Genomic DNA, 72,089 nt, shown 5'->3' with positions numbered 1-72,089 from the left:
CATTCGTCGATGATTGGATTGGTCTCGTCAATGAATGTTCTACTTAGCTCATCGATGAGGAACTACCGAAAGGGGTTTTTATACACTGAAATTCATCTACAAGTTGGCTGTCTCGTCGATGAACTGTGTACAAGACTTGTCGACGAATCGACGTGTCTCATCAACGAATCCCTGTATGTAAAAAGTGGAATTCTTTCATTCTAGTGCAAAAATTTTTCATGTTCCCCTTCTCTCTCTAGAAATTCGACCATCCTCCCTTCTCTCTTCGATTTCAGCCCGTATTTCTACCCGTTCGACAATCAGAGGCCACCACAACACTCCTGGAAGAGTTCTCTACAAATCTGCGGGAGTGGATCGTCGGTGGGACTAGTTAGGAATTCATTCCAGATTTAAGGTAAGGCTTTTTATGTAAAATTTGGCTTTACCCGAGTTGTAGGAAATATTATATGCGAATAAATACTGAAGTTTAGTTCTTGGAGATGTGGTTTTTAGGGCATTGGACGGGGACCCCTGCGGGTGCAGGACTGGTTATTTTAGGAGGCTTTTCAGGAATTAGGTAAGGGGAAATATTTTATAATAGCTTTTTCATAATTATAAACGACTAGCTTCGAGTATTAATTCTTATATACATACAAAAATAATTTTCTAAACTTTATTGGTATGGAAAATAATGTTTTCGGTAGATAAATTATATTGGGAAAATTCGTGTGGTTGAAACCATTTTTGCTAATTAAATGATTGTGATTTATGTGGAATGAAGAATTATCGAGATTGCAAATATTATTTGGCTATGAAATCTGCATGGTTGAATATACTGTTTGATTGTGGATATTGAAGTTGTGTGAACTGTTGTAGTATTGTGGATGTGTTGGCATGATTGGTTCACGAATGACTTGTGATGGGGTTCATGTAAATTGCGATATAGCGTTGGCAATGGTATGAGGAGGTCATTATATCGTACCTAGTATAATCGTCATATAACGTTGGCAGTGGTATGAGGAGGTCAATATATGAACGTTTATATTGAGAGGTAAACATTGGCAGTGGTATGAGGAGGTTGTTTACCTATTTACTATGAACGGAGTAGTTGTTTTGTAACCTGTATGGTTTGATTAGCACTGTGTGAACCAGTCCTCTGTGGACAATGATGTTGTATGGTTTGATTAGTTCTATGTGGACCAATCTTGTATGGACATTAATGTTGTATGGTTTGATTAGTCATGTGTGCACCAGTTCTGTGTGGATATTGACGTTGTGTGACTTCATTAGTCTTGTGTGGACCAATCCTATGTGGACAATGATGTTGTGTGATTTGATTATGTGTGGATTGATTATGATATGGGTGAATGCAGGAAATTTCGTGAAACGATTGTGTTAGCTGTGTTATGACTTTTAATTAATTAAATATTTTGGGTAAAGTAGATTTTTCCACCCGAGAGCTTACTGAGGAAGGCGAGTACTCTGGTAATTATTGATGGATACCAGGGTAGAGGGAAGCCACTTGTATGGGTGGGTGATCTTCCCCATTCTCGGTGTCTTTACCTGGATACATATCCCGAGAGCTTACTCAGAAAGGTGAGTGCCCTGGTGTTAGCACTAGAGCAGAGGGAAACTACTTGTATGGGCAGGTAGATTTCCTTATTCTAGGAAATTAACAATAAAATCATGATGGTTGAGAATATGCGAATGGATGATAATGACGTTGATCTTGTGTGTTTATGGGTATGACAACTGGGTTACTTGTGATTTATGTGTACACTTTAGATGGATATTTTAATTATATTATAAACACTTCAGCCACACACTATTATAAACTATTTCTTCCTTACTGAGAGATGTCTCACCCCGTCAATTGTTAAATCTTTTCAAGTTATCCAGGAGATCAGACTTAGATAACTCTAGACCATGGTAGTTTTGTGAGTGAGACTTAACTGGTTATGTTTTAGTTTTTATGTATTATTAAATCTCAGTTCGGTTTTTTGTTAAAGAGAATGTGGATGTGTGAAATGAGTTTGATGATGTATAATTATAAAACTCTGGTATATTATGTTCAAGGTTGCTTTATTATTTTCCGCTGCGTTAATGGTATCAAAGACGCGTGTCGGTCTCTTAACGCACCGGGCCCCGCGTGGCAGGTCCAGGGTGTTACAGTTGGTATCAGAGCATAACAGTCTTGCGGACTTTAGGAGGATTAATACCAGAGTATAGGTTTGAATTGAATGAGGGTAGGAATGGGTAGATTAGGGTGTTGATAGGAGTTTGAGTTGTTTCCTAACTTGGAGGCAGAAATCCTTTGATGGACTTCTGTGATTTTCTGAATCAGTCGACGGTTTTAAAAAACCACGGTAAATCCATCGACGGTGATGTTTCTGAGTTGTGGGACTAAAACTTGGAATTATTTTGAATAAATTGATGTGGATGTTTAATTGAGGATATAGATATCAATTCGGTTTTATGTTATGTGATTATGATATATATATATATATATATATATATATATATATATAAAGATGTGGAGATTTTTAAATTGTTTTGTTGTACATTTATATTCAAGGATGGATCTTAGAGGCAAGGGTGTGGATGAAGGAGGAGAAAGCGAAATGGGAGCTTCCAATGGAGATGAGGTTGACACATCTTGGCTGTTACGAGGAATAGCTTGCCAGGTCAGAGAAGAAATGAGGCAGGATTTTGGAGGAGTAGGCTATTCACCAGTGCACCAGGGTTGCACCATTGACCAATTCACCATAAACCCTCGTCCTTTGAGGGTGGCACCAACCCGAATAAATCTGAGATGTGGATGTAAGAAATGGAGAAAATTTTGGCAGTATTGAACTGTATTGAGGAGCAGAAGGTCCTCTTTGCCACCTTTAAGCTGGTCAGAGAAGTTGAACAGTGGTGGCATGCAATGAAATTGTTAAAGGAACAGTGGGTGGTACCAATAGCGATGTTCTGGGGTCGTTTCAAGAAGGTCTACTATGACCGATATTTTCCTGCCACCACTAGAAATGCAAAGGTGGAAGAATTCTTCAGCTTGACTCATGGGCACCTCATTGTTTAGCAGTAAGCTGCTAAATTTATGGAGTTATCCCGTTTTGCACCTTTTGTGGTTCCAGATGAATATCAGAAGGTGAGGTGGTTTGAGAGGGGCCTAAATCAGAAGATCCATGAGCATATGGCGCTTCTGCAGATTCAGGAATTCACGAAATTGGTGGAGAAAGCTACGGTGGTAGATTCGAGTCTGCAGAGGGATACAAAGGCTTTTGAGTGAAAGACCTGTGTCTTAACGATCCCAATCAAATGTCAGGCAAGAGTCGTGGAGGGGAGATAGAGATGTTTTGGGCCAGGGGTTAGAGAGAAAGGATCAGGGATGATAGGATGATTCATCATGTCCCCACTTCCCTAGGTGTAATCAGTGGCATTGGGGGGAATGCTGAGGCAAGTGTGTTATATGCTACAGGTGTAGAAAACAGGGTCACATTGCTCAGGAATGTCAGGAACCACCGAGTAATGCACTAGCCCCGAATCAGAATCAAAATCGAAGGAACAACCTGGTGCCTCACGACGGCAGAGGCCTAGCGCGCGTCTACATGTTGGGTACACCTGAGGAGGGAAAGAAAAAGGGCCCAGGTAATATGCTTATGTGTAATATGTTTACATTAGTATGTGTGTTAATTTTGTTTGATTTCGCATGATTGGATGTTGCCCATGTTAGAATTGCTTAGGATTTGTGAATGAGCAATTAGCTTAATGGTGTGTAAATGAGTGACTAACGAATTCCGGGGATGAAATTTTTTTAAGAGGGGGAGAATGTAACAACCTGGAAAATTTTAAATAATTTAAAAATTATAAGAAGATAAAAGAGGAGGAGGAATAAGTTGGAAAAGGGTGTGGCAGCAAACATTCGTCGATGAATGGATTGGTCTCGTCAACGAATGTTCTAGTTAGCTCGTCGACGAGGTAACGTGTCTCATTGATGAGGAATTACCCAGAGGGGTTTTTATAGATTGAAATTCGTCAACGAGTTGGCTGTCTCGTTGACGAACTGTGTACAGGACTCGTCGACGAATCGACGTGTCTTGTCGATGAATCCCTGTGTATAAAAAGTGGAATTTTTTCATTCTAGAGCGAAAATTTTGCATGTTCCCTTTCCCTCTCTAGAAATTCAGTCATCCTCCCTTCTCTCTTCGATTTCGAGCCGGATTTCCTCTGCTTCGACAATCTGAGGCCACCACAACACTCTTGGAAGAGTTCTTTACAAATCTGTTGAAGTGGATAGTCGGTGGGACTAGTTAGGAATTCATCCCTGATTTAAGGTAAGGCTTTTTATGTAAAATTTGGCTTTGCCCTAGTTGTAGGAAATATTATATGCGAAGAAATACTGAAGTTTAGTTTTGGGAGATGTGGTTATCAGGGCGTTGAACGGGGAACCTTGCGGGTGCAGAACTGGTTATTTTAAGAGGCTTTTTAGGAATTAGGTAAAGGGAAATATTTTATAATAGCTTTTTCATAATTATAAATGACTAGCTTCGAGTATGAATTCTTATATACATACAGGTATAATTTTCTAAACTTTGTTGGTATGGAAAATAATGTTTTCAGTAGATAAATTATATTGGAAAAATTTGTGTAGTTGAAACCATTTTTGCTAATTAAATGATTGTGATTTATGTCGAATGAAAAATTATCGAGACTGCAAATATTGTTTGGCTGTGAAATCTGTCTGGTTGAATATACTGATTGATTGTGATATTGAAGTTGTATATTGTGGATGTGTGGCATGATTGGTTTGCGAATGACTTGTGATGGGGTTCATGTAAATTGTGATATAGTGTTGGCAGTGGTATGAGGAGGTCGTTATATCATACCAGGTATAGTAGTCATATAATGTTGGAAGTGGTATGAGGAGGTTGTTATATGAACATTTATATTGGGAGGTAAACATTGGCAGTGGTATAAGGAGGAATTGACCTATTTACTATGAACGGAGTAGTTGTTTTGTAACCTGTATGGTTTGATTAGTCCTGTGTAGACCAGTCCTGTGTGGACATTGATGCTGTATGGTTTGATTAGTTTTGTGTGGACCAGTCTTGTTTGGATATTGATGTTGTATGGTTTGATTAATCCTATGTGGACAAGTTCTATATGGACATTGATGCTATGTGACTTGATTAGTCCTGTGTGGACCAATCCCGCGTGGACAATGATGTTGTGTGATTTGATTATATGTGGATTGATTATGATATGGGTGTATGCGGAAAATTTTGTGAAGCGATTGTGTTAGTTGTTTTATGACTTTTAATTAATTAAGTATTTTGGGTAAAATAGATTATTCCACCTGAGAGCTTGCTGAGGAAGGCGAATACTCTGGTAATTATTGATGGATACCAGGGTAGAGGGAAGCCACTTGTATGGGCGGGTGATCTTCCCTATTCTTGGTGTCTTTACCTGGATACATATCCCGAGGGCTTACTTAGAAAGGTGAGTGCCCTAGTGTTAGCACTAGAGCAGAGGGAACCTACTTGTATGGGCGGGTAGATTTCCTTATTCTCGGAAATTAACAATAAAATCATGATGGTTGAGAATATGCGAATGGATGATAATGACGTTGATCTTGTGTGTTTATGGGTATGACAACTGGGTTACTTGTGATTTGTGTGTACACTTTAGATGGATATTTTAATTATATTATAAACACTTCAGTCACACACTATTATAAACTATTTCTTCCTTACTGAGAGGTGTCTCACCCCGTCAATTGTTAAATCTTTTCAAGTTATCCAGGAGATCAAACTTAGATAACTCTAGACCATGGTAGTTTTGTGAGTGAGACTTAACTGGTTATTGTTTAGTTTTTATGTATTATTAAATCTTAGTTCGGTTTTTTGTTAAAGAGAACGTGGATGTGTGAAATGAGTTTGATGATGTATAATTATAAAACTCTGGTATATTATGTTCAAGGTTGCTTTATTATTTTCCACTGCGTTAATGGTATCACAGACGCGTGTCGGTCTCTTAACGCACCGGGCCCCGCATGGCGGGTCCGAGGCATTACACACCTACATTGTCCATCAGCGTGTCAAATGTGGAGTAAAGGAAAATCATCTTTTGGCCTAGTCTTATTCATATCCCCATAATCAACATATATTCTCACTTTGTCATATTTCTTAGGAACTAGAGCAATGTTGCTTACCTATTCTAAATAGTTGCACACTTTTAGGAATCCTGCATTAAATTGTTTTTTAACCTCTTCCTTGATTTTCACCTGCCATTCTGGGTGCATTCTTCTAAGCTTCTATTTCACAGGTTTGCAATTGGGCCACACTCATATTTAATGGGTTAGCATATCTGCATCCAATCAAAGCATATCCTGAAAAGACTAGGTAAATATATCCTTATAATCATGTAGTAACTCCACCACTTCTTGTCTTATTTGTGAATTTATCAAAGTACCAATTTTCACCTCTTGTGGAGAGCATGTTTTGTTCCTAAGTTCACCATTTCCAAACCTTCTACATAGGGTTTAATTTGTTTACCCTCATCCTCCAACATTCTTAAAAGCCCTTGTAATGGTTCTAATTTCTCATCTCTTTTACTAAGAGGTCCTTATTGCAACCAGCAATGTTCTCAAGGTTCAAGATTGGTTTTGATTTTCTGTAGGGATCAAATGAACTAATTCTAAAAAATAGTGCAACAAAGCAAAGGCTACTAGAGAAAAAACAAGATAATCATGTTTACAATAAGACATCTTTATTTGGCCATGAGTCAAACCAAAGAAGATTTACGTTTAGCAGATCATTCATACATTGGGAGGACTTCATTGGTCCAATTATCAAGTGATCCTAGTGCAAATTCAAAAAAGTTGAACTAATGATCCTTTTAATTAGCTATGTAGATGGATAATCTATCTTTAAAAAATTTAGTGAATTCTTTGAGCTCGATGCCTTCTTCAGGAACTATTTCTAATTCATGATGCATTATGCATTATGGCTCTGGAAAAGTGTAATGGATATGAGGAATTACTAGTCTAAACTCATATGATACTCTTCCTTCAATATTAACCAATCTCTTATCTTTACGTCCAAAAAATGCCTTAACATTATCTTTCTTGGATAGTTGAAAACACAACCCAAATATGTTTTGACGACCGTTCCATACAATTGGTTTAGTTAATATTTAAAGATGTTTCCATAGTCTTTTTTCAATTTCATATTCTTGCTTCAACATTTGCCTTGTGGTCATCATTTTATTTTTGTAAACTTTGGCTCTAGAATTGCTACATTTTATCCACCAGAAGTTAGAAACATGATTTCAATTGTATTAACAAGACAATTTACTGGAGTGTTTCCAACTCCAATATTTGGTATGACTCTTTCTTTGATCGTTCCAACACCTTCTTCACCTTTCACAATGATCAAATGCTCTCCAAAATCAAACTTTAGCTTTTGACGTAGGGATGATGACATTGCCCTAGCTGCATGGATCCAATTAAGGCCTTCCCAAAAACAAATTGAAAGAAGGTGTAATTTTCATAACTTGAAACAATATCTTGAAAAATCAAGGGCTAATTTCAATATTCAAGTCAATCTTACCAACATTTTTCCTCATGGCCTCATCAAAAGTTTAAATTTTCAAACTGCTTTTCCATATTGATGACTCATTTATTCCTAACTTTACCAAGGTTGAGTATGGATACACATTTAAAGTTAAATCATTCTTAGCCAAAACTCAGGGTATGATCATCTAACCGTGCTTCACATCAATGTCTAAAGGACTCATATGACCTTTTCCCTCAACTGGAATTTCATCATTAGTGTAAACTATGGTTGACTATGAATATGGAATAGACTAGTTCTTCGAACTATTCAATTGACAAATTTGTGGCATATGAGCTTCATTCAAAAATTTCAACAAAGCATTCTTATGACCCTATAAAGTTGTGAGAAGATTAAGTATTGGGATTTTAGCTATAGTTTTATTTAATTGTTCCACAATGCTACAATTACTAATCTTGAGTTGTTTTAGAAACTTTACCACTTCTTCATCACTAACTTCTTTGCTTTTCTCTTTGTTAACTTCTTTCTCCTTCTTTTCGATATTCTTATCTTTACCCTTCCTGTCATTACACCAATGCCAACTACATTAGCTATATCAGTTGAACTCATAACCTTTGAATCATACTTCCAAGGCATAACTTGGTTTGAAGAATATGGAAATGGAGTTGGTGGTTTGATGATTACAAGTTTAAGGTTTAATGGAGATAATATATCATATTGGATGTAAACAAGTGTATAAGTGATGGTAATGGATGATGTAGGTTGATTAATATCATAGACTTCACAAACTTCAAGGGTATTAATTGATGGGCTTTCATGATTGGATAAAGAATTTATCTTGATGTTAGGATTAGAAATATGTACATCTGGTTGGAATTTCAAGATATTTGCATCAATTAAGTCTTGAACTCTAAATTTAAAGGCTAGGCAAGTATTGGTTGCATGACTAGGAGCATTCATATAATATTTATAAGAGATACTAGGATGGAACCTTATATTCTGCCTCGATTTCAAAGGTGCAAGTACTACCTTCCCTTGAGATACCAATTGATGGTATAAATCAACCAAAGGTACTGACAAAGTGGCAAATTCTCTTATGGGTCTTGGATTAGAATTAATCCATCATAGATTAGCATTTGGTGAGCTAGGCATGTTGGTTTGTAAGCTGAGGACTAGTTAGGTGGTGTAAGTACAAACTTCTTGGGTTGTGATTTGGCTTTGTGCATTGCCTTGGGATATCACACTTACTTCTCCTTATTTTTTTCTCTTTCTTAACGAAAGTCTTGTTCCCTATGACTTGTTCAGAGTTCTTCATAGCAGTGTAATCAGTGAACTTTCTTAACTTGAGACCACTTTCAATTCTTTCTCTAATGGTTACAACTACTACAATGTTGGATAGACTTTATGGGATCAAATTAACATAAGACATCTCTTTCAATGTACCCAGGAAAGTACTAACCATTTCCAAATTAGAAAATAATCGATTGACTTGAGTAGCAAACTTTCTCAATCTACAAGCATAATCTTTAAAAAATTTTGAATTTGTTACCCTTGGTGGCTACATGATCCTAATTGTCATGTTTTGATGATAACAACCCATTAGTGATTTAGGTTGCAAAGACTCGAAAATTATAATAATTAAATAATAGAGAGGAAGGAAAAATTTAAAAGAATCAAAGCAGGGTTCGTCGACGAATGCCCTAGTTTCGTCGACGAACCCCCATGCAATATTTGCGGACGAGTTTCAATATCTCATCAACGAAGAGAAACCAATACTGGTAATTCAAACCCATCGGCTTGTTGACGAGCTCTTTACCCTCATCGACGAACTGCCTTCTTCGGTTCGTCGAAGAGTACACGTGGCTCATCGACAAAGCCACCAGGCCAGCCACCTATAAATACGCAAAAAGATGGATTTTAGCAAGAAAATCAGTTGCTCCTTCCTTTCTCTCTCTAGAATTCGGGTTCTATGCCTTCTCTCTAAGATTTTGGCCCCGTTTCTCCCCAGTTCAATGATCAAAAGCTACCACGATGATCCTAAGGAGATTCTCTACAACTTAGCCGAAGCAGAATTTTGGTTTGACAAGTTTAGGCACCATCCCAAAATCAAGGTAAGTAGGGTTTTTATAGTTCTCAGGCTTTTCTGAACCCATATTTTGCATTAGATGAAAATATATTGGTGTTTGAGTTGATTAAATTAGGGTGTTGTAATTTCAGGGTTTGGGTTTCCAAACACCACATGCATGGGTTAAGGATTCCTGCAGGTATTCTCCTAGGAACTCAGGTAATATTGATAAATAAATTAATAGTTTAGAATTTTATGAATATGTGAGCCTGGAAAAATATAAGCATAGTTATTATCCTGAGTTTGAGTTGACTGAATTAGGAAAATATACATATATATATATATATATATATATATTTCAGGATTTTATGTTTTGTACGTTGTGGATGTAGGAATAAAATTGGATCTCCCAGCCAATTAGGTAAGGAAATATGCTATACTGGTAATTTTAGGAATTTTATCAATAAAATATATATGTTTCAGGGAAAATTGTATAGATTATAAATTAATTTTATTATTAGTAAATACAGATTTCGGTACAAGGGTTTTCATTTATTTAGTCATGTGACATGAGTTAATATATTATCAATATAGAGTTTACATAGTTTTCAGAATACCATGATTTACAGTATACGTACAGAAACCTATATTTTACAACATTTTCAAAATACCATGATATATAGATTTCAAAACCATAACATTCAGTTATTTTAGCTAATCAGATATTTTAGTCATTCAGATAATTCAATTATTCAGATATCTCAGATATTCAGTTATTACAGTTTATTCAGATTAGTTTATACAATGTTATGGTTATTTCAGTTGTATCAAAATCATGGTATAATAGTATGAAAATTATATATATATTAGTATCATACAGTATCAGACCCTGATGGATCAGATTCAGATCATTATTCAGAGCATGGACCCGTAACTAATTTAGATCAGAGTGCAACCACATATCTTAGATAGTGTGTGGATTTATGAGTAGTCAACCGTGCCTTAGGAGGGATTGCAAGCTCCCTAGTATTCTAGGTCAAGGAGACCAGTTTGACGAAGAAGGTATCAGTTATTGTGCCTTGAAGGGATTGCAGGCTCCCTAGTAATTTGGGTTGAGGCAGTCGGTCTGATGATTGAGGTTCAGTTGACTTATCCTAGTAGGCCAACCAATTTCAGTTGCTTATCAGTATGTTATTTATGTAAACTCAGTTGCCACACACTACTAATAGCATATTTCATCTTACTAAAAGTTGTCTTATCCCAGTAACTTAACATTTTTCAAGTGATCCAGCTAAACGAGCGGATCAGGCTCAAAGATAGAGAGGTCATTTGCACTACCTTGTCTGTAGGCTAAGTGTTTTCAGGGAGATGTATTTTTGGGTAGATTTCAAGAGTCTTGGTAGTAGTTGTTGGGGGGTTGTGTATTTATGTGTATATATATTTTGGGAAAAATACAGAATTCTGGTATTGTAATTATGGTTATACAGTTTTATGTTTTCCATTGCATAGGTATATTCCAGTAGGATTGATCAGGGGTATCTGATATATATATTTTTAAAAAAATTGTATGAATTTTTGGGTTGTTAATGTTTGGTATCAGAGCCTAAGTTGTTAGATTTTGTAAACTCTAGAGTACAACAGGAAACAATGCCAAAATATAAGAATGGGGATGAGAATTTAGGGTTCTATTCTGCAGTCTGAAAATGGGAACTTCGGGGTGATTTCTATATTTTCCCTAGGGTGATGATTTTAGGAAAACCATAGTAAACTATCGTCGATTTCTATTTTCATATGGTAGGACTAGACCTTAAATTGGTAATAGGTAGTGTGGGGATATCTTAGTTATATTAATGTAAGAATAGTATTATGAGGTTCGAATTCTTAGAATAATTTGGTGATATTGCAGGATGTACCCTGGAGGTAGTAGTGCTTACGCTAGCGGTGATAATGGTGCAAGGTCGTCTAGCATAGGTGGCAGGGATTCAGATGCTGATTTGCAGTGCATGGCTCAGCAGGTTATGGCTGAGATTTCATGGAGCTTCAGGGAGCAGAGAGGCTCGTTTGCAGACTAGGGATGTATGACAAAGAAGTTCACCAAAATGAATCCTCCAACGTTTTCAGGAGTAGCTAATCCTGTAGTTATTGAAAACTGGATGCAGGAGATGGAGAAAGTACTAGCGGTGCTCTATTGCACCAATGAGCAGAGGGTTCTCTATGCCACGTACAAGTTGATAGGAGAGGCCGAGAGATGGTGGAGGACTACGAGATTATGGGAGGAGCAGAGACCCATACCAGTAGCTATGACTTGGAGTCGATTCAGGGAGGTATTCTTTGATAGATATTTTCCTACCACTCTCAGAGAGGCTAAGGTAGTAGAATTTCTAAATTTGACTTAGGGGTCGATGACAGTTCAACAGTATGCGGTAAAATTCATCGAGCTATCACAATTTGCTCCATATATAGTACCAGATGAGATTAAGAAGGCAAGAATGATTGAGAGGGGCTTGAGGTGAGAAATATATAAATAGGTGGCAGTTTTAAAGATGCATGAATTCTCTAAACTAGTTGATAGGGCCAGAGTAGAAGAGGAGAGCAAACAGAGAGATGTGGGAGCATCAAGCCAGATAAAGAGAACTGCGCCCTCTGGTTTTCAGGTGGGTTCCAGTCGGGGTACATGGAAAGGAAACCGGTATAATGGAGGTCAGAAGCAGATAATAGAACAGCGGGGTTTCCAAGGTGAGCAGACTTACCCCATCTGTCCTAGATGTGGCTGGAGGCATTTGGGAGAGTGTAGGATGGGAGAGAACATCTGCTATCGGTGTGGGAGACCCGATCATAAGGCTTGGTCATATCAGAGACCACTGGCCCACATACCAGCTCACAGACCATTCTGGGGTGGTTACCAGGCGCCCCGGGGAGGCCAGTAGAGGAAAACAGCACCGGCGAGGATTTACGCAATGATGTTAGGAGATGCTAAGGCTTCCGAGGATGTTGTGACAGGTATTCTTACTGTTTTACCATATAAAGTTATTGTTTTATTTGACGCAGGTGCCACCCATTCTTTCGTGTCATCGGGATATGCTAAATTAGCTGGGGTTGAGGCACAACTGTTAGATGTGGAATTATTAGTAGCCATACCGACTGGATTAATAGTGAGGTGTAGGAGGGAACTTAAAAATTTTCTAGTGGGCATTTACGAGAAAATATTACCATCTGATCTCGTGGTACTAGATATACTGGGGTTTGATATGATATTGGGTATGGACTGATTAGCAACTAATTACGCCAGCATTGATTGTCTTAAAAAAGAAGTGATTTTCAGACCCCAAGGTGAGCAAGAATTCATATTCGTGGGTTCACATGTGCACACCTCACCACAGTTGGTGTCGGCTATTCAGGTGAGGAAACTGCTTTAGAGTGGTAGCCAAGGGTATGTTGCCTATGTAAAGGAGTTGCCAAGGGAAGAATTGAAACAAGCTGATATTCCAGTGGTCAAATAATTTCCAGATGTATTTCTAGAAGAGTTACCTAGTTTACCACCAAATCGAGAGACTGAAGTTCCTATGGACTTACTACCAGAGTCAACACCAATATCTAAAGCACCTTACAGGATGGCTCCAGCTGAGTTAAAAGAATTGAAAAATCAGTTGCAGGAGTTGTTGAATAAAGAATTTATCAGGCCTAGTGTGTCGCCTTGGGGAGCACCCATCTTGTTCGTGAAGAAAAAAGATGGGACTATGAGGATGTGCATTGATTATGGAGAGATAAACAAAGTGACAGTCAATAACAAATATCATATTCCCAGAATTGATGATTTATTTTATCAGCTCTAGGGGACCGAGGTCTACTCCAAAATTGGCCTTCGGTTGGGATATCACCAGGTGAAAGTTAAAGCGGAGTACATATCAAAGACAACATTCCGAACCAAGAATGGGCATTACAAGTTCTTGGTAATGTCGTTCAGGTTGATTAATGCACTAGTGGTGTTTATGGACCTAATGAACCAGGTGTTCTATCAGTACTTAGACCAGTTTGTTGTAGTATTTATTATTGATATACTGGTCTACTCGAAGAGTTTTGAGGAACACGAGGATCACCTAAGGCTGGTATTGCAAGTGTTAAAGGAGAAGAAGTTATATGCTAAATTCAAGAAATTTGAATTCTGGCTGAGGCAGGTTACTTTCCTCAAGCATGTGATCTTCGAGGACGGCATATTGGTTGATCCGAATAAGATAGAGGCAGTGGTGAGTTGGTTGATACTAGTGAATGTTCAGGAGGTCAGAAGCTTCCTAGGTCTAGCAGGGTACTACCGGCAATGTGGATGACTTTTCCAGATTATCAGGTCCACTAACACGACTCACAAGGAAGAATGTAAGATTTGAATGAACCGATGAGTGTGACCAGAGCTTTCAGGAGTTGAAGTAGTAGCTGGTAACAGCACCAGTATTATCTATTCCATCATAAGAGGATGGATTTGTTATATATAGTGATGCATCCAAGAAGGGACTCAGGTGCGTGTTGATGCAGCATAGGAGGGTTATTGCTTACGCTTCTCAATAGCTTAAGAAGTATGAAAAGAACTACCATGTGCATGATCTAGAGTTAGTTGCAGTTGTGTATGCTCTAAAATCTGGAGGCATTATGTGAGATCTTCACTGACCATAAAAGTTTGAAGTATTTCTTCACTAAGAAAGAATTGAATATGAGGCAGAGAAGATGGTTGGAGCTCATTAAAGATTATTATTGCACTATCAGTTACCATCTAAGGAAAGCAAATGTGGTGGCTGATGCATTGAGCTAAAAATCAGTGGGGGTAGCATTGTCAGCAGTGGAGATTCAGCATCCAATTCAGATGGACCTAGAGAGGCTCGGTGTGGAGCTAGTAGAGGTTGGTCACTGGGAATTTATTGTCAGCCTGGTGTTACAGCCTACCTTGCAAAAGAAAATTAAAGTTGCCCAAAGGAATGACGTAAAATTAATAGAGCTTATAAATAAAGTGCAGGATGGTTAGGGGGAGGAGTTCAGTATATCAAATGGTGGACCCCTACGATTCCATACTAGATTATGCAAACCTACAGATGCTGAGATTAGGAGAGCTATCCTAGAGGAGACATAGAGATCCCTTTACACGGCGCATTCAGGAAGCACTAAAATGTATCAGGATTTTTGGGAATTATTCTGGTGGAGTGGCATGAAGAGGGAGATAACCGAGTTTGTGGAGCAGTGTTTGACGTGCCAGTAGATAAAGGCTAAGCACCAGAGGCCGGCAGGACAGTTGTAGCCACTCCACATCCCCAAGTGGAAGTGGGACCATATATCCATGGATTTTGTTACAGGATTATCGCTGACACCACATGGTTAAAACGCTATTTCGGTAATTGTAGATTGGCTGACGAAAATGGCCCACTTTCTCCCTATTAGAGTCAACTACTTTATGAACAAACTGGCAGAATTGTACATTTAGGAGATAGTTCGACCTCATAGAGTGCTAGTATCCATAGTTTCGGATTAAGGCTCGTGTTTCACGTCATGATTTCGAAGGAGTTTGCTGGAAGCTTTGGGGTCTCAATTATCATTTAACACAACCTTTCATCCTCATACTGTTAGGCAGACAGAGAGGACGATTCAAATACTTGAGGATATGCTACGAGCATACGTGTTGGATTTTGGGGGTAGTTGGACCCAGTATATGCGCTGGTTGAATTCGCGTATAATAACAGCTATCAGGTTAGCATTAGCATGACACCTTACGAGGCATTATATGGTAGGAGGTGTCGTTCTCCATTATACTAGGATGAAATAGGTGAAAGGCGAGTTCTGGGACAAGATTTGGTGCAGTAGGCGTATGATAAAGTCCGACTTATTAAAGACAGAATCAGTTTAGCTCAGAGTCGGCAGAAAAGTTACACAGATACTCGCCACTGAAAAATTGGAGTTTGATGTGGGAGATCAAGTGTTTTTGAAAGTTGCACCATTGAGAGGAGCTATGAGGTTTGGGAAGAAAGGTAAGCTGAGCCCTAGATTTATTGGTCCATTTGATATACTTGAGAGAGTGGGCCTAGTCACCTACAGGCTAGCTTTACCACCAACTCTATCCAGGATACATGACATGTTTCATGTTTCCATGCTGAAGAAATAGGCCCCAGAACCCTCTCACATAATCAGATACGAGGAGATAGAGCTCAGAGATACTTTAGCATATGAGGAAATGCCAGTGTAGATCTTAGATAGAAAAGAACAGAAGTTGCGCACTAAGAAAATTTTACTAGTAAAAGTCATGTGGAGGAATCATGCAATGGAGGAGGCCTCGTGGGAGCTAGAGGAGAAGATACAACAAAAGTACTCACATCTGTTTGGTTGAGATCAGTAGTTGTGAGGGGTAATAATTCAGATAAAATCAATATCGTTTATTTCAGTGCAGAGTAATTAAAGTATGAATTGTATATTAGATTATAGGATAGATAGTGTTTTTGGTTTTTGGAGAATTTTCTTTTATGTATATTCATGTAATCTCCCAGAACCCTAAAGTGTAATTATAGTATTCCTCCGCCATAAGTGAGGGTAATTAATACAATAAGTAGAAAATTTTTCCTTAAGAGGATGGTGTATAGCACAGATGATAAATTTTGAGGACGAAAATTTATTAGGAGGGGAGAATATAAAGACCCAAAAATTATAATAATTAAATAATAGAGAGGAAGGAAAAATTTAAAAGAATCAGAGTAGGGTTCGTTGATGAATGCCCTGGTTTCGTCGACGAACCCCCATGCAGTGTTCGTGGATGAGTTTCAGTATCTCGTCGACAAAAAGAAACCGAGAGGGGGGTAATTCAGACCCATCGGCTCGTCAATGAGCTCTTCACCCTTGTCGACGAACTACCTTCTTTGGTTCATCGATGAGTACACATGGCTTGTCGACGAAGCCACATGGCCAGCCACCTATAAATAAGAAAAAAGATAGATTTTGGAAAGAAAATCAGTTTCTCCCTTATTTCTCTATCTAGAATTTGGGTTCTCTACCTTCTCTCTAAGATTCCAGCCCCGTTTCTCACTAGTTCGATGATCATAAGCTACCACAATGATCTTAGGGAGATTCTTTATAACTTAACCGTTGGCTTTATGGGAAGTCAGCAGTTAACCCTGTTGTGAGGGATCGTAGCAGTGGGCCCTAGCTCGACAATGCTTGGCGTGCCAGCCCGTCGGCACCCCTACTTAGAATTGGTGCAGCCCCTCATGTCCACCTAACGCTTAGTGCGGGGCTCTGCGCTGCCATTTAAAGGAAAAGGTTGTGCCCCTTCTACCACCAATTGGTTTTAGAAGAACCAGTAGGGCTTGATCCTGACAAGTGGTAATTGTTGGCCTTACAAGGCTTAAAATCTTGTTATCTTGTTTTGATGCTAATAAACAAGTGAAATTTAATGTATTTGTGTGAGTAATGATATTTCAGGGTTCATATATGTGAAAGTAAGGTCAAAGTGCCCACAAGGATCATATATGATGGAAGCAAGGTCAAAGTGCTCACAAGGATCAAATGAAGCTTAAATGAGCCAAGACATAAATTACTTGTTGAAGAACATGAGGACATGAGTAAGTTGTTGAAAGCCAAGGCATATTAAAGTCAAAAGATCCAAAGAAAGGCAAAGTAAGAAAGCTTAAAGAATATGGAAGCTTGAAGAAAAAATGGATTCAATCCAAGGACAAAGCATGAAGACTCAAGAACTTAAAATGTTAATATTTTAGAAGTCTCAATTAAGTGCTTTAATGTTTAAAATATCGTTCGAAATATTTTAAAGCTCTTAGGTTAACTTCTTAGACCTAGATACTTTTTAAAATACCTAAATAATATTTTTATAAGGTCAAAAATTATTTTAAAAAGGTTAGAATCATTTTGGAATAAAAAGCACCAAAAAGAGTTTTTCCCAAATGCTGTCAGTTTTTATATAGCCGCATTGAGGTGAATTTTTTATCTATCAAAATCTCATTATTTTAAAGAGTGATAAACATGAAAGTTGTAGGATTTTCTCCTAACTTTCTTTTGACACCAAGAACACCTAATTTGGAGTTATACAGAAAAAGTTATGGCCAAAACACTAAAAATGGTCACTTCTGTCAGACATTTAAACACTATTCAACGGGCAAATTTTTAAAATTCTAATGTTTTAAATTATAGTCATTTGAACCTTAAATATTCTAATAAATAGGGAAATTCTTTAAGGAAACTTTTGCAAGTTTGAAAGCCTATAAATACATGGTTTTTCAAAACAAAACAAAACAAAACAAAAAAAAGAGAGAAAACCTAAGAATTGAAAATTTTGTTTTGAGGAGCTGAAAGTACTCTTGTTCTTCCTAAGTTCTCTTGCTCACTCATTGAAAAATTCTTTTACTGAGAATTCTGAAGTGCTGATCCTTCTTCCTTTGAATTCCTACTGCTAATCCTCTTCTAAGAAGGATATTGGTGAATTCTATACTTGAGCTTCATTCTATTTCCTATTGATATTTTACATTTAAATATATAGTGCTGAAATTGTACTAACTTGCTCTTTGAGAGAGTACACTTGTACGCAGATTTTATCTTATGTTTCTTGTAGTTCATTGACGTTCCAAGGTGTTTGGATCGTTGGCTAAGCAAGGGGATATTGCTTAGAGAGGCGGACTCTAGCCTATGTAAGGAGTGACCGAACGAGGGAATATCGTTTGGAGAAGGTAGGCTATAGCCTTAACCAAGGAATGTTGTAATCGGCTTTGTTCCACTCGTCAACGGAATAGGTTTAGTGAATCCTTTGGTGGTTTACCAAAGGCGAGGACGTAGGCTGGGTATAAGCCGAACCTCGTAAAAATCTCCGTCTCACTCTTTCTTTCCCTATTTTTATTTTCAGTACATATTTAAATTTGAGTGGATGATTTAAATTGAAAATCAAATATACTACGCATACTTGGAAATCAAGTAAACTTAAAGATTAATTTTGATTTGGGTTGCAGAAACCGAAAGGGAGTACGTTGGTGAAACCATATCTTGCGGAAACCATACGGGAGTACGTTTCTTGGTTAAACACTCAAAGATAAATTAACTAAAGGTTTATTTGAGTTTTGAATATTTGGAAAGAGTGATTGAATGTTGTATTGAACATCATATTAAGCAAATCCATATATACAGGGCTTGATTAAAATTTATATCTAGGGCTTACTACAAAAGCTTTATTTTGTTTGTGAAAGGATTGTTGAATATTAAATTACATTCTTCACAAGGTTTTTAAATTCATAATCACGGGGCTTATATAAACAAACAAGCAATCTCAAGATTTTATATTACCAAAGTGCTAAAAACTTTATATCTTGGTTTGGTTGTTTGATGTTTAACTTGTATTTGGCAATTAAATTGATTGTTTGGTTTGAAGATTGTGTTTAATTGATTGGTTGTTTAATTGTGTTATTGATTAGACAAAAGAACTAAGTTCTTGTGTGATTGGTGAAATTAAACAAACAAGTTAAAGAATTGGTTAAGTGTTTAAAGAAGTTAAGGATTCTTAAAAGAAGTTAAAAGAAATTTTTAAAAGCCAATTCACCCCCCCTCCCCTCTTGGGAAGCTATTCCTAATTTCATTAACTGGAATGAAATTTTGATTTGAGAAGTTTAGGCACCATCCCAAAATCAAGGTAAGTAGGGTTTTATATTTCTCAGACTTTTTTGAACCCAGATTTTGTATTAGATGAAAATATACTTGTGTTTGAATTGATTAAATTAGGGTGTTATAATTTCAGGGTTTGGGTTTCCAAACACCACAGGCATGGGTTAAGGATTCCAACAGGTATTCTCCCAGGAACTCAGGTAATGTTGATAAATAAATTAATAGTTTAGAATTTTATGGATATGTGAGCTTGGAAAAAATATGAGTATAGTTATTATCCTAAGTTTGAGTTGACTGAATTAGGAAAAAATATATATATATATATATATATATATATATATATATATACATATATATTTCAAGATTTTGTGTTTGTTATTTTGCTTACGTAGGAATAAAATTGGAGTCAGATCTCCTAGCCAGTTAGGTAAGGGAAATATGCTATGCTGGTAATTTTTAGAATTTTATCAATAAAATATATATATGTTTAAGGGAAAATTCTACAGATTATAAATTACTTTTATTATCAGTAAATACAGATTTCGGTACAGGGGTTTTCATTTATTTAGTCATGTGGCATAAGTTAATATTACATCAGTACAGAGTTTATATAGTTTTTCAAAATACCATGATTTACAGTATACGTACAAAAACCTATATTTTACAGCATTTTTAAAATACAATGATATACAGATTTCATAATCGTAACATTCAGTTATTTCAGCTAGTTAGATATTTCTGTCATTCAGATAATTCAGTTATTCTAATATCTCAGATATTCAATTATTACAGTTTATTCAGATTAGTTTATATAATGTTATGGTTATTTCAGTTGTATCAGAATCATGGTAAAATAGTAAGATAATTATATATATTAGTATTATACAGTATCAAACCCTGATGGAACAGATTCAAATAAGTATTCAAAGCACGGTACCGTAACTAATTCAAATTAGAGTGCAACCACATATCGTAGATGGTGTGTGGATTTATAAGTAGTCAACCGTGCCTTGGGAAGGATTGCAGCCTCACCACTATTGTAGGTCGAGGCGACCGGTTTGACGAAGGAGGTATCAGTTACCGTGCCTTGGAGGGATTGCAGGCTCCCTAGTAATCTGGGTTGAGGTGGCCTATCTAATGATAGAGGTTCAGTTGACTTATCCTAGTGGGCCAACCAGTGTTAAGTCCTACTTACGGGCTACACAACTCTGTCATAAGGGGTTAAATCATGACATACAACCAATAAGGGAAGTTTTCATAGTTATATATATATATATATATATATATATATATATATATATATATATATAGATTTATAGAAATCATCAAATTGCATATGCGTATTAGTTCATATGAGTATATAGGATGTCACCAAATCATAAGTTCAGGACTTATGAGTTTTCAAAGTCAAAACAAGAGTTTTATAAAAATATCTTTTACTCAAATGTATTTTTATATGGGACAAGTTTTAAATCATATTAGTGTTATAATCGTTTAAAAACTTGGTCCTGGTTGGGTTTAAAACATCATTTATGCACCTCTTAAATTTTTTGAACACCCTTCAGTATTTAGAGCATAACTTTTGTTAGAAGAATGCAAAAAGGGCAATCTTGGTATCTACGAAAACTTAAGAAAAAATCCCACAATTTTAAAGTTGAAGACTTTCATAGATAAGAAGGGGAAAATAGTCGACAGTTTCAAAAAAACCATCGACGGTTTGCGTTAGAAACAGAACTCCAACGAGCAGAAAACGACTAGTTTTCAAAGTATCTTATTATATTAAATACCCAACGGCCATAAAACAGCTAGTTTGTCCCTCTTCCTATAAATACAAGTCCAAAGGCTTGTTTAAAGATCAATCTTAGTAAATATATATTAGTTGCAAGCACACTTCAATTAGTTCATCATCTTTGTGCTCAACTTCTCTCTTGCTCTTCAATCTTGGTGTGATACATTACTTTGAGAGAGTAGTGTGTGGATTTTATTGTTTCAAATTTCAGCTCATTCAAGGACCATTGTATTTGTAAATCATTTTTTTTCCATTTGTTGCAAAAAGGTGGTTCTTGGTGAACTGTATGAAGGCTCTTGGTGAGCATTAAGGGATTTGTTCCTATGGTGTAAAGGCTTTTCCACTGGTGAATGAGTTTGTTTAGTGGATTGTGGAAACCTTGGGTGTGACTCAAGGCATGGACATAGGCGAGGGGCCGAACCATGTTAAACATCAGTGTTAAGCTTTTCCTCCCTTCTCTTCAATTAATCTTGTGCATGATTTACTTTGTATTTATTGGGTGCACGATGAACTTACCTATGATGAATTAGAGATCACATGCACTAAGTTGTACGAAAAATTAGTTGTGATAAAAAAAAAAAAAAAAAAAAAGAACAAAAATTTGGAAGATAAATAGTCAAAATGCAAACAAAAGGAATCTTGTTTTGTTCCATCATGAAAGAAGAAAATAGTTCCTTTAAAAGGAAAAATAAGGAGTGTACTTTACAAATTCAATCAGAAATACCTTAAAAGAAAATATCTTCTTGAAAAAGAAAAATGAAAGATTATGGAAAAATGATTTATAGAAAAGAAAACCTTAATAAGCCCTTAGGAACCCAAAGAATTAGATCTTACAAAAAGAATTTAATTTATGGTTCCTCCTTTAAATCCCATAATAATAACTCGTCAAGTAAAAATAGGATTAATTAGACAAAACCTTCACATGCAAACAAAACTTACTTGTATTGTGAAAGGAAAGGTCACCTTCATTATTCTTGCCCTTTTAGAGGTGCAAAAGGCAAAGAAAGAAAGCTAGAATGGGTAGTAAAGAAGACCAACCCCTTGGGACCCAAAGAAGAATGGGTGCCAAAGCAAACTACCTAAATTTTAGACTATTTGAGAATCTAGGTATACTCCCAAGAGGGGGGTGAATTGGGTTTATAAAATTTTCTTTGGAACTTTAGTTTAATATAACCCTATATTAATATGATGTTACCAATTCAATTTTCAATACTTCAATGCATAAGAATTTCAGAATTAATTTTTCTTCTCAACAATGAACAATGATAATTTGAATGAATAGTTCCAATAAATCAATCTGAAGTGTCATGTAAAATAAATGAAATAATTACACAATATTTAAATCAACTGTGTATTCAACAATTTCAGCTCTCAAGGTTTAATAGAAAATTTAATCCAATCAAACTCCTTGATTCAAATCAGTTTTCAATAATTTCCTAACTTCCAGCAAACTTTTAGTAAATATTTAAAACAACCTCACAGTTAATATGTTTGCATAAATTTAAAGAGATTTAGGGAAGAAGGAGAATAACACTGAATTTTTACAAGGTTCGACCAACAACCTACGTCCTTGCCTTAAGCAGCTGCTGTGAGGATTTTCCTTTCCAACTTTCTTCCAGGAAAAGTTACAACATCTCCGTATTAGGTGGAGACCCCTCTCTAACAAGAATATCACTTCATGTTAGCCAAGGATTCAACAACCCTGAATCGTCAAAAAATAACAAGAGAAACAAGAAACAACTTGTGTCTCAACAAGAGCATATTAGTACAGTTGAATAGCAATATACTTCAATCAATAATCAATAAGGAGATTGTTAAGCCAACAATCTCCCCCTTTTTGATGATGAAAAATAAGAAGAAAAAAATGAGTAAACCTTAAGAAGACTCCCTCTTACAATAAGCATAGTTTCAAGATCATCAATGATAAGTATATTTTTCAATTCATAGTATCAACAGTGTATATGAGCAATATATATCTCAGTTGTGTATATCTTAGTTGTGCTTCAGTTTTGCTCAAAAGTTCTCCCTCTTTTGATATCATTCAAAAAGAGAAGAGTGACAATAAACACATACAATCTAATGCATAGAGCAGCATTTGCACAAAACAAATAATAACTTTCATCATGTTGTAAGCAAGGAGTCCAAAAAACAACAGCAAAGATACAAAGCAAATATCTGAAATACAAATGTCAACTACAAGTCTATGAAAACAAAAATCAAATAATAAGCATCTCTTGCTTCATTTTCTTCATCATCTTCAGTTTCTTCTTCATCTCCTTCTTCTTCTGATCCAACTTCACTTATCTCCATTGGGTCCTTTCCTCGTGAAGAACCAGCTATATGCTATTCAATATGACCAAGCCATTAATCCAATGAAGAGTAGTTAACTTGAAGAGATGCAAAATTGTTCTCAAGTGTACTAAGTCTAGATCGCATTTCTCCAGTAAAATCAGTGAACTATTGATGATAAGCAAGGAACCATGAAGGTGCATCACCAACTTGAGGAGCAGGTTGCGGAGCTAGTTGTTGAACTGGTTGTTGTTGTTCCTGAACCTGCAAGCATCTACGATTATATTTAGGAAACCAAACTTCATCAAGTTTTTCATAACCCATTTTCTTAAATGTAGTGGATGAAAAGAGATCATAATGGGTTCACTTGATGAAAAATTCATATGGAGAAGTGATGTTTAGATGAGAAAATATGAGATTCAAAGTGCCACCATATGAAAGAATTACTCTGCGGGCTTCTGTTCTAGAGATCATCCTTTTTAGAATTAAGCTTGGTAAATCAAGATTTTTCCCTTTGAGTAAGCACCGCATGAAAAAAAAATCTAAATATGAAATGTAGTCGTGTGATCCTACTTGAGGCAAAATGTTGTACGTAATCAACTTCTGTAAGATTTGTGCCTAAAGATTAAGTTGTTTGTATAATGGAGGACGACCAAAATAGATAGGTTCCTCAGTCATGACCAATGGTAGAAATTCTTCAAGGGCGAAATCTATTGCATTAATCCAAGATTGTCCCAAAGATGGACACTCAAACTCACCTTGTCGGATATTGAAAATTGTTATTAAGGTCTGTGGTGTAAGTGCAATTGCTTTTCCCATGACTTTGGTAATGGTTACTGTGTCTTTTTCAACCATATTCACATAAATTTTTTTGACTAAGTTCATATATAGTCCTTTAGCCTGATAAGTAATAAACATTTTCCATCCTAAGGTTCTAAATATGGGTAACATGTTGGGAAAGTCTTCTTCAAATAAAGTCGTGTCTAGGACCTTACCAAGAATAGGTTTAGTTGAATGAAGATTCTCCTTATATAGCCGCTTCGTGTGTGGAGCTACAAGCCACCTCTTGATATTGTTGTTGTCATCCTTTCCCGAAGTAGAACCTTTTGTTGAATTAGGTGTAATCCCAAGAGGGGGGGTGAATTGGGTATTTTAAAATTCTTTGAATCTATTTACTACTTAATCCCAACTTGTATATTTAACAAACCAATCTGAGGGATTTATAACAAAAACAAATTCAATTTACCAATGAGTTCTTATTACCCAATTAATTGTATGCAATGTTATTCAACCTACCCATATAATATGAGCAATTTAAATGCAGTGCTGAAAGTAAAAAGTAAAGGGAAAAGAGAAGAAAAATGCAGTTTTTACGAGCTTCAGCCAACTCGGCCTACGTCCTTGCCTTGAGCAACCATTTAAGGATTTCACTAAAATATCTGCTCCTTAAATTGGGACGGAGCTTCCCTTACAATCCGCTACTTACAAGAGGTACAACTCCCTCCTACTCTGCTACTTACAAAAGGTACAACTCTCTCCTAATCCGCTGCTTACAAGAGGTACAACTCCCTCCTAATTCGCTGCTTACAAGAGATACAACTCTCTCCTCAAAACCCGGTTCACAAACCGAACCTTGAATACAATTTAATATGCAAAACACTCAATATTGCTTCTAACAAAGTTAGTGAGTACAATTCAAAATCCTAGTACATAATCATATGATGAAACTTGAAGCTCAGTATGAATGAAACAATACAATTTTTTATGAATGATATGCTTCAATTCACAATTTCTCTCTTTAACCAAAAACTCCCAAGTAATGATATATTTAAACACTTTGGAGAATATTAGGGTTCTAGTTCACTTCGCGAAAATGCACAATTATATCTTATGTGAACTTATTCAAAAACTTTATCTTGAATATTAGATCAATCAAGATCAAAACGCTTTCTTTCAAATATTCAATTATAACATGATCTTTGTAGTATGCAAATATATATATGATATGTATACCAAAGATCAAAGCCCTAATGTAATATATTTCAGAGAATATCCTTCAATAATATATCGTCATGAACACCTAGAATATTCAAATAAGTAGATTTGTAATATTAAAAATATCAAGTTTTTGAATGAAAAACTCACTTGAACCAAAACTATTTAATCAACAACTAGAGCTCTTCTCAAGTGATAAATTTCTCAAAAATGATTTATTATATGCACACTCAGGATCAACTTCTTAACAAATATTCCAAAGTAGATTTTGCAATGATAAGCTCTATGAAAAATATATATATATATATATATACTCTTGAATCAAGAAACCAGTCAACCAATAGCTAAAACTTTCTCAAGTAATGATCTTGTCAAAGGCAATCTTTATATGTATATGCACACTCAAGATCAATTTTTCTAACGATATTCAATAACAAGTGATGAGATGAGAAACTCTTGAAAATAGTAACTTGAATGATCAAACCTCAACACTAGAATGAAAAACCAGATGAGTAAATGAGTTCCCTTCGAGATTCAAAGTTGATTTGCCCAAGCTCGATGAGTAGAAGTTGAAGTGTAGGCAATTGTATAGCAAAAAGAGCAAGTTTCTCAAAATTCTTTCAGTAATATGTATTCTTCTCTTTACATTGATCTTCTCTTTGGTCTTAGCTCACACTAGGGTTTAAATGATGTATATATAGGTGCTTTACCCTTAGAATTGATCTCAACCGTTGGATCAAAGAGATAGCTCGCGAGTCCTTTTAATAAAAATCTGATTTTTAAGTTTTCCCACAAGTTCAGGCTACTAAAGTTGAGTTTAGGCTCCTTAAGTACCAATTCAAGCGCCTCAGGTTGACTTCATGCTACCGAAGTGCCTCGGCCAGGTTCTATTTCACCATTAATTCTTTAGACTACCGAACTTAATCTTTAGGCTCCTAAAGAAATTCTTCAGGCAACTAAGGTTGAGTTTAGGCTACCGAAGTGGCCATTTCTTGAATTTTTCCTTTCTAATTCAAAATTCTGATTTGCTCTCTTTCTTGGCTCTTTTATAAAAGCATTTTCCAAGGTTTTAACAATATTTCTAAGTCCATGAATGTTCCCTAAAGATGTCCATGAAATGCATGAGTCCTAAAGACATTCTAAGGTATATGTTGAGCCTCAAATTAATTCATACGAAAACATAAATACATGAGTTCTAAGTACCCATTCCCAAGATGTTCTTGAACTTTGTCGCTTGCATCTTGATTCTCATACTCTTTGAGTTCCATGGATCTTAGCAAGATATGTATGCTTTACTTTAAGGCTTCCATGACTCATTATCCTTCCGTGCATACTTAATATAGTTCCTGTTCACAAACTCAATGCACAGATCAAATACCAAGTGATTTGTCATTATAAAAATCGGATTGGACTCATAGAGTCAATACCTTTTGTTACTGTATTTTTCATCCTTTAAAATCTGATGAGAATGAAGTAGGATGATGTTCTTCAAAGATTAAACGGAGGATTGTGAGTGAAAGAGAACTTAGAACCGAAGGAGAATAGGTGGAGGTGAAGAAAGAAACAGGGTTAGGTGCCTAGGGTTTTGAAAAGTTGGGGTTTTGTGCATGTTCAGTATTTAAAGCACCATCAGTCAGTCGAATGATTCGAGGGTCAGTCACCTGACAATTTTAGCGCATTTTAATTTTACCCAAACAGTAGCGAGTTAGTCGACTGAAACTTAAAGGATCAGTTGCCTGACTTTACTAATCCTGAAAACTGAGAAAGTCAGAGAAAGTTCAGTCGACTGTAACTTATTTTTCAATCGCCTGACCTCACTTGCCTTTCAATATATTCTTGGCTACACATCCAATTTTATTTTTAAACAACTTCTCTTTTGTGTAATATGCCTAGTTCCTGTCTTATAGAGATAAGTCTATCCTCTGGAAAAGGTTTTGTAAATATATCAGCACATTGATCACTTGTATTTACAAATTCAAGTAAGATGTCTTCTTTTTGCATATGATCCCTTAAGAAGTGATGTCTTATGTCTATATGCTGGGTTCTTGAGTGTTATATGAGATTTTTGGAAATATTTATGGCATTGATATTATCACACTTTATAGGTATAGCTGAATATTCCAAATTGGAATCTTTTAATTGTTGCTTCATGTAGAGAGTTTGTACACAATAGCTACCTGCTGCCACATATTCAGCTTCGATAGTAGATAAAGTTATTAAATTTTGTTTCTTAGAGAACCAAGACATGAGAGATCTTCCTAGAAAGTGGCAAGTACCACTTGTGCTTTTTCTATAAATTTTACATCCAGCATAATAAGCATCCGAATAGCTGATCATTTCAAAGCCAGTGTCCTTAGGATACCATGGACCCAAGTCAATAGTACCTATTAAATATCTTAAGATTCTTTTGACGGCTTTTTGGTGAGATACCTTAGGGATTGCCTAAAATCGGGCACACTTGCATACACTAAAGATAATTTCTGGTCTACTAGCGATCAAATATAGTAGACTTCCTATCATGCCTTAGTAATATTTCATATCTACCGGTTTTCCTTTTTCATCCTTATCAAGACTTATAGACGTACTCATTGGGGTTCCTATAGGTTTGCTACCTTCCATATCAAACTTCTTAAGCATATCTCTTATATATTTTGATTGATTTATGAAGGTTCCATTTTTAGCTTGCTTAATCTGAAGTCCTAGGAAGTCAATTCTCCCATCATACTCATTTCAAATTCATCTTGCATACACTGTGCAAAATCTTTACATAAATCTTCGTTTGTAGCACCAAAAATGATATCATCCACATAGATTTGAATAATAAGCATATCTTCAATTTTAGATTTAATAAATAATGTATTGTCCACTTTTTCTTCTAGAAAAGCCATTATCCAATAGAAATCTACTCAACCGTTCATACCAAGCTCTAGGGGCTTGTTTTAGTCCGTATAGTGCTTTTTTTTAAATCTAAACACATTATTAAGGTTATGAGTATCCTTAAAACATAGAGGTTGTGCCACATAGACTTCTTCATTTATAAATCCATTTGAGAATGCACTCTTCACATCTATTTGATAGAGTTTAAATTCTTTGTGAGATGCATAGGCTAATAACATTCTTATGACTTCCATTCTAGTTATAAGAGCAAAGGTCTCATCATAGTCTATTCTTTCTTCTTGATTATATCCTTAAGCAATAAGCTAACCTTGTTACACACTACAATTCTGTTTTCATCCTTTTTATTCCTAAATACCCATTTGGTTCTTATTTCTGAATGGTCGTCGGGTCTAGGAACTAATTTTTATACTTTACTTCTTTCAAACAGATTTAATTCTTCTTGCATAGCTATTATCCAAGAATCATCACTTAAGATTTCTTCTATACTCTAGGGTTCTTCTTGAGATAGAAATGCATAATATTTACATAGATTTTTCAATGAGGATCTAGTGGACATACCACGTGAAGGTTCACCAATGATTTGGTCTTTTGGGTGATTTCTTACAAACTTCCATTCTTTAGGTAGTTCAGATTTATCGGTAGGTCCATCATTTGAGGTTGATTCATTGTTCTCATCTTTTATTTCTTTAATTTCTAAGTCTTCTACTTTTTGTATTATTTCAGCTTCCTTAATATCAATTGTTTTAGTGAATGGATTTGCCTCATCAAAGGCTACATGTATTGATTCTATGATTGTGAGCATTCGTTTTTTTGCAAATTCTAAATGCTTTACTATTTAATGCATACCCTAGGACAATTCCTTTGTCTGATTTTACATCAAATCTTCCTAAGTCTTCTTTATCATTCAATACAAAACACTTATATCCAAATACATGAAAATAAGATATGTTAGGTCGTCTTCTTTTCCATAGTTCATAGGGGGTCTTATCTCGCCTTGATCTTATGGAAACTCTATTCATCACATAACATGCGATATTTACTGCTTCAACCCAAAAATACTTAGGTAATTTATGTTCATTAACCATGGTTCTAGCCATTTCTTGAAGAGTCATATTCTTCCTTTCAACGACTCCATTTTGTTGAAGAGTTTGAGGTGCTGAAAATTTGTGATTTATTCCATGTTCATTACAAAATATATCAACTTCTTTATTTTTAAATTCTCTTCCTTTATCACTTTGAATATTTAGAACTTCATACCCTTTTTCATTTTGGAGTCTTTTGCATAAGTTAATTAATATCTTGCAAGCTTCATCTTTGGAGGCTAAGAAGAGTACCCAAGTAAACCTGGAGTACTCATCAACAATGACGAAAGCATATTACTTTCCTTCTAAAATTTGTGTTCCACTAAGGGCCTACTAGTGGAAATATGTTTCTTCTTTTTAAAACTTGTCTTAGTTTGTTTTCCAAGCTGGCAAGAGTCACAAATTTTGTCTTTTATGAACTTTGTGCTAGGCATACCTTTGACTAATTTCTTTTTAACTAATTTAGATAACAAATCCATACTAGCGTGTCCTAGTCTTCTATGCCATAGCCAACTAGCTTCATTTATGGCTGTTAAGCATGTGATTTCTTGAGATATTAGATTTTCAAAGTTTATACAATATACATTATCAACCATGTTAGCAGTGAACAACACATCATGTTTTTCTCGATTTTCGACTATGCATTTGTCTTGTTTAAAGATTATGTCAAAGCCTTTATCACTTAATTGACTTATACTAAGTAGATTATGTTTTAACTCATCTACTAGTGGAACATTATCAATGGTTAAAGAGGGTTCTTTACCTACTTTTCCAATACCGATAATTTTGCCTTTAGCATTGTCGCCAAAGGTGACATATCCACCCTCTTTTTGCATAAGTGTGGTAAATTTTGATTTGTCTCTCGTCATGTGTTTTGAACACCTGCTGTCCAAGTACCATTTGTATTTTGATGGAGTGGTCCTAAAGCACACCTACAAGAAGGGTTCAAAGTGTTACTTTTGGTACCCAACCTCCTTAGGTCTTTTTATTTCAGGTTTATTTTTAGTTTTGATTCTCCATACTTCCCTGATTTTGAAATTTTTCATTTTAAATGGACATTCAAACTTTATATGTCCCTTTTTTTTGCACAAGAAGCAAGTAGTATGTTCATAAGCATTTGTGGAAGATGTGCTAGCATGATGTTTTGATTTTTTTACAAAGTATCCCATATAGAGATTCTTTTTCTTCTTGTTTTCAACTCCGTTGTATCCAATTCCTTCTTTATCTAATGACATTCTTTGTGTTCCAACCAACTTTTCAAAATTTTCCTTTCCTTTTGTGAAATTGTAGATGATTTTTTCTTTATCCTTAATTTTACTTTTAAGGTTACTTATTTCTGAATCCTTTTTACTTTTACCATTTACTTGTAGCTTTACTAAGTCTTGAGACATCTCATTTATTTTATCCATGAGATTATCAATATGTGAGTTCTTTTCTTTTTCAGCTGATTTTGAAGTCTCAAGTTGGTTCTTGAGTATTTCATTTTTTATTCTTTCAAAACTAAGTTTCTTTTGGTTACTCTTATGAACCTTTTATGCAAAGTAAATAGTTCAGCCCAAATTTCTCTATATGAAGGCATACTTTCATATGAGTCACTACATGATTCATCACTAGATTCTTTAGATGAGCTAGTGTAGGAATTTACCTTAGCATCTTTAGCCATGAAACAGAGATTTGCCACATATTGATCACTTGATTCGTTTTCGAATTCACTTGAACTTGTGTCATCCAATGTAGTAGCTTTCATTGCCTTCTTTTTCTTCTTCTTGTCGTCTTTCTTAAGCTATGGACAATTAGGTTTTATATGTCCAACCTTTCTGCAATTATAACATGTAGGAGGTTCATTCTTGGATTCCTTTTTGCTTGTTTCTCCTTTATCATATTTTGAGCCAATGAATTTTCAAGTAAATTTCTTATTTTTCTCAAAGAATTTTCCAAGTCTCCTAGTAATTAGGGCTATATCATCATCGTCTAATTCATTATCTTCTTCTTCTTCACTATAACTTTCTTTAGCAGCTTTAAGGGCTATTGATTTTTTTTGTTTGATACTTTCATAATTTCTTTCATTTATGGTCATCTCATATGTGAGAAGTGATCCAATTAATTCATCAAAGGAAGTGTTTTTCAAGTTTCTTCATTCCATAATTGTTGTGACCTTAGGTTCCCATATTGGTGGAAGTCCTCTAAGTATTTTTCGGATCATTTCATATGTGGAGTAATTTTTCCCTAAAGCATTTAAGGAGTTTAGTATGTGGGTGAAACTAGTGTACATGCCAGTGATGGTCTCATAAGGGTTCATCCTAAAGGCTTTATGTTGGCTTTTTGAGTCCAATCTCTGTTTTGATGTTAACAAATACAAGTGTCTCATGTATGTGTCTAGTATTTTGAACAGATTCATTATTTGGAATGCACACACAAAAGAGGAAGATGGAAGCCAGAAAGGACTTAAAGCTCACATCATCCTGACTGTTCCATGCAAACCTGAAGAGCAGAAAAAGAAGACATAACAATTATATTTGTATTTCATTTAAATTTTATCTTTGGTTTGTAATAATGCATGCATCTGCATGATATCGATTGATTGCTCAGACGACCTTAGATTGACCCTAGGGACCAACACTTTCACAGAAGAGCTTTCTCTTAAATAACTAATTGGTTATGGTCAAAGATTAAAGTTAAAATGAAGTTTGCAAAGTCGACCGACGTCGGATTTTTGGGCTTAATTAAAAAGCATAGGCCATAGTCTGACCTTAGGTTCCCAAACATTTCATGAAAAATCCCTTGAACTAAAATGCCATATCTATATGAACATGGGAAACTTTTAATCAAAATCTGGACCTAAATTTACTTTGAAAAAGCTTCATGCGATCGAACGTACCTCGGTCGATTGAACTAGTAAGAAGTCAACAAGTTGATTGAGGCTTGGGCGACTGAACCATATTTGAACTAACCGTCCATGGTCGACCGAACCTTAAAGTTAAATTTTCCCACTATCCTCGGACGACAGAACTTGTAGTTCAAAATAGGCCTAAGCTACCGAATAGTGAAGTTTGGCAACCCGAACCATGGACCAATCGCTCGAAGTCACAAATGAATGGAAAATCGCCCTAGGTTCAGCCACCCGAACTTGCATTCAATCACCCAAACCCAATAACAGACTTGTGTTTGTTCAGGCGACCAGCCCTAAGGACCGGGCGACTGAACCTCTCGGGTTAACTTGTTTTACCATGGTAATTAGGGTAAAAACTTAATTAAACAATTTTAAAAATCCCTAATATGTCCCTAACGGTCATAATTCTCAGAAAATCTATAAATATCCCCTCATAACCTCAAATTAGAAACTTTGATTAACTCCCAAATCCTCTCAAACTATTTTGTTAATCAAAGTTCCCCCAAACCATTTTTAATGCAAAATCTTTTTCTTTGGGGCAAAATGTTTTAATCTCTCTTACTCTCTTTCACTCTCTATTTTTGAAAAACAATTTTTGAAATAGAGCACTTATCTTTTTTGGGTATTCATATTGTTAATCCATAGCTTTTACTCTCACTTAGGTTTTATCTTGAAAATCATTTTTGAGAGTAACCTTAAAAATTCTTCCTATTATTTTTTCTTGATAAACATTTTTGAAAGAAATCCTTTATTGCACAAATATTTTTTTTGAGCCTAAACTCCAAATTCTTCAAACATTTTTATTAGCAAAAATCTTTGTTGGAGAACATAATAATCATTTTGATATTTTCATATGTTTATGTGTGCAATAATTATTTAGATTAACACCCTTCCTCTACTGAGCATAATGCATATCATTAAAGAGTGCATGTATTTGAGCTTTAAATGTGTACATCCATGCTTGTATTTAGAAGCATTTTAATATATAAAAAAATGATTTTTATTGTACCAGTTGGGTTCATCCCATTAATTGAACTGGGCAGTCTCAGCCCCGTAAGTGAGACTGGTTGAATTCAGCCTGAAATTTGAATTGGGGAGTCTCCGCCCCATAAAGGAGACCAGTTGATCTCAGCCTAATAATTGAGATGGGTTTTGGCACCACCCGTAAAGTGTGGCTGGGGTTTTCCTTACCTCGTAAGGAGATAATGTAAACGGTTTCTGCTCCACCCATTTAAGTGAGCAGGTATAGTGTAATCCTTGGGGGGTATGCCTAAGGTGGGGACGTAGGTTGGTTTGGCCAAACCTCGATAACAAATATCGTGTTGCTCTCTCTTTATCTCATTTAATTACTGTACTTTAATTTCCGCACATGTACACTTGTTTATTCATAATTCTAATTATTTGCATGCACACCTTTATTTAAATGAGATATGCTGCACGTGTATGTTCACACTTACAGTGTAATCATTTTACATACACAACCATAATTAAAATGGGATATGATATGTGGTGAATAGGCGAAATGTTTAAATTAGCTGAAAAGTCAGTTCCCCCCCCCCCCCTCTCTTGGGATCACACCAATTCCAACTCTTCATACTCGCTAGTAAGCATATCAATTCTACTATCTCTTACATCAACCGTTCCTTCATAAGTTACTTCAAGTTTATCCCAAATTTCTTTAGCTGATTTGCATCCCATAATCCTATTGAACTCATTCAAACTTAGAGCACAATATAGTGCATTCATTGCACTTGAGTTTATTTGCGGCATCTTTAAGTCATTACCTGTCATCTCTTTTTCTTCTTTTAGTATTTCTTTATTGTCTACAGTTTTAGTAGGGATGAGGTCACCATGTGTGACAACTTTCCAAGCTTTTCAATCCATGGTTAGTAGGTATATTCTCATTCACTGTTTCCAAAAGGTGTAGTTAACACTGCATAAGATAGGTGGTCTAAAGGATGATTAACCCTCAGTATAAGGAGATACACCTAGGTGTGTCTTAGGGATCTTTATGTAGTTTCTTGTTTAAGATTTACTACATCCTATGCTCTGATACCAATTGAGAATCTAGGTATACTCCTACGAGGGGGGTGAATTGGGTTTATAAAATTTTCTTGGGAACTTTACTACAACCTACACTCTGATACCAATTGAGAATCTAGGTATACTCCTAAGGGGGGGTGAACTGGGTTTGTAAAATTTTTTTTGGAACTTTAGTTTAATATAACCCTATATTAATCAATAATTTTTGTAATGTAAATATGATGTTACCAATTCAATTTTCAGTACTTCAATGGATAAGTATTTCAGAATTAATTTTTCTTCTCAACAATGAACAATGATAACTTTAATGAATAGTTCCAATAAATAAATCTGAAGTGTCTTGTAAAATAAATGAGATAATCACACAATATTTAAATCAACTGTGTGTTCAACAATTTCAGCTCTCAAGGTTTAACAGAAAATTTAATCCAATCAAACTCTTTGATTCAAATCAGTTTTCAATAATATCCCAACTTCCAGCAAACTTTTTGTAAATATTTAAAACAACCACGTAGTTAATATGTTTGCAGAAATTTAAAGAGATTTATGGAAGAAGATGAATGACATCGGATTTTTACAAGATTTGGTCAGCAGCCTACGTCCTTGCCTCAAGCAACCGCTGCGAGGATTTTCTTTTCCAACTTTCTTCTAAGAAAAGTTATAACCTCCCTGTGTCAGGTGGAGACCCCTCTCTAATAAGAATACCCCTTCTTGTTAGCCAACGATTCAACAACCCTGAATCATCAAAAAATAACAAAAGAAACAAGAAACAACCAGTGTATAAGAAGAACTCTCAATAAGAGCAGATTAGTACAGTTGAATACCAATATACTTCAATCAATAATCAATATAAAAAGATGAAGCTCGAGTAAATATCACCGGGGTTCTTTCTTAGATTGAAAATTTCAGTGAAAGATCAAAGAATCGTGAGCTTTTATCAGCAAGAACACAGCAGGTACTTCAGTAAAAATATTAGCAAAGTAGCTTTGAAAAGTAGAAAGAATTTAGATTGATTGCTGCTTGTAGGTGTGCTTAATCTTTAGGTTTACCATATATTTATAGATATAAAAAGTTAATTTTCGTATTCCCTAAGTTTCTTAGAGTGTTTCCCAAGTTTTCACAACGTTTGGGGGGGGCAATTAATTAGTTTTGGAAACTTTCCTTTGCTATTTTAAATTTGAAAATATGAAGGTCAGTCGATTGTGATTCATAGAGCCAGTCGCCTGATCCTTCATAATTTAGCAAGTTTTCAAACACATAATGGGGTCAGTTGCCTGAGCTTTTGAGGCCAGTCTCTTGATTCTATTCTGTTTGCTCAATTATTTCAGCATAAAAATATCACTCAGTTGATCTAACAAGGTCAGTCGCCTGAACTAACAACTTTCAAAAATTCTTTGATTTTCAACACTTTATCCCTTTGATCTTGGAAAAAATTAAATGATACTTATTTAAAAACATTTTTCAAGGTTTTCAAAAATTGGTCTCTATGTCAATAATGATTCCTAAGAGCTTCAACCATTTATATTGAAATTTATGAAGTACTTACATGAGACTTCTTAAGACTTATACATTCTAAACACTTAGTCTTCATGCTTTTGCTTCCATTCTTTGAGTTTATCTTGACTTCTTTCTTCAATATACTTATCTTTATCAGATCTTCTATCTTTGAGTCCATGCTCTTAATGTACTTCATCAAACACTTGTGATCTTGAACCTTTTATCAGAAACATTTGAATCCCGAAACATCATCACTTAGCCAAATATGTTTAATTCTCTTGATTTGTTATCATCAAAATAAGATTCTTAAACCTTGTTAGGCTAACATTATTGCCTCCTTAGAACCTAGGACTTGATAAGAATTACGTAGATTTAAACATACCTAGGCAAAAAGGAATAAGTGTTGACTGAATGAGTTTATATAGTGATAAATTAGAAACATTACTAATTTTTTTGTGGATAGCGCTCAAGGTATAAAATCCCAGTTTACGCATAATAATCATTTGATTACTATACTGAGGACTTTAGAGAATCAAGCCAATATTGATGGGTTGAAACGATAAATCCAATATGATTTTATTTGTATATATCCGTTTTGATTGGTTTATCTCTTTTAAAAGTATTGACTATAGTTTATAGGATGAAGTAGCATGCACACCCTTACAAGCTCTTTACTCATGCTTGTTATTTAGGAATAGATTTTTGGGTGAAAATAGAAACCTCATATTTCTTATATGAATAACTTAGGTTTTGAATAAAGGATTCAAAAGCATGCTTTAGCAAGAGATGTCTTCCTTAGTTACATAATCTGTTTTTGATGATATATGCTTTAATTTGGATACACAGTAAGAATATCTAAAGCATAGCATAACTTACCCCTTACACAAAATTGAGGTGTAAAGGAGTTAATCATAACAACATGGGTACTACGTACCATTCAACCCTAAACTCATCTTGAAACATCAATATGCTCAAGAGCATTCAAAAATGAAAATTCAGTCATCACTGAAAAATCAGCATATCAAGCTTTACTAGTGAATTCTATATAAAGGCACCAATCATCATGATCGATTCTAAAGTAGTAATCTACTAGTGCTTACTAATAGACATCTTGTTGGAATTGGTGTGATCCCAAGAGGGAGGTGAATTGGGTTTTAAAATATTTTCACTAAATTAAGCATTTCACCAATTCACTACAAATCATATCCCATCCAATATACACGAGTGTATGTAAAATAATAAAACAATAAATGAAGACATACATGTGTGCAATATATCTTATTTAAATCAAATGTGTGTATGCAAATAATTATGACATCAAATAAACATTCATACACATGCTGAAATTAAAGTGCACGAATTTAAATAAGATAGAGAGAGAGTGACATACAAATTTGTTATCAAGGTTCGGCCAAACCAGCCTACGTCCCCTCCTTGGGCATACCCCCGAAGGATTACACTATCCCTGCTCACTTAAATTGGCGGAACAGAAGCCGTTTACATCCTCTCCTTACAGGGCGAGAAAAAACCCTAGTTCAATTTTCGAGTTAAATTGAACCAGTCTCACTTACGAGGCTGAGACTCTCTAGTTCAATTTTCGGGTTGAACCGAACCGGTCTCACTTACGAGGCTAAGACTCCCTAGTTCAATTCCGGGATGAACCCAACTGATACATATAAATATTTTTGTACATGAAAATGCTTCTAAAACATACAAGCAGAAATGTACACATTAAACTCATAAAACATGCACTCTCTAAAAATATAAAATAATGCTCAGTAGAGTAAGAGTGTGTATCTAAATAATTAATGTACAAATAAAATATGTGAAAAAGAAGTATTATTGTTCTCCTATAAATATTTTTGAAAATAAAGAATATTTGGAGAATCTAGAAATTTAAGTTCAAGAAAATATTTGTGTAATAAATAACTTTCTCCCAAAAATATTTATTAAGAAAACAACTGAGAGAAACCAAAGCTATACCCTCAAAAATATTTTCAAATATAAATAATAAGTGAGAGCATGTAAAAATAAATGCCCAAAAATAAATATACTCTCTTCAAGAGTAATTTTGAAATGAAAGAGTAGAAGAGAGTTAGAGAGTTTTACTAAAAAAAATTTACCTCAAAGAAGAGATTTTAGCAATGAAAATTGGTTTGGGAGAACTTTTATTAACAAAGGTTTAGAGAGAATTTTATAGTTAATCAAAGTTACAAATATGGAGTTATGAGGGGGTAATTATAGATTTTCCAAAAATTTTGACCGTTGAGGACACGCTCGGTACTTTGGAAAAGTTTAATTAAAAGTTAATGATGTTTTAGCGCTTTTAAAAAAATTCCAACCCGAGAATTTCGGTCGACCATATTAAAGGTTCGGTCAACCATATTAACAAGTTCGGTCTTCCGTGGCACTTTTGAACTTAGGTTATGGTCGACCTTATCAAGGAGATTTTGAACCCTCTGAGGTTCGGTCGACCAGGGCATGGTCGGTTGACCAAATTTTGATGTTTGGTCGACTAGATAAAATTTCAACTAAGAGTTCAGTCAACCAGAGTGTTGGGAATTACCCACGTGCTAGTTCGGTCGACCGAGCAATTCAAGTTCATTTCAAAAATGGTCGACCAAATAGTCAACCTATTGACCATGTTAAGTTTGGTCAACCGAAGCTTCTACGTAGGTTCAGGTTCGGTCGACCGAACACACTTAAAGTGTGCATTTAAGTCCTGATTTGAGTTTAAAGTTACATGTAGAGACCTAGGGTCTATCTAAGGTCAAGGCTATTTAATTTAGCCTAAAAAACCTAGCATTAGTCGACAATCACCTAAAGTCTATCTACGGTCATTACTGAGCATTCAAACATATCATGCAAATGCATGCATTATTACAAATCAAAGATAAAAAAATAAATGTAATACAATTATAAAACAAATGTCTTCTTCTTTGCTTTTCTGTCTTCATGGGATACGCCAAGCTGTGAGTACGCTTTAAGTACCATCTTGGCTTCAATTTTTCGGTATCTTTTGTTCGTGCTGAAATGAAAACCTGTTCACACACTAAGTGCGCACATAAGATATTGGTAGTTTGCCAGCATCAAAACAGGGATTTGACTCAAAAAACCAACACATCCTTCCTTGCTCAATTAGAGGCATTCAATTAGGAGTTCTTGTTTTTATCTATAGTAACACAAGATAGAATATTCCCTCTATGCTTGACCTATGAAAAACTCCTTAACCATTGTTAATACAAGAGCATTCTCTTCTATAGGAAAAGGTTTGCCAAATTACAATAAATTTTGCGATAAAGTATCTATTTGTGGTATTATATTCTTGCTTAAATTGTGAGCATATTTTTAGGGTACTTTCCCATTAGTGGCTAATCGAGAGAATATATCTCCTAGAGCATTGTTCAAAAAGGCCTCGTATACTTTTGAATGCTCATTGTCAAATAGTAAGGTCATATTTATCATGCTTAATGCACAAGCATGAAAATATTATGCTTATTTTGAAATTTTCCACTTATAATTACTTTGGAATCAAGTACTGGATTGAAAAATAGCTCTCGAGTTACACTCAACCAAATGAGCATCCCCTGCCAAGGTATATATGACTCATTATTTGGATACCAATTTGGAATTAATACCAAAGTAATTCAAGGAGAGGTTATCTTGACATAGGACCAATCTATCTCTAAATCTAGGATTAACTTTAGATGAACACAAGGTCACTTTGAGAATCAATTAATTAAATTTCACAGGATGAAAAGAGAATTTTTAGATTATTATACTCATTTATGCCCAACATTGAATAAACGGGAAATTCATCCTATCAAATATCTCAAAGCAAATAATAAGTTCTCTATATGAATGTTCTTAATTGACTAAGAACCTATTCACCCACACTCAACCATGAGCATCAATGTGTTTGTGAAATGCAATTTGGTTTCGAGTATTCAAAAATTTATAGTTGACTAAAAAAGAAGAAAAATTTCTTCTTAGACTCTTATACTCCTACCTTTTAGTATCCTTTGTATAAGAATATCTATCCTTATTCCATTTATAAGCTCTCGGCGTTTAATCATTCAATTAGAGCTTTATATTATTGGACAATTATCATTCATTATTCATGAGTAAGGAATAAATCAAGAGGACAATCTATTACTTTAGATGGTTTGATTCTGCACCAAACCATCAACAGTTTCAGGGGAAATCATCAACGGAAATCAACCAAGGTAGGTTGACATTTTGGTTCAGCACATACTCGCCTTACCAACATGTAAGCTAGTCTTAAAATTACTTTTAGGTCATTTTAAGATAAATGAATAGTACCTCTCTTTTTTATGATGATCAAAGGGGGAGAAGTTATATGGTGTTTGGTATGTGGGGCGAGAAGCGTATTATAGATTGGTGTATTAGGTATAAATCTGATGAAAGTTCAGTTTGCTTACTATTTTTTTAAAAAAATGAACTTTCTAATAATGTATTGCATATTATAGCTCCAATAGATATAAAATATCTAGTTGAATGTTTTTGTTATGCCTTATATGCATATGTAAGGGGGAGTAAATTTTCAATCTCATTCAATAGTATGCATAAATTAAGGGGGAGCTTAAAATTATATCCTGCAAGAACGCCGATGGTTTGTCATCGTCAAAAAGGGGGAAATTGCTAGCCTTAGTGGCAACATGATCCTAATTGTCATGTTTTGATGATAACAACCCATTAGTGGTTTTAGGTAATCTAATATTTACATATCAAGCTATGATAAGTACAAACTCAAATGTAAAGATCAAGTAAAATCTTAATAAGTTAGACATCATAAAAAAATGGGGAGATTGTTAGCCTTAGTAGCTACATAATCATATATAATGTGTTTTGATGATATTAACCTATTTGTAGTTCTAAGTATATCAAATCTTTGCAGATCACATTATGTACAGGTACAAGTGACAAATACATAAAGGTACTGGATCAAAGGCAAAGGTCGGACTGAGTAGACATTCGAGTAGGAAAGATCAAGATGGACACTTACTCAGAAGAACTCAAGCGCATCCAACAAAGTTTTAGAGTAATAGGGAGTATTTGAGGTAGGAACTATTGTAACTCTTGCAGTTTTGTTTCACGCATGATTACTGAGTAAGAGTTGAGCAAATTGCATATGCATATTCGTTCATACGAATATATAGGATATCACTAAATCATAAGTTTAGTACTTATGAGTTTTCAAAGTCAAACCAAGAGTTTTATAAAAATATCATTTACTCAAATGTATTTTTATATAGGACAAGTTTTAAATCATATTAGTGTTACAATATTTTAAAAACTTGGTCTTGGTTGGACTTAAAACCTCATTTATGCACCTCTCAAATTTTCTAAACACCCTTCAGTATTTGGAGCATAACTTTTGCTAGAAGACTCCAAAAAGGGGAATCTTGGTATCTACAGAAAGTTAAGAAAAAATCCCACAACTTCTATGTTGAAGACTTTCATAGATGAGAAGGGGAAAATAGTCGACAGTTTCAGAAAAATAGTTGACGGTTTGCATTGGAAACAAAACTCTAACGAGTAGAAAATGGCTAGTTTTCAAAGTATCTTATTATATTAAATGCCCAACGGCATGGCTAGTTTGCCCCTTTGCCTATAAATACAAGTCCAAAGGCTTGTTTAAATATCAATCTTAGTAAATATACATTAGTTGCAAGCACACTTCAATTAGTTCATTAGCTTTGTGCTTAACTTCTCTCTTGCTCTTCAATCTTGGTGTGATACAATACTTTGAGAGAGTTATGTGAGGATTTTATTGTTTCAAATATCAACTCATTCAAGGAAGCATTGTGTTTTTTTTTCTTCCATTTGTTGTAAAAAGGTTCTTGGCGAACCGGACCGCAAAAGGGTTCTTGGTGAACCTTGGTTGAAGGGTTCTTAGTGAACCGTATGAAGGCTCTTGGTGAGTGTTAAAGGATTTGTTCCCATGGTGTAAAGGCTTCTCCGCCAGTGAAGGAGTTTGTTTAGTGAATTGTGGAAACCTTGGGTATGACTCAAGGCGTGGACGTAGGCGAGGGGCCGAACCATGTTAAACATCAGTGTTAAACTTTTCCTCCATTCTCTTTAATTTATCTTGTGCATGATTTACTTTTTATTTATTGTGATATAATCATTTTCATCTTATCAAGATTTTACGTTTTGTAAAGAAAAGCGAAAATACGTGAAAGAGTCTATTCACCTCCCCTCTAGACGCGACTCTTGGGCCAATAGAATTCTTCTTTTCCATATTCTAAAGACTCGTTCGGTCTATGACAATATCAACATTACATTGATATTTCTTCAAGAACAAATTGGCTAGATTCCTCCTCAGAGCTCTTGTCTAGTGAAGCATACCACTTAAGTATTAGACCTGTTAATCTTTCATAGAACACATGCATAAGAAATTTTTGGTTCTTAGCGTAAGGTGTCATACTTCCTTGCATACATTTGAAGATGGATCCTTGGACATCCCATTCCATTATAATTAATAAAATCTTGGACTTTAAAATTCTCTAGAATAATAACAAGTAAAAAGGCAAAGATCTTAAAATTTTCCAATACCTTCATCTTGTATACCCTGAATTGACCTTAGTTGTTCCTCAATGTACGTCATGCGATCTTTATTACCAACTAATTTTCCTTTTTCTTCTTTTGACTTAGTTAACTTAACAAGTCCAGTACTAGCTCCTTATCCAGTTATATTGATGAATACTGGTTCTTGAGAAATTGGTGGTGTAGATGATGGTTAAGCTTCATCACCTATTAGTGTTTTTCCTTTTATGAGTTGGACTAGATATGTTATAGACTTTCCAAAGCTTCAATTCTTTTTTCGAAAGGATAATCTCCATTCTGGTTGGTCTCTGGTAACTCCATACTTTGTGACTGAACTCTAATAATTTTCTTTGCGGAATTTTGATAACCTTATGAATATGTTTCATAAATTAAGACGTATCAAAAAAAAAGGAAACAAATATTGTACCAGGAAAACACATAAAACACACACACATAGAATTAAATTATATTTTAACACAACATGCCAAGTGAATCCTTGATTTCATAGTCCATATGAGGATTTTAATCCCATGTGGAACATACTTTCATGCAATAAATAATTACGCTAGCAAAACTTTAGAGAGAGATTATCAAACTTCTCTTTATTTAATTTCAATAGTCAATAATACAAAGTCTACTTATTAGAAGGGATAGATCTTGAGTTCTCCTCCTCAAATACATTATTAGCTTTTTTGAAGTAAACTAAAACATGAGACAACAAATTATACAAGTCAATATAATTTGATGGGATCTATGGTCCACAACATCCCACACCAATGGGTACAATGCCTGAGCTAATCTGCTAACATGTTGTAGAATGGGATCTATTGCCAAGAGCCTTTCTTGTATAGCATGGAAGATGGGTCCAGTAATTTTTCATATGCCAATAAATCTGTAAATTGCTTCTCTTTGTGGCATATAATCAACTCTAGCTCCAAAATATACATCTTCAGTGTTGTCATCTTTTCTTATTGCCCGTGGATGTAGCTTGGACTCCCGACACTTGACTTCCAACTCTTAGTTCATAGTTAAGAGTCTTCACACCTAACTTTTGAACTCTATACTTGTGCTACCTTCTTTGTGATGGGGATCAACATGTCTTACCCCTTTCCTTCGCCGACATGGTGACATGTGGATGACCTCCAGATGTCCACTTCAGTTTGTAACTCTTTTGTAGGTACACATGGATTTCATAAGAATTTCAATGCATGAAACCCTAGTTGACATGCCAAAGCAAATTTGATTCCGAGACCCATATGGGCTCCACACGGTCTTGTGGGACCCACACGGAGTAGGTCTCCCTTTGACGTATGTCTTTGTATTTAATTTGTTGTATTGCAAGACAATTAAGCTTGTTTGCATGTGTATGTTTTAGTAAGTTGTGAGAGTGTTAGTAAGTTGTGTTAGAATTTAATGTGTCTAGTAGTTGTTAGCATTTATTATGTTGTCTCCCATGCTTAAGTAGGGAGTGTAAGGTAGTTATTGTCTTGTCTCCCCTTGCTGATTCTTTATATATTTCATTGTAAGAACTCATATAGGAGCTGATATTGAATTGAAAATAAATCCCTTATTGAAGCTTTAAAGCTTTGTGTCTGATCTTACAATTGTGTAGTGTGAGGCTACATTTGTTCTCTCACGAGATCAAGTGGCGAGAGACCTGTTGATCTTATAGGTCACTCTCGGTTTTGATAATGACAAATACTCTAGTATTTGATAGCTTTCAAGTTTGTATGTAGATTTATATTAGCAAATCAATTGATGGCACACGAAGTAAAGCCTGAAGACCCTAAAGATTTTCTTGTTGTAATTTATATTATTTGGGTCTAATAATTTATATCGGTCTTTAATAATCTCTGCATGTCATGCATGTAGGTTTTGTAAGCTCAACATGACCATAGACTAACCATAGGGTACCCAATGACAATATGGCACCCTTCGGTCGACCGACGCCAATTTTTTGGGACTATCTCAAAACAACCCTTGAAAAGACCTTAGTGAGAGTTTAGGTCCCCACAAATATGCACTAATATATCCCCACAATATCTTGTCAAACAGGGGATCAATTTGAAATGGACTGAACATGATAAGCACAAAATGAGAGGGCTCAGGCGACCGAACCCCAAGGGTTCATTTCACCTCGGGCGCTCGAACTATTGGGAAGTCAACAGTTTGACTATCTCCCTCAAGCAACTGAACCCCTAGATGTGACCTTTTCACCAACTCGAGCTGCTAAGTAATTCAGTTCAAAATAGGCACCAGGTGATCGAACACGTGTGTTCGAGCTACCGAACCTAGGACCGGGCACCCGAACCTCGCACTAAATGTTTCTGAATTTTGTTCGGGCAACTAAACCTACACTCAACGACCGAACTGTTTAAAATGAGTTTTTCAAGACGAGTCTATTCAGGCGATCGAACTAAAGTTCAGCCACCTGAATCCTCTCGGGTTATTTTATTAAACTGAGGTAAATAAGTGTTAAACAGGTTTAATATTTCCTAAGTATTTTAAAACTTTTCCAAGAATTCTCTATAGGTCATAAACGGTTATATTTTGGTCTTGGCCTATATATATATGGGTTCATTTGTGTAGATTAGGTGGTGATTAGCAGAAAATCATTAACAAAAATCCTCTCTATTTCAAAATCCTATTCTTGCCCAGATACTCTCATATCTTCATTCCCTTAATACATTTTCATATTGTGAGAGCATATTGGTTGTGTTAGTGTATATTAGGTATTGCTAATACTCCCATTATTCTTGTTTGATTGATTGATTTTAGGGGAGTTTAGTTAAGTTTATCCCACAAATTTGAATATTATAAATCTTGTGTTAGGATAAACTAACAAGCTTAAGGATCTTGGCATTGTCATTGCAAGATTCCTATAGCTTTGTTTTTTGTTGTGCAAAAATATTTCCTACAAGCTATAATATTTTTCCATACTATTCTTGTGCTCATTTCATTGAAGGAAATCTTTTAAGATAGTTTGAATATCTTATTAGCATCTTTGAAACCTTAGTTTGTTATTGAGATTTGATATAGATTGTTTCAAAGATATAGCTTGTCTTAGAACACTCTTGAACATTATAGTGATCATATCTTGTTGAGTGTTGTTTGCACACTTATTCACTTCATTGAGCTTACATTTCTTATATTGTTGATGTGTGGTTGCTTGAGCTGTACTGGTGCACATACCTGCTTGTGTAAGAAGTGCATTTCCATGTACAAATTTTATACACATTTGTTGTATTCCAGGCGCGGGCCTGAAGAGGGAGACTAACCCTATGGAATAGTCCCGGATTGGCTTAGATCCGATTAGGAAAGTTAGATGCGCCATCTTGATAAGGCGTGTTGGTTGAGGTCAGTCCCTTGAATTGACTTGGTTGTAACCGGTGTCACTCCACTCGTTAAGTGAGCAGTTGTGGAATCCTTGTGCTGGTGTGGGCAAGGTGGGGACGTAGGCACAGTTGGCCGAACCCCGATAACATATTGTGCATGTTCTTTATATTTTCGTAAATTTATTTTCCGCACTTTTATTTTTCAACGCATGTATGTTGTAAGTTTTATTCATTATATCTAGTACATATGTTGATTGGGTTTATAATTAAATAGAAAGACTCTAGGTTTGTGTAATGTTGCTGCTAGATTAGTTGACCTAGGGACAAATTTTTTAAATACCCAATTCATCCCCCCCCCCCCCCCCCCCCCCTTTTTTCCTTGGGAATACACCAAGGGTAACAAGACCACTATTTATCCAGCGACTCCATCATCATCTTCTCCCACTCACCACACGGCCACCCACATCTAAACATCCACATGACCACTTCTCCTTCTACACCTACACGACCATCATCCCTTCACTCCATTGCTGCGTTTATCTTGTGTTTCAAAGCTTGCACGAAGGACTTACGGCATGATCTAAGACTTGTGTTGAACAACATCAAGTCATCCAACAAGACACTTGGTAAATTCTATATTTGCTTAAACCCTTCCTTATTTGTGAACCATTGTTAGTAGCCTACAAATCCATATTTGCATAACCCATTGAATCCATAGATTGAAACATTGTTACTTGCTAGTTTAAAATCAATTGTATGAATTTTAGTTTGTTAAGCTTAGAACTTATAATCTTGATTTTGAAAGTAACATCTTCCGTATAAAACTAGACTCCTTGATTAGTGAACACTTGGGACTTATTTGCCAAATATAATCATACACCTTCTCAAAATCCAACAACATGTGAAATGAAGCATGATTTATGGTGTTCATATTTAGTTAATTAAATTTTTAATGCAAAGTGTTTTGAGTGTTTGTGCTTATGTGAGAGTTGAACCATAGGACATAGGTCATCCAATCCCGTCCTACACCACTTTGCCAACTCAACTTTCTTAACGTCCAACTCAGTCTTCTACCTCTTGATATCCTAGTTAGCCTTATTCAACTCGTATACCTTAGCTTGAAGTATCCTTTTAGCTATATTGTACTTCAGCTTCTATACTACTTCTTCCCATCCTTCCCTAAGTCATTAGTAACAATCTCTAGCTCAAATACTCAAGCTCTTTGATTCTCTCCTTTTGTCACTTCCTTCCTCAACAAAACTGCTAGGTTCCTCTTCAAATCCTTCAACTTGGCAACATTTCCCTTCCACTCCAAATGGTAGAACTACTGCTTTGGCCAAAATTCTTCATAGTTGTCCTTCAGCTCATTCGGATAAGGAATAAGCCTATCCTGTCCTCCCTCGACGTGTGAAAACTTATAGCACTTTACCCTACATAGTTGCTAAGTTGAATATCCCAATGAAGTATCAGTGGTACTTCCTTGCTTATCTAGAATCCTCGAACTCAATCATGTCATCTTAGTCTGCTCAATTAATTAAGAAGTTACGTCATCTCAACATCGATACCAAAACTGGCGTAGATCAAAAACAAGACCAAAGCCTTAATCAATTATCTGGAAAACTATCTCTAGAACACATATTCCAAAAACCATCAACCCAACCTAACTTATTAATCAAAAAAACCCGTCTCCTTTAACTTTCATCCTCCAAAAACATTGAGTTCTCACTGCTGAAAACTATCTTCAAAGCCTTCCCATTTCCCAAATATTGACTATTGTGATCCAAATTTACATCAACATTGGAAAAACACCATCTTGTTAAGATACAATTTTCTTAAGAACCATGGAATGCTACAAATTCTTTGATCAATATCGTAAAACTTAATTCGCTTCCCAACCTCTCGGCACTTAATTGTCTTATCTCAAACTCTCAGCCCTTCTCAGCAATCGACCTTTTTGGCATGAACTCTTGGCAGATTTTTCTATCTATCTTCTTGTGTGGAAAATCAAATCAATATGGCTTTACAAGGGCTAAGATTTAAATCTACAGTGCGAGGACAAATGGGAATGTACCTGCCCAATGGTTTTCTAGCATTCATTTTTAAGACTAGGAATTTGTGGGTTTTATTGTGGTTGCAGCATACTATACCTAGAATAAAGAAATTTTATTTCATATATATATTTTTTCAATGTGCAATTCAATTTTAGTGTAAGCTTGAAGCATAGGAAATAGACCGGCATGAAATTCCAATTGCATTATGCACTTTGTTATGCCTAACCAATGTGCCTTAATCAACCCTCTTGAAAACCATCTCTAGGACTCATCTCCAGTAAACCACCAACCCGACCTCACTTCTCCTATGGAAAACCAACTTCATCAACTCTCCTAGTCAATAAATAAATAAACAAACATTATAATAACACCATCTTGCCATCTATGTGAGAATTGGTTTTCTAAAGAAGCATAGATTACTAGAGATTTTTCAGGATCAAGATCTCGATACTTCAATCATTTCTCTCAAAAATTTCTATATCGATCTTGTTTGATGACTAATTAAACTAATATGGATTTGTAGACATGTAAGTAGAATAAAGTTGTTTCTAAGAGGGCTTTATCTTTAAGAATTCAGAAAAGAAAATATAAAAAAAATGGAATGCTCATTGATATGGACACCTATGGAATTCCTAAAACAAAAGCAACGCTAATCCCAATATGATCAGGATTCCAATTATCTAGTAAGTAATCAAATAATTGAAAGGAATCAAGACCCTAATTGTGATTCCATTCCAACATGGATTTTTTTCCAACCAAACAAGCTATAAATTTACCATGCAAATGAAGCATAAGAACTAAAATGTAAACTCGGTTCATAGAACACATCATGGACAACTTCACCCCCAGGGTCATAAGCATCCATTGTACAGTTCCGGGGGTAACTCCATTGCAATTTGCAACATTGAGCCTAATAAGTTTTGAAAGTGAGGATGACTCCATTGCAATTGAGTTGTAAATTCCAACTAGGAGTAGGGATTATAAGAATTCTCAGCACTCATCTTAGGATACATGCTTACAGATTTCTGTAGTAAACCAGATGTAAGATGACATGCTTACAGATTTCTGTAGTGAACCAGATGGGCAGGTTGGCTTGCAAGCATTGGATGTGGGCGCAGCTGCAGGCTCACCTGTGACAAGCAGCAGCTGCAAATGCACTTTAAATGTTAAATCCGTGCGGTAAAATTGCCAACTAGGGTGTTTCATTTGACGGCCTAATAAATTATATTGCAAAGGCTCATATTGCAGACCTGGCTTTTTTTTTGCTGTGCGATCCATTAGACCTTAATTACACAACAGAAATAGGTCATTACGATTATCTGGGAGATCTTCAGGTAATTATGAAAGAAATACAAACTCCGCAGCTATGAGCTAGTTAATTTGCATGGAGCAGCCCATGAAAATGGCAAATTTTGACAAGCTAACCAGACAACAAAATGCATCGAATGGTTCTGTAACAGAAGAAAGCCATAAAGAATACATCGAAAACTGTTTATCCTACAAAAGAAAGTAGCAAATTGGGGGTGAGGGGGAGGGAAGGGGGGCTGTTGTACACCTAGATATCATCCAGGCTTCAAATTTCATCCTCCCAAGTAAAGAATAAATAATTTTATGGTTGACTTAAATTGTTGGGCAACTAGTAAGGGGGGAAAAATATAAAAAATAAAAATAAAATAAATAAAAAATAAAAAAAGAAAGAAAGAAAGAAAGGATTGCAAGGCATAAAATTTCTCATCCAAAGACCACTACCTACAAAATTCCACGGGACACTAAATAAAAAATAAAAAAAGAAAGAAAGAAAGAAAGGATTGCAAGGCATAAAATTTCTCATCCAAAGACCACTACCTACAAAATTCCACGGGACACTAGCCACCTGTGTCGCAGTAAGGTTGTACATTTGCAATAGCAGAAGTCCCCATATCTTATCCCACACTTTTTAGATGGGAAGAATCTTGATGATTTATAGTGGGATCCTTCTGTTGCATAATGGATATGTGATCAAGCTCTGCCACCCCCTTCACATCCTTCATCAAAACAAATACATGATAAAACTCAAATCATATTCATTTTCTCCACCACCCATCAACCATTTCTATTAATCCATTCATCACCTTGCTGGCAAACTAGAGCGAATCAACTCTGACAAAATGTCGACCCATATATCTGGGACACCAGGTAGGCACCAGTGCATGCAATCCTGACCCCAGGTTGCCACTGCATCCTTCTTTCCTAACCAGATCGCTGGATGGGCATCTGCTCTGAACTCACTCAAATGCGTAAGATCAAGCAATTGAATATTCGTGCCTTGTAATGCATTTTCAATCAAATGGTTGATTTGTCTTGCTTCTTTATTCACTCCATTTTTGCTGGGATCAAACCAAAAATCAAGCTGCGCAGATATCAGTACACTTTTCACTCACAGAAACAGCATTTATACTTTCAAAGACTTAAGGTGGAACTCAAAACCAGACAACAGAAAAAGAAAAAGAAAATCAACACCCAGTCCTGATCTCCAAGCATATCCAAAATTTTAAACCCCATCTATGGAAAACTGTAGCATGCCTCGGTGAAAATTTAAAAAAAAAATTAATAATTTGATATTCATCACAATATCTACTAGCACCAAAACATATATTACAATAAACATTTAAAACCTTGGTATGGTGAATGACAATAAGCAATATATACCTGGTGTTCTGCAAGAGGCTCATCAAAGACGCAACTACCATTTTGATTCCAATCTCCACCATAAAAGTGTCTTGGTGATTGTAAACGCCAGAACTTAAGTGTCTTACTTGGGACATTATTTTCTATGTACGAGACCATATTGTCCAGCACAGTTTTAAGTCCATCTAACATCTCAAGGGAAGGAAGTATTGGCTGTCCTGCTCTGTAGAAAACAAGGGGTGTTTCTTTTGGGAATTTGTCATAGCCCCACCTAATCAGAACCATAATAGAAAATCACTTTAAATAAATGATGTACTTCAATCAATTTCAGATCTGGGAAAAATGGACACAAGATGCAGTGCATGTCATGAGACACCAACTAAAATGATAATGGAGGGATGAATATGACCGGAAATTAAGTGCAAGGAATGCATAAGTCTCCCCAGCGGCCCAGCCCCATGCCTCTTTCTTTACTGACTGAAAGTGATACCACTATGTCAAATTCTATTTTTGGATTCTCAAAAAATCAACAATGCGGAGAGCAAACTGCATTCAGTGACAATGCCTTTGAAGTAATTTGTCTTAAGAAATCAGAGCATAATGTATAATCAATAATTTTTCAATCACATGGTACCAATTATGTCATGAATAAAACGATCAAAATCACCCCTTTACTAAGAATTTTTTTGTAATCAAAAATTACCCGCTACCACAAATGGTAATAGCACATTTTAGAGAACCAAATTGATGTCATAGAGATGAACCTGCAAATAGATAACAGAAGGACAAAATGGAAACAAATCCTGAGGATGACCTGGATTTAGGCCATCAGTGTGCCCTTCTGTGCTTTTCTTTCGTTAGCAACTCATCACATTTCATTACCTTGTTTTTCATCTAAGAAGTCTTGAATTCAATACCATGTTTTTCATCTAAGAAGCCTTGAATTCAATCTTCTCTTAAGTTTGGGACCCACCTACATGACAAGGACACAATCATGGGTCCAACACAGCATGAAGGTGTATTTAGTTTTCACTTGTTTAGACCCTAGTTGTATGACAAGGACACAAATAGGGGTCCACGCTAATAAGTTGTCTGATAAAGCAACCTCTATGATAGAGAAATGTGATATAACCATGGATACATTCTTGCAAATGCATGGTTTTGATATTTTTTACTCTACAAAATAAAAAGACCTAGCTGAATATATGAAAAATTAAGCAGAAAAAGCAGAAGAAAAGGCTGCAGCAAGTGGCCAGTTGACCATTCTCTTCAAGCAGTCGACCAACCCAATGAAAATTCAAAATTTTGAGTTGCTTTCATTTGATTAGCCAATAGATCCAGGTATGCCAAGTGTCCTAGAAGTTGCCACGTGTTAGGCAACAACTAGGGCAGTTGGCAGTAGTTGGCTAGTGGTTGGTAAAAATTCAAATTCAAATGATGTTTCTCTCTCCCATGAAAGGTCTATAACTAGACCCTTTGAGAGAGAGTTTGTAGTCCATCACCACGTGGGGAGAGAATTGAGAGCATTTCTTGCATCATTTTGGGTAAGAGGAAAAGGGTGAATACTTAAAGTTTGTGAAGAGAATCCTATCTCTTCTTGTTCTTATTGGAGGATACTCAGGGGGTGTGTGCTTTGTGAGTGTATCTCCACTTGTCTACACTGATTACAATATCATAAGGTTAATCCCCTACCCCTTTCTTTCATTGTTTTCAAGTTGGTTTGTGTTTTTTTTTTTTTGGTATGCAAGACATGTATGGATGTATATGATGTGAATGTTTTCATACATGAAATTTTATATTTTTTTGGTTAAATCATGTTATCTAAGGGGGTTAGAATTTTATAATATTTAGAATTTTTGAAAAGAATTTGATCAAAATGACAAAAAATGGCATTTTTCAAAAGGTCATGTAGATGCTGTTGGGGCCCGCCTCATTTAATAAAGCAAGATGGGCTTGCTGTCATTTGCTGCAACCGGCCACTTAAATAATTAAAAGCAAAGGAGGCAAAGCTGCACATGGGGTCAAATATGGCAGCACGATTGCTGCAGCCGGTTGGTGTAATTAAATAATAAATCAAAGGGGAAGACTTGCTGGAGGCTGGTCAGAATTGGCTACTGTTTGGTGCAGCATCTCCACCCACCGCTTTGAAAAAGAAGGACAATTGATGCTGATTTTTTGGAGGGAATTGGGCTGCGGTAATCTCCTCCCTCTCTCCTATAAAAGGAGCACTTCCCCTCCACTGTGTAGATACAGAGAGTGAGAGTGAAGATACAATAATTGTAAGTGCACTGTGAGTGTGTATTAAGGTGAGTGAGTTGAGTGTGTTATAATCCTCCTCCTCCTTCACTGTATACCCATATATATATATATATATATATATATATATATATATAGTGAAGTTACTCCTCTCCCGTGGACGTAGACTAAATTGGTCAAATCATGTAAATCTTGTGTGTTATTTGTGTGTGTGTTATTTTATCTTGGGCGGGATTCATATCCCAACAATTGGTATCAGAGCTACTGGTTTACCACCTTGTTGGCAAGTTTTATTTTTTGTATATTAATGCCGCATTGACGGCAGGTTTTATTTCTATGTATTAATACTTCCTTAAATGGCAAGTTTTATTGATGTGTATTGATACCGCCTTCATGGCTAGATCTGTTCTTAATTTTTGAGACTATACTGTAGCAGCATTATTCACTGTAGTTGTCCACACATAGTACCAGAGCATATTAAATGGAGGAAAGTACAAGTCTTGCAGTAGTTCCATGATCAGACTTACAGAGACAAATTATTCAATCTAGAAGACAATGATGGAAGATTTGTTATACTGTAAAGATCTGTTTGATCCCATTGAATGTAAAGGGATCATGCCAAGTGGAAAAATTGAGTCTGATTGGAAGAAACTTAACAAAAAAGCTGTCAGTGTTATAAGACGGTGGGTTGAGACAAGGACAATTTGTGACACAGCCAAAGAAACGAATACCTAAAAACTTTGGCAACATCTAAGAGAGATGTACGAGCCAAAGAATGCCTAGAACAAAGCCTTCATGATAAGAAGGCTTGTGAATTTAAAATTATGTGGACAAAATGTTTAAGATCACTTGGATAAACTTAATGAAATTCTTGATAATCTGGCAAGCATGGAACTAACTATTGCAGATGAAATTCAAGCATTGAGTTGGCTAAGTTCATTACCAGATAGCTGGGAGACACTAATGGTAGCTCTCAGTAATTTAGCACCAAACGGAAAGGTAACCTTGAGTATAGTGAAGGATAGCATCACAAGAGAAGGCAAGAGAAGAGTTGAGCAAGGCTTGCCCACTCACTCTCAAGGACAAGCGATGGTTATTGAGAGGGGCAGAAGCAGATATTCCTAAGGAAACGAGAAGAACACAGGCAAGTCTAGAAGCAAGTCCAAATGTAGATCAAAATCAAGGGGCAACTTCACTTGTTATTATTGTAATAAGCCTGGACATATAAAGGACTGTTGGAAATGAAAGGCAAAACAAACCAGCGAAGACAAGAAAGAAGAGGACAAAAGTAGTGCAGCTGTGACTTCTGATGAAGGTGAAACTTATGCGATGTGTGAGGAAGGACATGTTAACCTCACCTGCCAAGACACAACATGGACGATAACTCTGCAGCATCATCCATGTAACAGCACGAAAAGACTTCTTCTCATCTTACAAATGTGGTGATTATGACTTTGTTAAGAAGAGAAATGAAGTCAAATGCAAAGTTGCTGGTAAAGGAGATGTGTTGATAGAAACAAATGTTGGTTGCAAACTACTACTGAAGGATGTTCGGCATGTACCAGACATTCGCCTTAACCTGATATGCACAAGTCAACTTGATGACATGGGTTATGAAAGCTATTTTGGTAATGGAGTTTGGAAGCTCAAGAAAAGGAATTTGGCGGAGGCCAAAAGAAAGAAGGATGCTAACTTATACTACACTCAAGCTAAGCAACTCTGTGCAGGAGATGTGAATGCTACAGAACATGAAGTCACCACTGAGTTATGGCACAACAAACTTGGCCACATGAGCGAGAAGGGACTCAAGATTCTTGCAAGGAAAAAGCTCCTTCCAAATTTCTCAGGTAATTCTTTAAAAAACTGTACTCGTTGTTTAGTTGGTAAACAACATAGAGTTGCATTTCGAAAGAACCCTCCATTTAGGAGAAAGCATATTCTAGATCTGGTTCATACTGACGTGTGTTTTATGAATGATAAAATTATTGGCAGATCATTGCATTTTGTTACATTCATTTATGATTACTCTAGAAAAGTGTGGGCTTATCCTTTGAAAAGTAAAGACCAGGTGTTAGATATGTTCAAGAAGTTTCAGGCCAATGTTGAAAGACAAATTAGCAGAAAGCTCAAATGTATTCGTTCAAACAACGATGGTGAACACATTGGGCCATTTGAAGAGCACTGCAAAGTACATAGTATTAGGCTAGAGAAGTTAGTTCCCAAGACTCCTCAACACAACGGCGTTGTAGATAAAATGAACAGAACCATCTGCAACAAGATTATCTACATGCTCTCTCATTCAAGGCTGCCAACATCCTTCTGGGGTGAGGCGTTAATGATAGCAGTTAACCTCATCGACCTTTCTCCTTCAGTTCCTCTAGGAGGTGACATTCCTGAAAGGATCTGGACTGGGAAAGATGTATCCTATAAACACTTAAAGGTGTTTGGTTGTAAAGCTTTTGTCCATATTCCTCGGGATGAAAGGACCAAACTTGATGCAAAGACAAAAGAGTGCATCTTCGTCGATTATGATATTGATGAGTTTGGCTACAGATTGTGGGATCCAAAGAACAAGAAAGTCATCTGAAGCAGAGATGTTTTGTTCTTTGAAGACCAAACTATTGACGATTGTGAGAAGGCTGATAATCCAAAGCATTTCCTCAGGAGTCCAATCGAGCTGATTCCAGATTCACCACCACAACCACAAGAAGAGCATGATGATAACAAGGAAGATGATGAACCAATAGCTGAAGGTGATCAAGAAGCTCCAGCAGCAAAACCCCAAATAAGAAGATCCACCAGGGAGCGTCAACCTTCTAGCAGATACTCACCAGATGAGTATGTGTTGCTAACGTACGGAGGAGAACCAGAATGTTACAAGGATGTCATGTCACATGAGCACAAGACTGAGTGGTTCAAGGCCATGCAAGAAGAGATGAAATCCTTGCGTGAGAACCACACTTAAATTTGGTAGAATTACCAAAGGGAATGAAAGCACTCAACAACAAATGGGTGTTTAGATTGAAAAATGACGAAGGAAACTCACAACCAAGGTACAAGGCACGACTAGTTGTGAAAGGTTTTGGTCAAGGAAAAGACATTGACTATGAAAAGATTTTCTCGCCCGTGGTGAAGATGTCATCTATTCGAGTTGTTCTCGAATTGGCTGCTAGCCTGAACTAGGAGATTGAACAACTTAATGTAAAAACTGCATTTCTCCATGGTGATTTGAATGAAGAAATCTACGTGAAACAACTTGAAGGATTCAAGGTCAAAGGAAAAGAACAGTTTGTGAGCAAACTAAAAAAGAGTTTGTATGGCCTCAAACAGGCACCAAGACAGTGGTACAAGAAGTTCGATTCATTCATGATGGAATACGGGTATAACAAGTTCACATCTGACCATTGTGTGTTTATTAAAAGATTTTCTAGCAATGATTTCATTATTCTCATGCTTTATGTGGATGATATACTGATCGTTGGTCGTGATACTAAGAAGATAGAAAAATTGAATAAAGAACTAGGCAAATCCTTTGTAATAAAGGATTTGGGTCCAACAAAACAGATTATTGGAATGAAGATCTTTCGAGATAAGAAAAATAGAAAGTTGTGGTTATCTTAAGAAAAGTACATTGAGAGGGTGTTAGCAAAATTTAACATGAGCAAAGCAAAACCAGTCAGTTGCCCACTTGCAGGACACTTCAAGCTTACTTCCAAGCAATATATCCTACAAGTGAAAATGAAAAAGAAGAAATGAAGAAAGTGCCTTACCCTTCAGCCGTGGGTAGCTTGATATACACCATGGTATGCACAAGACCTGATATCGCTCATGCAGTTGGAGTAGTCAGTTGATTCTTTTCTAATCCTGGCAAATAACATTCGGAAGCCGTCAAGTGGATTTTCAAGTATCTCAAAGGTAATTCTCAATTATGTTTATGTTTTGGTCATGACAAACCTGCGTTGGAAGGTTATATAGATGCAGATATGGCCGGTGACGTCGATTCCAGAAAATCTACTTCGGGATACTTGATGACATTTTCAGGGGGAGCAGTGTCGTGGCAATCAAAGCTACAAAAATGTGTTGCATCGTCCACTACTAAGGCAGAGTCCAGTGCCATCACTAAAGCAAGCAAAGAGCTTCTATGGATGAAGAAGTTCCCAGAGGAATTTGGCCACAAGCAAGAGAAGTATGTTCTTTATTGTGATAGTCAAAGTGCTAATCATCTCAGCAAAAATCCAAGTTTTCATTCAAAGTCAAAGCATATTGATGTTCGATACCACTGGATTCGTGAAGCGTTGGAATCAAAGCAGTTGAGTAGAGAGAAAATTCATACTGATGACAATGCATAAGACATAATAGCTAAGAAAACGTCCAAGTCAAAGTTCGAAACTTGTAGAACCGCAACAAGTTTGGTGGAACTCTCTACATGAGTCGAGCAGGGGAGATTTTTTGGTCCCCACCTCATTTAATAAAGCAAGATGGGCTTGCTGTTATTGGTTGCAGTCGGCCACTTAAATAATTAAAAGCAAAGGAGACAAAGCTGCACATGGGGTCAAATAATGCAGCAGGATTGCTGTAGCCGGATGGTGTAATTAAATAATAAATCAAAGGGGAAGACTTGTTGGAGGCTGGTTAGAATTGGCTGCTATTTGGTGCAGCATCTCCTCCCACCGCTTTGAAAAAGAAGGACAATTGATGCTGATTTTTTGGAGGGAATTGGGCTGCGGTAATCTCCTCCTTCTCTCTTACAAAAGGGGCACTTCCCCTCCATTATGTAGATACAAAGAGTGAGAGTGAAGAAACAATAATTGTGAGTGCACTGTGAGTGTGTATTAAAGTGAATGAGTTGAGTGTGTTGTAATCTTCCTCCTTCACTATATACCCATATATATATATATATATATATATATATATATATATATTGTAATCTTCCTCCTTTACTATATACCCATATATTTATATATATAGTGAAGTTACTCCTCTCCCGTGGACGTAGGCTAAATTGGTCGAACCACGTAAATCTTGTGTGTTATCTGTGGGTGTTTTATTTGATCTTGGGTAGGATTCATATCCCAACAGATGGTCGACCAGCCTGCAGGCACGGTCGACGACCCTCCTTGCTTTCTTTCAAAAAGTAGCCATTAGACCACAAAAGATTGTCAACCAACCTTTGCAAGCGAGTCGACCAGCAGATCCAGAAACCACGTTTTTGGCCATTATTTTTTGGATTTTCCTTGGGTTTTTATGTTGTTTTTTAGTCTAAACACTCTCTTAAGTGTATTGGTCGAGTTTGATTGCTGATATTTCAAGGGTTTTTATGAATTTTCCATAAAAAACCAAGATTTCATTTTCAAAAGGATTTGAAGATGGTTTTCAAATATTTGAAATAAAGTTTTATGCCAAAATTTGCAGTCAATACCAATAATGTGGCTTTTAGGTGTTCTCCAAAACTTTCACGATTTTCAAAGACAAGATTTCAAGGAGGGTTTGTGGTTCTCTCACAAAAAATCTAGACTTTCTTCAAGTTTAAACAAGTAAACATCATTTTTCAAAGTAATCACCTATGAAGTGGCTTAAGGGGGGAAAATGTGTTTTCTTCAACTTAAGCTTGCTTTTAAATCTCTGATTTATGGAATACTCATTGAATAATCAAAGTTTTCAATTAAAAAAACAAAGGTTTTTTTATCAAAATACAAAGACTTTTAAGTGGTTTCAAAGATTTCATCAAAATATTTTGTAAAAATCATTTTTGAAAATGTTATGACGAATTACAGTCTACAAATGACTTGATTCTTCCCTATAGGATATGTAGACTCAATCATAACAATAAAAAACATAACTTCTTTTATTTATTTCTCTTCTTTTCTTTTCTTTATTGTGTGAATGTATGTTATTTTTGAAAGGGCATGAAGTAGTAAAGTTTCTATGGGATTAATTCCTCTGTATAAACTCCACAAAAGCCTTTTCAAAAGGGGTTAAGGGTCTAAAATTTCTTTTACAAAAATCAAACAATAGGAAAATTATAGTAGGCAGTCGACCAACCTCTACAAGTGGTTGATTGGCCATTGCTACAACTTGGTATTTTCCTTTTTTTTTTTTCATCTTTTTCCTCAAAAGTGAACTTCAAAATAGGGCACACAAACACACAAAAGGTAAGTACGATTATCATTTTTAAAATGGGTGTTCTAGGGTGCTGTAAAGGTCTACCTTCCTTATTCACAATGGTAATCCTAATCAAAATCTCTTTTAAAAAGGTTTTACTTTGTTTTACCTTTTCAAAACTAAAATGAAATGGCAACTTCATTTTCCAAAACAAAATAATAAGGGGATCATTGGTTTGACTTCCTTTACTTATTTAGTTTTTATTTAGTCACCAAATATATTGGCAATCAAAACAGGCCACCCGAACTCAGCATTGACATATGGTCTGTTGAAGGCAGCCCCAGCAGCAACAATAATAATGAACAAGGCAAAGAAATAAGAAAAAAGAAGTCCTCTTTTCTATGTAATATTCTAGTCTATAACAAGAAACGTAAGAAATTATGGTAGTGTTCAAAACAAGCATCTACCTATTCAAGTCATGTGCAAATGGCAACAAGAATGACAAACAAAATGGAGAAGATTAGTTTGATAAACTATGCATTTTGTACAGAGCAAAGGGAGACTCAAAACATTACCAGTGGCCAGTATTGAAAACTAGCACATCGTAAAAATTGGTGATGTCAGCCCAATCATCTGCAGGAATATCAGCATCAACTCGATATATTCCTTTCAAGCCATCTTGATTAGAGAAAACCGTCTGTTTTGGCTGCCACCTTTATTTAATCAGTTCACAAGTATGTGAGGTTGTATTTTCAAATTTTAATCTATACTAAATATAAAAGTATGAATAGCATAAATCATTTTGTGGACAATAATATAACTCCTAAAAGATGTAATTGTAGTTCAATTTGTGGAGAAAAGCATCCTTATTTTAAAAGTAAATTTCTATAAAACCAACATTTCCAATATATATATATATATATAAAGAAAATTCAAACAATATTAGCTAAAATTTCATTTACAATGTCTAAAAGTTAATCTTTGAACTAAAAGAAAAAACTTTCATTTGGTTAAAAAATAAAAATAAACTAACTCTATATATAGATATCTACATCTATATCTTTACTATATTAAATTTATAAAAGTACAAATAAAATAAAATATTTTATAGCAAAAATATCCTTATATTTAAAAAAAATACAAAACATTCCTAAAAGAAAATAAATTCAACAAAATTAGACAAATTAAATTTATAAAAAAATTTTTAGATATGTTAAACTTTGATCTAAAAAAAAAAACTCTATTTAGCCAAAAGAAAATGGCAAATAGTACAAATAGTGTAAATAATTTTGTAGACAAAAAAATTATATTCTTTTAGAAATAAAATTGAATTTTGAAAAAAAAAAAATTCAATAACATTTTAGATAAATACACATTTACAAAATTTATTTTAAATAGTTTAAGATTTGGACCTAAAAAAAATCCATTTCATTCAAAAAAATAAAATAAATGTAATGGCATTATAAATGTTAAATAAAATGTACATTCCAAAATAAAATACATAAATTCTTTTGATGTTTTCTAAAATTATTGTAATGTGTCTAACATCGTTTAGATATATAATAATATAATTTCTAAAATATAAATTTAAGAAAATAGAAATGAAACTTTAGACCTATAAGTACCTTCCAAATAATAATTTAAAATTTATTTAAAATTTAAAAAACTCATTAATTGAATGTTAAGTAAAAAAAATAACAATAATTAAGTTTAGGTAGCAAATTACAATTTAGAAATTGTAATAAAGTTCTTGATATTATCCTAGGAAGACATCATATATTGAGATTTTTATAAATAAAAAATAAAAGAAATCTACTTATTAATGTTTTATCTATAATGTTATGTAAGTATTAAAGTTCAATATTACTCATAATTTTATTTAGTATATTCTTGTCATATCATATCTTTTATTTTTTGATTCTATGTCAATATTTGTATTTTAATAAAGAATTAATTTTTATAATTAACTTTGAATATTCATGCTATAATATTTGTAAACTAAAATTTAACTATATAGTATTAATATATTTTAAATATATATATATATAAATTATTAAAAGTTAAAAAATATTTTACTGCTATCATTCACGTACAATCACATGCAACGCACATGATATATTAACTAGTTAGCTCAAACGAGTCATTATGGTACGCAAACAAGGTGTTTAGTAGGGAAGCACCTACGTAGTCGATGACATTATTTTGAACACAACATGAAGTTACCTACAAGTAACAATTGTCAGACTGTAGATATTGCAAGGAGAGCCATGGTTTTCATTATGAAATGTGTTTAAAGTGACAGTCATGAATAGAAGGAAACTTCAACAGGCAAAACTTGATTGAGCAGAGTCGCAGATTTTTCATGCCCCCTCCCCCATTCTTCACCTCATTGTCCTGATTTTGATGGTGTATAGCTAAAATTATAAAACACTCCTCAGATACTCATCAATAAGAAAAAGACTTTTCACATCATTTGCATCATACTATGTCAAATAGTGTTGAGAGATTCCATTCGACTTTGTCCCACATTGGAATTGAATGGAGGATGAGTGGCTTATATACATCACTGGGCCCAAGACCTAATGGGTTAAGCTTTTGGGTCAAGTCAGTGTCACCCATATACATCAAGCTCATTCATAAGTACTCTCCAGGGCAAACAAATAGTATTACCATAGATGCTTGAAATAAATCCATTTAACAAAAAATGCATTCAGTTATCTTTTCTGTTTTTTAATGTAGATATTGTCACATTTACATATTACAAATCTCCAAACCCAGATTTATGCTCAAGTGCTCTTCTAAACCCTTGCTCATCTGAGGCATTTTCATAAAGTTGAAATGAATAAATTTTATCCATTGGGTCATATTAGTTGAGATATACAAATGAGAACCATCAAAGGCAAGGCGCAAAATGAAATTATTTTCGAAAGGAAATACTTCTTAAGGCAACAAAAAAATAGATTGCATCTAACCTAACTAGTTAAGGAAATCAACGACTTTGTGTTCAGTAGTCAGTACTACCATTTCACCTGCATCACCTGAAAAGTAAATATATTTGTGCTTAGGATATTACATCACACTCTTTCGCTCACCCATACAGCATCCATAAAGATGCTGCTCTTTCCACAACGAAGGGGAAAGAATCAACAATTAGTCCACACGGCTGCATATTCCTGTAGCCTAAAATTCCATTCACACCGCCATGGAAAAGTCTTATTAATTTGACAATTTTTCAAAAATGCAAAGAATGACACAATTTCCAGACAGCAGGGAGACTAAATGGGATCTTGAAGATTTAGTGATTCAGCAAGGTCAAAATTGATAAAGATGAGGGTTTCATTGCAAAGAATAAGGATGATGATTCAGTTGGTGCAATAAGGGAACACAGCAGGAAATCTTAAATGAATTTGTTCGGAAATAATCATAGCAGAGGACAAGGAGTTGGACTGAAATTTTGTTGAACCTGAAATTGACAATGGGAATAAGATTGCTGTGGGTTTGATGGAACATGTGCAAGAAGAAGTTTTAAGGATTGAAGAATGCCTTGGTGGGACGTGTCTAGAAGCAAGGTCCATTTAAGCTAATGAGAAGGTTGAGAGGAGGTGGGTATATGTTTGGTTAAATTAGTCTTCTCGATCAATGATGTAGTCTTTATGCTTGATTTTGATGAAACATAGGGCCCTTGATATGGGTCTCATGGTCCTTTGAAAATAAGTAACTAATATTGATGCGTGGCCTCCAGACTTGAAATGAGATTGATGAGCAAAAATTATATGGCCATGATTTCGAGATATGAAGTTGCACCTTTGGTTTTTTCACAAGCTCGGTGAGATTACTAGCTTAATTGGAAAACTTTTGTTCACTAAAAAGTTAACTGCAGAATGGGGGAGTTTAGCTTATGCAAAGGTTTTTCAACAAGCTGAGCAAGGATGTGCTATCAAAGTATATTGCTTTCAAAGGTAACAGGGATGGCTTGTCCATGAAAAAAGTGAAGTATGAACGGTTACTGGAATGGTGTGGCATTGGAAATTGTTTTGCCACAGATAGGGAAATTGATACAATACTCCAAAATGCAAAAAATTATGGATTAAGGGACAAGCTAACAGAATTGAGAAAAGCTGAGCAAGAAGCAGGGTCTACAAAGGCAACTAATACGCTTGTAGCTGGGGAAGAGGAAATCATTTAGGATGAAAAACAAGAGCATGCTAGCAGGAGCAAAAATAACAGGCATTCTGCAATAAATGAAAATGATGGTAACAAGGCTGTGTTAAAAATTTTAGAAAGGTCTTCTATATGAACATGGAGATAAGTGCAACATAGATTGTCCTAATGGTTTTGGAGGTGTAAATAGCCACGCAGAGGAGACTGGAGAAAATGCAAATCCAACTACAGCTGCTCTTGGTAAGGAAGGCAAAGCCAAAAAATAAAAAAAAAGGAAAAGGGGCTTTGAAAAATCAAAAGGGAGAAGGGGAAATAGTAGATGTGGCGCACCCATGTTTCATGGCAGATTTACTCTATGATCATATTATTGGAAGCTCACTTCTCCAGCAGAAACTTGCAGTCATTTTACTTGGAAGCCCATCTGGAAAACTGCAGCCCCCACAAAAGTTGCTTTATTTTTGTGGGAGGCAACTCTCCAGTAAATTCTTACCATGGGCATCCTGCAAAGGGGGGCTGCCTCTTGTTAACAGAAGTTACTTGTGTTTGTAAAGTGCTGAGTCTACTGATCACATCCTCTTACACTGCTCCTGGACTAGTATCATTTGGGACTTGGTCAGGCAACAGCAGATTACTGCCAAAACAGCAAAAGAGCAGTGGGCCTAAAGGTATAAGCTCCATCAAGGAGAGGAGGAAAGCTTTCTTCCTCATCCTCCTAGCCATCTTTTAGTTTGTCTAGAGGGAATGAAATAAGAGATTTTTTGAAAGATTAGTCACACCCATGCATATTATTAAAGACATACAGATTGCTACTGCCCCAGTTTGTTTGTACTAGGGCAGCATACCTTGATGTGTTTTAATTAATCTTGACTTTTCTAATAGTTAAAAAAATAAATGTGGTAGACTTGACATGTTCAGGTATCTCTGACCCCTCTCCTATTTGTCTCTGTTTTAGAGCGTGTGACACTGCCATTGAAGATGTCCTATGTATAAAACAGATGAATAAGAAGAACCATAGCTCAGGAGGTTAAGATAAACTCTACAAATTGCAAGGAGAGCTTTTAGGTTATCCAAAATGAGGTAGCAAGGAGAGAGAAGGAACCAATGCATAAATATTCTAATACCACCAAAGCTGAGTTAAATTACTGGAAATAAAGAGCTATAATAAAATGGTTTGTCTAGAAGACTCCAATCCTAAAAAAAAAAATTTCCAGTCATATTTTGAAAGGAAGTGGCGCTAGAAATAAAATTGTGAGCCTGTATATTGAGAATGGAGTTGAAGTGACTGAGTTGGAAGATGTAAAAGAAGCTGCTGTTGATTTTTTTTTTTTTTTTTCCCTAAAAGAAGCTGAGCTTCCCGGATGATATGAGGAATGAATCTGGTCTTTATGTCAATGCTGCTGCTGACATTCTTACAGAAGAAGAAACTTCATCTTGTGTAAAGATGTGACTGATAAGGAGACAAAGAATGCATTATTCACAGTAGGCTATGATACTGCCCATGGAACAGAAGGGTATGGAGCTTTTCTCTACAAATCAGGTTGGGGGACAATTGAGAAAGAGGTAACTGATGCTGTCAGGAATTTTTTGTGTTGTTTTATTTATTTATTTCAACTCTGGTAGAATACTGACAGAACTTAATGCTACATTGGTGCCTAAGGGTCCTATCCTAACACCACAATCACATTTTAAACCAACAGCATGCAGCACGCTACAAAGTGTTCAAATGCATATTCAAAGTGAAAACTGAGATACTACAGATGCTGATTGATGGACTAGTGGATGCCTCTGCCCCTCAAACAGCTTCTTTATCATTGATACAAGGTTTTTAGATAGCAATATAGCATATATAGTTCTTGCTCAAAAATTTTACAGGAATCATCATAGAAAACTTGTCTCACTGTGATGTTCCATTAATGTTGATGTAAGAAAAGTTTACAACAATTGGAATTGGAGTTTTTTACAAAATATGACGAGGGCCAGTAACTTCTTTGATTGGTTATGGCTTGTGTTTCAACTCCTAATAGTCTATTTGCATAAATGGGTCTTTAGCTGACTTATGTAGCAGTAAAGATTTTCTAGGGAACAGATCCAATGTCTCCTTATTTTTTTGTGCTAACAATAGAGTACTTCTTGAGGACATTAAAGAAGAAGAACTAAACGTGATAAGCAGAGTATAACTTATTGTTAATGTTTTTTCTGATAATTTGTTTATGTCTACAAAGGTAACAAGAGAACTATGTATGTTTAAGCAGGGTTTAGATTAGATTTCATTAACTTGGATCTGTTATGTAAACAGAAGGAGAAGTCAAAGAATATGTAAGACATAGAATTGAGATGGATGAACGATATAATTTTAAAAGATAAAGTAAGAAATGAGCACATCCAAAGTAGGCTAGACGATATAATTTTAAAAGATAAAGTAAGAAACGAGCACATCCAAAGTAGGCTAGACAGAGATCTAGTAGAAGATAAGATAAAAGAAAGGCAATTGAGAGGGTTCAGACACTTGTAAAGTAGGCTAAGTAATACTTAGTAAGAGAGAGTGAAATAATTAGAATTAGAAATCATAGGAGGGGTAGGGAAAAACTTAGAATAACTTGGACTAAAATGGTAAGAAAGGATTTAACAATACTCCAACTTTATGAGGATATTACCCTAGATTGCATAGAATGGAAGAAAAGAACTCATATAACCAACCTTAGCGGGACTTTAGCTATGGTGATGATTGTTGTTATCGTTGTTGTTGTTGTTGTTGTTGTTCTTGTTCTTGTTCTTGTCTGGTTGTCTATTAATTTTCTTCCAAATTGCCATCTATTTTAGAGGCATTGAACAACAACAAAGGTATATATTCTACATATCTTGAATACTACAGAGAGCAGCCTTTCTCTCAATAGATAGGAGTGCCTTTGAAATCAACTAGGCTAACTGCTACACACTGTCAGGTGCTGATTGACGATTTTCATGCAAAAATTACCTCCTGGACAGCTAGGTTCCGGAATTTTATTTTTATTTTTTCTGTAAATGTCATGGTCCTGCAGTTAACTTTGACGCCTTGTAATAGTGGAAGAAACTTCTCAGATTCCAAAAGAATAAAATTTCCAGTGAGATTTAATTTTGGACAACCAAAGGGCAAAGGCAACCTTCATGGAAGTCATCTTCTATACTTCCAGTAATGCCACAATCTCACATAATCCTCATCAAAATTAGATGAAAAATGGCTCTGCTTTACATATAATATGCTATTACTTGGAACCCAGTGCAATGCCCCAGCAAATTCGCCAGCATCATAAATAAATTAGTTCAGAAAACATCCCAAAAAATACATATTAATGGACTCAGAGAAGTGCAACATTCTTACTTGTATTTGGCAAGCAACACAGCGCGATGGTATGCCACCGTAACATTGAACTTAGGGAAGTAAGCTCCCCTCCAAGCCCCCTTCTTCTTCCACTTCTTAGCACCCGAATCACCCACCCTAAGAATACACAAGAACGAGACCAGAAAATTCTCATTCAACGAGTCACCAACAAACCCAATTCTCCGATTCCTCATCAGACTCAAAAATCCTGACGGATCGATCCGAGGCAAATCACAGTTTCGGGGCACCCACTTCCAAGAATTAATCATACCCATGTTGTCCCTCTTGTTCCTAAGGCAATTCCAGGCGTTGCGGTGGAAGGGACAGGTCTCGTCGTAGATAGCTCTGCGATGAGGGTCTTGGACCCAATTGCCATTAAAGAGATTGCAGGGGGAGGCGAACGAAGCAGAGGTGTGGGCTTTTGGAGAAGAAGAGTGAGTGTAGACAGAGAGAAGCCTAGAGGATAGGTACAGGACTGTGAAGGTTAGCAAGATGAGGCATGAGAAGAGTGATGGGGAGAGCTTAAGGAACATTGTGAAGCATTTCTATGGCGGGTGGGCGAGGGCGAGAGAGAGAGAGAGAGAGAGAGATGAAAGCGGAACAGGCAAAGCAAAATATTACGAGTTTACGACCAGCGGCCCAACCAGGTGGAGTGACGCTATTCAGCACGTGCCCGTAACCATCACGGGGTGTAGCTTGTTCAAGGCATTATGCTTGTCTGTGACTTGCTTGTTTCGTGTGCTTAGGATGGAATTGTAAATATTAGTATAGGATTATTTTCTATTAATAGTGTCTTTATATGTCAAATAAGATAGTATGACTTTTCGACCACTTTGATGTTTTCTAGTGTTAGAGTGGGAATGGCCTAGAAAATTCTTTAGGGGAGAGTGAGTGTTCATCAATTATTATAAAACTCACTAACTTTTGTCAACGTATTTAGCCTACTTGTCTTCCTCGCTAAACACACGATGTCAACGGAGGTGCTGTTAATGAATTACGTTTGCTTCAATGTTTACTACTTGTTTGCCATGGCTTTCATGAATTGATTATTGTTTCCACTGCTATTTGAATAAATGATAATAAAAGTGTTTCGTGGATGAATGTTGGTAAACGATAGGCTTACTAGTTAAACAAAAGTGTTTTAACTAGCACCACACGACCCTTCACAAGGGTGTGAAAATAGTCGAATTGTGACACTTGGTATCAGAGTTAAGTCCATGACACTTGGTATCAGAGCCAAAGTCGTGACACTTGGTATCAGAGACTACGGTTGAGTTACTACGTGAATTTGATTGCCTTCATTGTGAGATTTGGAAAGTTTTGGTAAATGACCATGGCACCAAACAATGCTGAGAGGATTAGTGAACCAATACTGTGGCCGCAGAGGTGGCTTAAATAAGAGAACTTATTGATGAAGTGATGAGATCACAAAAACATCAAGCAGGTTTGATAGGCGACATGTCAGAAGACTTTTGCCACACAATTGAAACTTTGCAGTTGCAGATGGCTGATCTGGATGCAAAGGTGAATTTTATGGTTCTTGCTATGGGGAACTCCAACACTCCGGGAATTAGCAAGACCAAGGTACCAGAACCCAAGACGTATGGGGGTGCCCGAGAGGCCAAGGAGTTAAAGAACTTATTGTTTGATATGGAGTAGTACTTTTGCGCTATGAGGATGGCCTCAGAACAGACAAAGGTGGATACTATGACCATGTACTTTGTTGGTGATGTCAAACTGTGGTGGCATACCAAGTACAAAGAAATTGAAAATAAAAGGCTGTGTAATCGATAGTTGGGCAGACTTGAAGAGAGAGCTCAAGGCCCAATTCTTTCTTAAAAATGTTGAGTATTATGCAAGGAGAAAACTGAGACATCTTAAGCATACAGTGTCAATCAAGGAATATGTGAAACAATTTTCTACTTTAATGTTGGATATTCGGGATATGTCGGAGATGGACAAGTTGTTCTATGTTCTAGAGGGGATGAAACCGTGGGCAAGAACTGAACTTCATAAGCAAAGGGTTCAAGACTTTTCAACTGTACAAGCTACTGCAGAACACTTGACTGACTACGCTGGTGATGATACCGCTTCGTCCAAACGATTTGGCAGAGAGGGAAACAGTAGAAAGACTTTTAAAAAAAGGCAAACCCAAGAGTGGAAGAGCCAACTCTAAATCATCAATTTTAAAGGAAGTTTCATCATCTCAAGGGTTCAACACACCCATTGGAAAAGGGAAGAGTAAAATTTTGTGCTACTTGTGTGGTGGATCTCATAGAGTGAGTGAGTATCAACACAAGGGATTACTCAATGCTTTACAAGATTCCACTTCAAGAAAAGTGCTGAAAAGCAGGGAGGAAGAGGATGATGCCCCGAGGGTAGGTTCAGTGCGGCTGGTGAGCGCATTGGAAAAGCAGGTGAAAGCACTGAAAGTTACACGAGCAAAAGGGTTAATGTGTGTGGACTTAAGGATCAATGGGAAGAGTACTCGTGCTGTTGACCTTATAGGTCACACCCTGGTTTTGATAATGACAAATACAATTTTATTTAATAAATATATAGTTCATGTGCAGGTTCATATTAGCATATCTTCAGTGGCACGTGAAAAGCTCAAAGACTTGAAGACAATTTCATACTCTTAATTGTAATAATTTTTAAATGAAATTTGTCTGTAATAGTAATTAGGGTTTTCAGTTTGTAATAAGCTCACACACATCACATGCATGATTTAATTTGTAAGCTCAAACCGAACCATAGAAAGACATTAGGGTGAACCTTCGGTCGACCAACACCGGACTTTTTTGGTGATTTCAAATTGGACCCCAAGTGACCTTAGGACACTCACCTTTGCACTTGTATGTAATAGGCACTTGAATAGGATTTATATGTTGCAAAAAGGGACCGAAATGCACACTTGGTGCACTTTCGGTCGACCGGCCAAAACAGTTCATTCTTGGCCTGGTCGACCAAAACCGGTCCGGGTCAACTGTTTGACCCAGGCCCGGTCGACCGAGCCCTTATAGGTCATTTGACCTCGGTCGATCGAACAGATTTGTACTCCAACTACCTGGTCGACTAAGGGGTCTTGGGAGAATTCCCAACGGCCTGGTCGACCGAGCCCTGTAGTTCAAAAAGGCCCCGATCGACCGAACCTCAGAAATTTGGCAAATCGCCCTCTCCGGTCGACCGAGCCACTCAGTTCAAAATTGCCCTGGTCGACCGAGCTACTTGAGTCCTAGTCGACCGAACCAGTTCTGGTCGACCGGACCTCTCGGGTTGGTCCTATTTTTACCGCGGTTAATAATTTTTTAAACAGGGTTAAATTGTCTTAAGTGTAATTAAACTTTTCCAATAATCCCTAATAAGTCCCCAACGGTCAAAATTTTTAGTATGTCTATATATACTCCTTCATTTGGTGGATTAAGTAGCGATTAACAAAAAGATTAAGAAATCCTCTCTCAAGCAAAAATTATTCTATCTTACTCATTGCTTACATCTTTGAAAAACAACTCAAGCTTACCTTCTTCATCCATCCATATTATTTGTAAGTGTATTGAGTATTGTTATCTAGAGGTTTGCTCTCCATATTGTTGCATAACTGAATCAATCTTTTGAGAGCATAACCTAAGTTTTCTTAGGAGGCTTTGCCAATAAGCCTACCCTAAGAAAGACTTGTGGTGACATCCCAAGTATTGCATTCTCATTGTAATATCTTAGGAAGTTCGTTTTTGTTTGGGGATTGCAAAAATACTTTCAAACATATTCGAATATCTTGTGGTGTTCATATTGATATATTTGTGAAAAGATATTCGTGTGTGTGATATATTAATCTTTGTGGTATTATTTATACAAGTATATATATCATTTTCCAAAAACAAAGATTATTTATTTTGCCATCTAAGCATATACACATTCATATGATTGACACATTCTATTGAGTGATATTGTTGAGGCTTGTTTAATACTCTGTGTGAAGGCGTTTGATTGAACACTCTAAGATACACGGATTTTTATTGACACTCTCACGTACTCACTACATTGATAGAAAACATTTTTGAGAGTTAATCTGCTTAGTCCACATTGAGCTTACATTATTAAATCATCTGTGGTGTTTGTGTTTGTGCGCATTTTGTGGTACAAATCTGCTTTACGTGAAAGCACTCTTGTATTGTACCTTTGATTGTATATCTGAGTGATTCCAGGCGTGGCCTGAGGGGGCGGTAATCTAGCCCGGTAAGGATTGGTGTAAAGGTTGAGATCAGCCCTGTGGTAATTTGACCTGGTTTGTATAGGTGCCGCTCCACCCGTTTAAGTGAGCAAGTTATTGTGATAATCCTTGTGCTGGTTAGCCAAGGCGGGGACGTAGGCAATTGGCCGAACCTCGATAACATATCTGCGTGTCATTTGCTCTTTACTGCTTTCTGGTGCTTGTATGGTTGTTTAGATTGCTTTACTAAATTCCTGGTACTTTTACATTACTTGCACTAGATTGACCCTAGGCTTGTGAACATACTGCTGCTAGGAGGAATACCTAGAAGATAAAATTTAAAAATACCAATTCACCCCCCCTCTTGGGATCACGGTAAAGCTAACACATGCTATGGTGGATATGAGAGCTACTCATAGTTTTGTTTTGCAGTTGGAAGCATGGAGACTCAACTTATCCTTAGAGAAGGATACAAGATGCATGAAAGCAATTAACTTTGTAGCCTAGCCTACTCTGAGAGTAGTCAAGAAAGTGATTGTGAAGCTTGGAAGTGGGAAGGTCATGCGAATTTCATAACGGTGCCGTTGGATGACTTTCCAATCATTCTAGGAATGGAGTTCCTAAGGGGAACGAGGGCAGTGCTGATGCCTTCGGCTGGTTCCCTGTGTCTGATGGGATATCACTCGTGTATGGTGCAAGTCGTTGCGTTGAAAGGAGACGACGGGAAGTCCCTTTCAGCCATACAACTCAATGAGGGATTGGGTCAGGGTGAGCAGGCACGTCTAGCCACAGTGGTGGTAGACAAAGAAGTAGGCCAAGAGCTAGAGCCTACAACCATCCAAGCGGTGTTGGATAAGGATAAGGAGGTGTTGTCAGATAAGCTGCCTCACAATTTGCTTTCACAACAGACTGTGGAGCATGAGATCGAGTTGTTATCAGGATTGAAACCACCTGCTAAAGGGTCATGTCGAATTGCGCCTCCAGAGATAGTAGAATTGGGAAAATAGCTTAATGAATTGGAAATGGGATGTGTTCTCCCTTCCAAAGCACCGTTGGGAGCATAGGTGTTGTTTCATAGGAAACATGAATAGCATCTACAGAAGGTGTTCAACAGGCTGAGGGGAAACAGTCTGTATGTGAAGAAAGGGAAGTTCTCTTTCGCTTAGTGGAGCAACAAATTCCTTGGTCATGTGGTTGAACAAGGTCGTATCTAGAGGGGTATGGAGAAGGTAGGGATGATTAAAGAATGGAAGATCCCCACGACAATGAAGGAGTTACGTTCCTTTCTTGGCCTTACTAGATATTGCAAGAAGTTCGTTGAGGGGTATTCGCGGAGAATGACTCCAATGACAGGACTACTGGGAAGGTATTATTGGCCGCACATGCGGGATGATGTGGTTGATTATACCAAAACTTGTCTCACTTGCCAATAAGACAAGGGGGAGCGGAAGAAGTACAGTACTTTCATGGCAGCACTAAAGTACTGTTTGGCAGAGGAGACGACACAATTGTTCCTTGTGACTATTGTGAGATATTGGGGTGTTCCCCAAGTTATTATTTTTGACCGAGACTTAGTGTTCACTGACAACTTCTTGACATAATTTTTTAGGATATTCAGGTCACATATTGACATCTCTTCGCTTTATCACCAACAGAC

General features: G+C 35.9%; 1 protein-coding gene across 4 annotated transcripts; it reads right to left on the bottom strand.

Annotated features, from left to right (window-relative positions):
- Positions 1-34,643: 34,643 nt before the first annotated feature.
- LOC131164711 (protein trichome birefringence-like 12) lies at positions 34,644-66,858 on the bottom strand. 4 transcript variants are annotated; one of them, XM_058122128.1, is made up of 5 exons: positions 66,226-66,840; positions 59,282-59,419; positions 50,370-50,619; positions 48,741-48,827; positions 34,644-34,963 (listed from the first exon to the last, which is right to left on the bottom strand). In XM_058122128.1, the coding sequence occupies exons 1-5, from the start codon at positions 66,756-66,758 to the stop codon at positions 34,955-34,957; spliced, it is 1,017 nt and encodes a 338-aa protein (XP_057978111.1). In that variant the 5' UTR covers positions 66,759-66,840; the 3' UTR covers positions 34,644-34,954. The 4 variants fall into 4 exon arrangements, with proteins under 4 accessions (XP_057978111.1, XP_057978110.1, XP_057978109.1 ...); XM_058122127.1 differs by lacking the exon at positions 34,644-34,963 and having other exon boundaries at positions 48,453-48,827; XM_058122126.1 differs by lacking the exons at positions 34,644-34,963; positions 48,741-48,827 and adding an exon at positions 49,383-50,070 and having other exon boundaries at positions 66,226-66,858.
- Between the last annotated feature and the right edge of the window lie 5,231 nt (positions 66,859-72,089).

The sequence above is a fragment of the Malania oleifera genome, chromosome 9 (genome assembly GCF_029873635.1).
Source record: "Malania oleifera isolate guangnan ecotype guangnan chromosome 9, ASM2987363v1, whole genome shotgun sequence".
Lineage (NCBI taxonomy): Eukaryota > Viridiplantae > Streptophyta > Magnoliopsida > Santalales > Ximeniaceae > Malania > Malania oleifera.
Note: the sequence above shows the minus strand (reverse complement) of the source record. Positions and strands in the feature narration are given on the sequence as shown.

What these genes read in the sequence shown, in the direction of transcription:
- LOC131164711 (XM_058122126.1), bottom strand. Translation starts at nt 66,758, where the DNA reads ATGTTCCTTAAGCTCTCCCCATCACTCTTCTCATGCCTCATCTTGCTA. An exon ending in GTGTTGCTTGCCAAATACAA is followed by an intron (nt 59,420 to 66,225) that starts GTAAGAATGTTG and finishes GATTAAATAAAG; the next exon opens with GTGGCAGCCAAAACAGACGG. An exon ending in GTTTTCAATACTGGCCACTG is followed by an intron (nt 50,620 to 59,281) that starts GTAATGTTTTGA and finishes GGTTCTGATTAG; the next exon opens with GTGGGGCTATGACAAATTCC.